Below are 72,089 nucleotides of genomic sequence, written 5' to 3' on the forward strand. Positions count from 1 at the left end.
ATCATCAAATGCAAACTGTGGTGACATTGTTCGAATCAACAGCGGGGTTTGGCGCTGCGCGGACATATACCGCGCTTGCTTTACAGACAATCTCGAAGCATTTCCGATGCCTCAAAGATGCAATCCAAGGTCAGATTCGTGCCACTTGTAAGGCATTAGGAGACGAGGAGGTATGGGGAGGGCAAGGGAAGGGAGAGATATCAAGGTTACGCTTCATCGACCAACACTTGCGCCAACAACGTGCATTGCAACAGATAGGGATGATGCAACACCACCCTTGGCGGCCGCAACGTGGTCTTCCTGAGCGTTCTGTTTCTGTTCTTAGGGCTTGGTTGTTTGAGCACTTCCTTCATCCGTAAGATTCTTTTGCTTTATTTTTCTTTCTGTTATACATACATACATTCATACATACATACATACATACACACATGATATATATATTCATGCTTCCTCTTAAGGTTGGTTCCATGGTAACTTTTGTTTTCAGGTATGCTTATTATATAGATGTGTATATGTGCTTGCGTTGTAGACATAGATGCATGTAAATTTTTTTTTCTTTAAGCTTTCTTTGTGAATAGAGTCAAGGATTTGAATTAAGTGAACAAGTGGCTTAGTTAAATGAATGTTTGAGAGATCGTTTCTTGAGATGTGATTTTACTTCTTTATGTTTTCAATTGAGATTAACATGATCCTATACTATGTAATCCAGATGAACTACAGGTTTTCATTGACAAAAATTAATGTTGGAATGGTTGTGTTTTCAGATAAGATGAACTGAAAATTTTGAAACTTGATACAGGTATCCAAAGGATTCGGATAAAGTCCTTTTAGCAAGGCAGACTGGGCTCACCAGAAATCAGGTAAAATCCATAGGAATCATTGGTGGAAAATGGTATATACCAAAAGTAAAATAGTAAGAAATGCATAAAAAATAGTTAAAATGAAAAGCAAAAACTAAATTCCCAATACTTGCAAAATGCAAAATACGATAAGAGAGAATCCAAGAGATTGAACGCGAAAAGCAACAAGAGTTTGAATACAAAAGGCAGCAAGAGTTAAGACCATATATGGCAGCAAGGGTTATAATGTGAAAGGTAACAAGTGTTTGATTGCAAAAGGCAACAATAATTAGAATGAGAGAGGTAACAAGATTTGGAATGCGAAAAGCAGCAAGACTTGGAATGTGAAAGCAGCAAGAATTTGAATAAGAAAAGTAACAAGAGTTTGAATGCAAAAAGCAATAAGAGTTTGAATGCAAAAACAATAAGAGTTTGAATCCAAAAGAGTGTAGTTTTTCTGTTTTATTTTATTACTGGTGATAATGCATCCATTTATTACATTGTAGGTCTCAAACTGGTTTATCAATGCACGAGTTCGACTGTGGAAGCCTATGGTAGAGGAGATGTATGCAGAAGAGATGAGAGAATCTACAGAAGGTATAGAAGATGCTGATAATAACCCAAGTCAAAGTGATGGCGATGAGGGAGGAAGAAAAACTAATAAAAACAACTGTGCCATGCTTGATAGTTCTGGAAACAATGACCAGAACTCTTCCAAGTCATTGCTCCAAACAACATTGGCAGATCCCAAGAGTGAAGAATTCCTTGATATAAAGAAGAACGTCTTTGAAGAAAACGGAGGAACATCAGATGTTGTGATGATGATACACCAAGGAAACAACAATATGAAGCCACCAGAGAGCTTCTTATTTAATGAGAAACAGATCATGGGGCAAGGAGCAAAGAAAGCTCGGAATGGTGACAGTAATAATACGTCATCATTCTTATCACCTAATTTGAGCTCTACTACAACTACTACAATGACTACTAGTAGCCATGGAGGTTATAAAGCTGACGATCTTCATAGCGCTGAAATGCTCACAAAGCTAAGGACCGAAGATGAGAATACTACTACTAATAATAGGCATTTGGATATTGAATATGGTATGAATATGCCACAAGCTTCCATTCTCAATGAAGACGACCGAGGTCTCCGAGGATATGGCGTGTTCCAGTTGAGCGGGTTAAGCCGATATCCAAATGAAGACCTTGCAACTGAAAATTATGCATTAACTAACAATGGGGTGTCTCTGACATTAGGTTTACAACATAGTGATGGGTTGTCATTGTCGGGGAGTCCACAACCGTATTTGCAAGGAGGGCATGGCCACATGGATATGGTGATGAGAAGACAAGACGGTGTGTTGAATGCATCAAATTTTTATGGCATTCATGATGTGGCTACAGGGAACAATAGTGGGCAATGGCAGTTGCCACGAGGAAGTTTCAACTCATCACGATAAAAGTGATTAAAACCCGCAGGATCTATGACAATGAAATAAGACTTCCATATCCTAATCAATCATTTGGAGGTTCATTTAGTTTTTAAAAAACTAGACGCTAAACCCTAAACCTTAAATCCTTACTCCTGAACTCTTTTACCTCTCAAACCCTACTTTATCCTGAAATCCAAAACTTTCTGCCATATATATGCCTCCAAAATCCTGAACCTCTGAACTTTTTGTATCATATAAGCCTGAATTTTGATGTATAAACCTGAAACCCAAAACCCAAAATCCAAAACTCTTGAACCCAAAACCCAAAACCTACAACTTTATATCATATAGGCCTGGTTTATGAGGTAACCACAAAACTCAAAACCTTTCTCTTCCCAACACTAAACCCTAAATATTATACATTGTGAGCTGAAATTATAAGGTAAACCCTATAATCTTCAAGCCTTTAAAAGCTCTTCAAAGATGAACATATATATTAGCATATTTAACATTTTGAGGCTTAGTTACACTAGCATTTTTAATGTCTAGCGTGTAGTATTAATACATAGAACATAAAATGTCATAGTTGATCATGAACAGGTTGTTATATAGAGTTTTGTAACAATGTAATTATACTTCCTTTCTCCCCTTCCAATTGATTAGACTCTTGACTCCAAAGTCATACCAATACATATATATTAATACCATTTTGTCTTCACAACAGTTGGTTGTCAAGAAAGCGAGGATTCTCTCACGTCACATCTTTATCGATAAAAAAATTTGTCCATCATATAGATGTTCACTCAATCAAAAAGAGGGAGGAAAATCCCAAGTGCCAAGACTCCAGTGTACAGACTGTGAAATTTGTAACAATTATATTACTTCTAAGTTGAATGACCTTAGTATGTGTTTCTTCATTCTTTTTTTTATTTTTATTTTTTATGAGCTTGTGAGCTCTTTTTGTATATGTGAGGCTTCATGCCCCTTTTAACTACAAATGGCCTTATATATTGATAATGGAAAAGGCACAGATTTTGAGATTATAAATAAACATCTTTCATGAAAATTGATTTTGCATTGAAAATGTCTAATTTGATTCGATTTTTTTGCATGTTTTTCGATTCATTTTCTTTTTGTAAGTAGCTGGAGATCGCGCAATATATTTTGGAATTTTATGGTTAAAAAATCCTGTTTAAATTAAGCTAACATATTCAGTTTAATTTACAGCTGCAGAAGAAGACAAATGTATTGCCAAGATTCAACAATTTTCTTGACCAAAGCATGACGGTCTAATGTATAACATCAAAGGCTTGTTTTTATATGATATAAAAAAAACATCAGTGAATGAGAATTGTGGAATGCCAAGATCAAAATGTTAAAGCATTGAAATGCCATTAACATAGAAACTTTGAAATACCTCTGAATTATTCTTTACTGCCCAAATGCCCTTAATCAACCATGGAAGGAAAGAAAATGAGGATGAAATTAAGCATGTGTGATCGATTAAAGAGGGGATGGATCGACTGTATAATTCCTCAAGATGGTGTTGATTAAGGGGATCTGGGGGAAATAAAGAAATATTTGGAGTTTATGAAGAAGCTTAAATTTTCTGTTGATTTGTTCGACCCAAAGCTCTTTGATTTGGATACCAACCAACCAAATAATGCAAGTAGCAATCGACAACAATTCAGTTCGGCCCAAACTGGTTTTGGGTGTCTCAAACTCAAACCATTAAAAAACGAACCTTGAAATCATTTTAATGCAACACTATTTAGGGTTGGAACCATTGAAACCTAAACTGCGAAATAGATCCACAAACCTAGACCACTTAGTATCTTGTTTCTAAGGGGACAATTGACCACTTTCTATGTCTCTAAGGGGATAATTGACTGTATCTTGTTTTCACAGTTTGTAGTTTCTTCGTATAGAACTCTTCGAACTGAACTGAACCAAATCAACTATAGAGGAAGGTCTTAATACTTATCCCTCCTCTTTATATCTTCTTTGACAATAATGTAAAGCATTTCGATTTCGTCCATATAAATGAGGGCTCGTTATACTTCTCATCATGTCAATCCTCATGAATTGGCCCATAATACCATATTCGTCATGTGGAGAGAATCTAGAGAACATTAAAAAAATGATGTGACACTAGAAGTTTTGTATTAGATGTCGGCTTCTTGTTAGTTTCCAGAATGTATATTGGTTTTAGTTGAACCAAACTATTTTTTATTGCTAAAATTCATGATGATTGTTTCGTAGACTAAGAGAACCTTTTGTTTACGGAAAAATTTGATTCTTGTGTTTCCTATTACAAGCCATCTTAATACACAAGATAAAGAGTTCTTGTGGGCAGTTGTTATTACAAGCCATCTTAATCAAGGATACAATTTTACAACTAGATTCATAGTGGAGCAAACCATGAATGGAGGTACAACCACAGTCCACAAATGAAATAGTAACACTTTCATGTTCTTTCACAATACATACCCAAGGACTAAGTCAGGCTGTGGGTTTTCTGGACACTCGAAGAGAGGTTTAAGAACGTTGGAGGATTTTGGCATGCCATAAAACTTTTGGGTTTGTTTTATATCTGCCAAATCGGATGAGCGACATCGGAAAGGTATCGAAATCCCGGGCTGCACAAAATGTTGTGTGTACGGGCTAAAATCGATCGGCACATGCCTTAATTTAGTCACGTTACATTGGGCGGACATGCAACCCATGGAGTCTCGGGGGATGGCCCGGCCGGTAGAAACTTGGCGTGGCCCATGGGCCATGGGTGTGTGTGTGTGTGATCTGTTCTGGTCTCTTGGATTATGTATGTACATATGAATGAAATTATGAATGAATGATTACCCTCCACCGTTTCTCATTTCTAAGCCATATCTGCCTCTGATTTTTCCTGTTTTTGGCAATGGGTTGCTCGGGTTCCTCTCCAGATAAAAAAATATAAAGTTGAGCATGCATGTCTTATTTGAGCATATAAGTAATGGATATAAAGTGTGGACCGAACTCATCAATGGCACTTCTAAAAGGGTAACAATGGCAAGTTTTTGAAATTGTCACTTTGCTAGTTAGTTAATACATTCGTTGACCATTCAATTTCCACCAATACACTTTTTCCCTGTGTTTATGTTGTATGTGCATGTGCCCTTTAGCCACCGATGTTTTCATATTTGTATTCCATGCATACACACTTGTCAACCATGTTTCTATGTTATTGTAGTTCCAATGTTCGTGTGCCCTTTGGGCATCAACAAATACCTCATCGACAATATCCTATTGTAAATTTGTATTTTTGGAAAATGAACTATTTCTTTGCCCCTCAAGAACCATGTGAAATTGCCTCTTTATGTAAGAGTTTTGAGCATGCTTGTATTTTTACCCATGGCCATGAAAACATAAAACTAGAGTTGACATGGAGTTAAAGCATATCTATGAAAGTGGAAGGGAGTGTTGATGTCATGTTTTGTTTTGTTTTTTGGAACAAGTCGAAAGTCTTTCCTTAGAAAGTGTTCGTCTTGCCTACTAGGGGTTCAACATGTCTTCTTACCCATGTGGCGGTGACACCACTCAGTTGTCGTTCTAGTATTGTAGTGTTTTTTACACACATTTATTTATTACTATATGGAATGATTTCACACACACACACACACACACACACACACACACGGCGTCCATCATAAGTTGAGCGAATGTAGAGTTTGGTTACTAGTGAAGGTATTGAATGTATGACAACACAAATACCCAAAGTATGAGAGGGCACTTTGTAATGATGGACCAATATGACAATCTCATCTTCAAATAGAGGTAATGCCAATGGCTTTAACACATTTCAAATGAGACATTTTTATTAAATAATGTATAATGATAGAGTAGGGGGCCCAATTGCGAAAACCATTTGGTTTAGTTGTCTAAGTCCATAGCAATTTACTCGAATGCATTGGCAAACATTATTATTTCATGCGAATGCAAAACGAATGCGTATGTTATCAAAACAATTTTTTTAATTATGTTTTTTTACACTCTTTACCTTATATTTCTTACGGTATGTATTTTCATCTAATGAATACAAAAGTAGGGTATTTGTGTTTGCCATACTCGAATGGGTAAAACATTCGCGAATGCGAATGCGCGTATGGTACGTATGGTTCATACTATGGCCAAGATATCTTTCTCTCTCTCTCTCTCTCTCTCTCTCTCTCTCTCTCTCTCTCTGCCATCGGCCATGGCGACGCTCGCAGATCTCTCCCAGCGTTGCCCTCTTCTTGCATTACCTTCGTGGTCCGCTGTAAGTCTTCATCTCTCTCTCTCTCTCTCGCTATTTCTTTTGTTTCTTGAATTTCAATGTGCTCTCTTTCTGTCTTTTGATTCATGACTTTCAATGTGCTCTCTCTCTGTCTTTTGATTCACTAGTTTCAATTTTCTCTCTCTCTCTCTCTCTATGTCTTATGATTCCTTAGTAAAGTGTTCGTCTTGCCTACTAGGGGTTCAACATGTCTTCTTACCCATGTGGCGGTGTCTATCATAAGTTGAGCGAATGTAGGATTTTTTGCCATAAACTTCCGTAAATATATTGCGCGATCTCCAGCTACTTACAAAAAGAAAATGAATCGAAAAACATGCAGAAACAATCGAAGCAAATTAGACATTTTCAATGCAAAATCAATTTTCACGAAAGATGTTTATTTATAATCTGAAAATCTGTGCCTTTTCCATTATGAATATATAAGGCCATTTGTAGTTAAAAGGGGCATGAAGCCTCACATATACAAAAAGAGCTCACAAGCTCATAAAAAAAAAGGAATAAAATAATGAATGAAGAAACACATACTAAGGTCATTCAACTTAGAAGTAATATAATTGTTACAAATTCTCAGTCTGTACACTGGAGTCTTGGCATTTGGGATTTTCCTCCCTCTTTTTGATTGAGTGAACATCTATATGATGCATGCCATTTTTTATTGATAAGATGTGACGTGAGAGAATCCTCACTTTCTTGACAACCAACTGCTGTGAACTGATGATGAATGAAAGACAAGACAAAATGGTATAAATATATGTATTGGTATGACTTTGGAGTGAAGAGTCTAATCGATCGGAAGGGGAGAAAGGAAGTATAATTACATTGTTACAAAACTCTATATAACAACCTTTTCATGATCAATCTATGACATATTATGTTCTATGTATTAATTCTACATGCTAGACATTAAAAATGCTATTGTAACTAAGCCTCAAAATGTTAAATATGCTAATATATATGTTCATCTTTGAAGAGTTTTTAAAGGCTTGAAGATTATAGGGTTTACCTTATAATTTCAGCTCACAATGTATAATATTTAGGGTTTAGGGTTGGGAAGAGAAAGGTTTTAAGTTTTGTGGTTACCTCATAAACCATGCCTATATGATATAAAGTTTTAGGTTTTGGGTTTTGGGTTTCAGGTTTATACATCAAAATTCAGGCTTATATGATACAAAAAGTTCCGAGGTTCAGGATTTTGGAGACATATATATGGCAGAAAGTTTTGGATTTCAGGATAAAGTAGGGTTTGAGAGGTAAAAGAGTTCAGGAGTAAGGATTTAGGGTTTAGGGTTTAGCATCTAGTTTTTTAAAAACTAAATGAACCTCCAAATGATTGATTAGGATATGGGAGTCTTATTTCATTGTCATAGATCCTGAGGGTTTTAAGCTCTTTTATCTTGATGAGTTGAAACTTCCTCGTGGCAACTGACATTGCCCACTATTGTTCCCCGTAGCCACGTCATGAATGCCATAAAAATTCGATGCATTCAACACACCGTCTTGTCTTCTCATCACCATATCCATGTGGCTATGCCCTCCTTGCAAATACGGTTGTGGACTCCCCGACAACGACAACCCATCACTATGTTGTAAACCTAATGTCAGAGACACCCCATTGTTGGTCAATGCATAATTTTCAGTTGCAAGACCTTCATTTGGATATCGGCTTAACCCACTCAACTGGAACACGCCATATCCTCGGAGCCCTCGGTCGTCTTCATTGAGAATAGAATCTTGTGGCATATTCATACCAGATTCAATATCCAAATGCCTATTAGTTGTAGTAGTATACTCATCTTCGGTCCTTACCTTCTGTAGATTCTCTCATCTCTTCTGCATACATCTCCTCTACCATAGGCTTCCACAGTCGAACACGTGCATTGATAAACCTGTTTTTTTATTCTTGAATTTCCATGTTCTCTCTCTCTCTCTCTCTTTTGATTCACTAGTTTCAATCTTCTCTCTCTCTATGTCTTATGATTCATTACTTATAATGTTCCCCCCCCCCCCCCCCCCGTTTCTGCACAATACCAGGCTGTTATTCTTGTCTGCTACTTTTTTGTCGTTGCGCTTCTGGATCGTCTTCTTCCTGGACAAATCATCCCAGGATCTAGTCTTGTAGATAAGAGCAGAAAATATTACAAGTGCAATGGTTAGTACTTCTTTTTCTTTCCCTTTTTCTTCATACATTTTTCTTTTCCATGGTGTAAGTGTGAGAATCATCGTATTATCTATCTATTCACATCAAAGATAACGGAAATGGAAGGTACATTGTGATGTTTTATGCAGAACATGGAGGGGAGGATAGTAGATTTTTAGGTTGATTAACCGTAATTCTTTAATAAATCAGAATTCCCTATCTATGTGTCTGTGCATAAAACCAGATGTTTATCTCGACACAAAAAACTAGAATTAAAAATAATTAAATTATATTCACTAGTTCACATCCAAAAAATTACTCATAGAAATCTCGACTAGTAGGTATTTGATTAGTTGAAACATAGTGTTTTTCATAAACCTGTTTTTATAACGTTTTTTGGCCTTCTTCATGCTGGTTTCACTTGAATCCTGTTGGGTTCTTATTTTGAATCCCCAAAAAACTTAACCACTTTAGGGTTCTAAGAGTGTCTATAGATAGGGGGGGAAAACCTCCTAAAGAGGGAAAAAATGCCTTTGTAGTCCTAAGTGTGTTCACACATTATTGTCCTAAATGTGTTCACACACATAACTATCCTAAGTGTGTTCACACATCACTGTCCTAAGTGTGTTCACACACATCACTGCCAAAATATGTCAACAAATCCCCCTTGGGAGTGATGCAGTAAACAAGGAGCTATGTGGATAAAGATGAATCCACAAATGGGATTAGGCCTAAAGCTTTGCGGAAAGCTTCAAATTTCTCCCTAAGTAGAGCCTTTGTGAAGAGGTCTGCAATGTTCTCCTGTGTGGCCACATAAGCCAAACTGATCTCTCCAACGGAGTACCTTTCCTTGATGTAGTGATAATGCACCTCAATGTGCTTAGTGCGAGCATGGAACATAGGGTTCCTCCCAACTGCCATTGCGCTTTGACTGTTAGTGAAGATGGTGGTGGCAGAAGACGGACCAACACCCAAATCAGCTAAAAGGCGTCTGAGCCACACACTCAACTGTAGCTGTGAAAGCTGCCTGTGAGAAATGCTGTTAATACAAGTAGCAGAGCAATTGTTAGATCAAATTAGACACAGCCAAGCTGTGAGAAGGCTGTTAGACAGCAGTAGAAAAAATGGTTGCAAAGAGTAGAGACACAACCAAAGAATAGAGCTTGTTTTAAGTGGCAACCAAAGTAAAAAGTCTTTACAAAAGAGGCTGGTATAGCCTATTTATACAAAATTGAGGAATGTGAGTGAAATGGTTGTTTGGTAGTAAATTGGCTCTTGTACTACCAAACAGATACAAAAAACTAGGAATTAAAGGGAATATCTTGGAAAAAGTAGAAGAGAGAAAAGGCATTTAAAGAATTACAGATTCTAGAGAGAGAAGGCATTAAAAGAGTTGCGAATTCTAGAGAAAGAAGAATCTGGGAAGAGAGAATATAGTACAGAGATAATAAAGATGAAAGAGAGTGCAGGTCTGGAGCTGCCACCCTCCAACACTGCCCTATACTCAGCCTCACAACTAGAAGTGGCCACAATAGGTTTCGTCTTGCTCAACCAAGATATGCATGAGCTACCAAGCATGAAGCAAAAACCACTTGTGGACACACGAGTGTCATAACAACCAGCCCAATCAGAGTCAGAAAAGGCATGCAGGTTTGGGCGTAGTGATCCCCCCTTGGGATAAAACAACCCAAGTTACCGGGTACCACTCAAGTAGTGAACGACGGGGTTCTTCGCAAGTTGGATGTTGTTGAGGTTTTCACAATCGATCGTCATCGGATCGGACACCTCCACCTGTAGATCCTTCAATAGCCTTTTGAGCCATATGGCTTTGCACATCACAATAACTGCTCCTCGATACTCGGCCTCTGTGCTCGATAATGCAACTGTCGGCTACTTGTTGCTCCAAGTGATTGTGGATGAAGAGTGAGGAGTTTGACTTCGACGTGGCAAACCCCATCCGACGTAGTCGTTGTGTGATCTTCGCATTTGAGGCACGTGGGGCTTGCTTTAGTTTGTAGAGTAACTTCTTTAGTCGGCACACAACCGATGTGTTCATTCTAGATTGAAATCTGGGGGGCTATACCATGTACACCCGTTCCTCAAGCTCACCTTGCAGGAATGCATTCTTTACATCCATTTGATGTAAATGCCACCCCTTTGCCGTGGCGACTGCAAGTAGGGCATAGACGGTCGTCATCTTTGCGACTGGTGCAAACGTGTCGTTATAGTCGATGTCGTGTTGCTGCACAACCCTTTGCCACTAACCGGGTCTTGTATCGGTTGACGGAGCCATCGGTGTTGTATTTGACCTTGTACACTCACCTCCATCTGATCGGCTTCACACCCTTTGGAGCGTCAACCAGGTCCCACATTTTGATCTCTGCTATTGCGTGCGTCTCTTCCTCCATCGCAGCGCGACTATTCGCGTCATGCGTGCTTCTACGTAGCTCTTTGGCTCACGCACTTCCGGCACATAGCCCTTCACCACTAACAGGGCCTTGTATCGGTTGACGGAGCCGTCGGTGTTGTACTTGACCTTGTACACCCACCTGCATTTGATCGACTTCACACCCTTTGGAGCATCAACGAGGTCCCACATTCCAATCTCCGCTAGTGCATGCATCTCTTCCTCCATCGCGGCACGCCAATTTGCGTCGTGCGCTACTTCAGCGTAGCTCTTTGGCTCACACACTTCCTCCACCTTTGTCATGTACGCATATTGATGCGCCATGTAGTCTTAATATTTGTATCGAACTACGGGATGCTTTTGAGGGGTAGAATAGCATGCCTAAGTCGACAACTCGCTGGCTCATCATCCTACTGGTCTTTCTGACTCAGCTCTTCATTTGGCCCTCTAAGCCGGAATGAGATCGGACTCACTGGTCTTGTCCTCAGAGATCCGAATGGAGTTGTCGGGGGTTGGAGATGCATCTCGACTGACCCGGACCTGTTAAGTTCGAGGGTTGTAACATTTATAACTCTTTTGCTCGTTTGAGTTGTTGACAAGAATGCACTTCTCAGCTTTTGTGTCTAGCTTCCTCTGCTTCTCCTTCGGCATATGCACATAGGCAATGCTGCCGAACACCTTCAAGTGTCCCAGATTCGGTTTCTTCCTGAAATACAACTCATGTGGTGACACTCCTTCACTCACAGATGTCAGATTTTGCAGCTGTCTGGACTGCTTCAGCCCAATAAAACTTTGGCGGATGCTTCTCTTCAAGCATCACTCGTGTTGCCTCCTCTATAGTCCAAGTCTTCTGCTTGACCACAACGTTCTACTTTGGTGTGTATCTGCAAGAGAATTCTCGTTAAATTCCTTCCTTTTGCAGATAACTCAAGAACTAGTCGGAAAAGTACTCTTTTACCCCATAAGACCTCAAGCACTTGATTTTTTTGCCGGTTTCCCATTAGGCAAGGCTCTTCACCTTCAGGAAGCAAGTGAAGACTTCGCTCTTCTTCGTGATCAAGTACGCCCAAGTGCATTGAGTGTAGTCATCGATGAAGCTTATAAAATAACGGCTTCCTTCGATGCTCATGTTCTGTGCTGGTCCCCAAACATCCGAATGGATTAAATCGAGCTGGTTTTGGCTTTGATTTCGCTCGTTGGGAAATGGAAGTCGATGTTGCTTCCCTTGCTAGCAGGCGTCACAAACTTGGCTGTTTTGACCATTGAATTTCGGCAATCTGAAAACAATATTCTTTGTTTGCATTTCTTGAAGCCGTGGGAAGTTGACATGGCTGAACCGCTTGTGCCATAGGTCGATGTCCCACTCGACCTGTTGCCCTTTTGAAAACATCGTGGTTGCGACTTCATTTGTTTCGAGGATGAACATCTTCCCTTCGCGGCGCCCTTGTGCAATGACATTGCTCTATTGTTTGATGAAGCATCCGAGGTGTGTAAATTGAACCTGCATCCACATGTCAACAATATGTCCGACTAATACCGGGTACTTCATGATTATCGGGACGTGCAAAACGTTCATCAGTTTCCCCTTTTGTTCGACGTGGTTTAAGGGAAGTTCATCGACATGTTCCATGGTATGTGGGGTGTTGTCACTGATTTCGACGACCCCCTGTTGTTCCGGTTTCTCCAAATACGAGAACCACTCTTCGTGGCTCGTTAATGGTTCGACGCTCCAGAATCAACATACCATACCTCGTTCGGTTTCAAGGTGCTTGTCTTCATCCAATTAGCCTTATGCTTCATCACAAAGGCTGGGCCCGATCCATTTCCGGCTCGTCGTGAGCCTTGGCATAGTGTGATCTTTGACGCCTATTGGCGTCACCCAAGCTCAATCTGGATTTGTCCAAATTGGAGCGCTTCTTCTAGCACTCGCTCTCTGTGTGGCCCTTCCGGCCATAGTACTAGCATTCCATTTCGTCCTTTGCTTGCCGGTTTCTAGTGCCGCCTTGGCTCCCCCTGTTTCTAGAGGGTTTAGAGTTGGTGTTGACATTTCCATTATGCCTTTGGTTTTGCTCTTGTCGACCGCTGCCATTGCGGGCCGACCTGCCTTGTCCACCACGACCACGAGCCTATCTTGCTGTTGGTGTGCGTACTCGTCGACACACCCGCTTGATTCTCTTCAATGAGAAGCATCCATTGCAACTCAAAAAATGATGGCGTATTCTCTATCGTGCAAACCGGCGTTCGGAATGATTCGAACTTAGATGCCAACCCACCGAGACAGACCTGCACCATTTCGTCCTCCTCGATGGTCATGTTGATGGAGGTGAGAGAGTCGCAGGTCTCCTTGATCCGAGAGGGGTAATCAGCCACCGACACATCTCTTTGTCGGACGTTGCTCAACTCTTGTTTGAGCTGAAGCTTTCTAGGTGTGGTGCTCGTGGCAAAGATCTTCTTCAGATTTCCCCAAGCCCCCTTTGGCGTCTTGGCGTCCCGGATATAACTCAGTAGCTGATCACCGACACTGGATGCAAAGCAGTAGAGAGCTCTTCTTGTCAACTGTTCCTATACCAATGCCTGTGCATTGGTGCATCTTGTATGACCAAGATACATACTTGCTCCCATCGAGCTTCTCCATTGAAAGCGAGTCTCCCATGCCTCTGTCCATTTCTCTATGTTGAGAGCTCTTGTCAGCAGCAGAGGATATTCTAACACTTGCGCTGTGATACCCATGCAAAAGAAAATATGCGGAAGCTGTAACAGATCACAACCGGCTCAGCCGAATAGCATCAGTGAACACAGAGAATGGAATACATCGAGTAGGTGAGTGAGAGAGAGGAAGAGAGAGAGATAGAGAGCAAGACAATAACAGTGTTTTTCAAACAAACTCTGTTAAACTCTGTAGATACAATGTGCTCTGTGAGTACTTTTATACAAGTCCTCAAAAGGACTGACAAGTACGTCAATGCTCGTATCGAGCAACTGACACTAACTCCTAAGAATATTATTATGTACCAGGCTAGGATCGTAGGCCTCTAACCGCCTACCAGTTACACTCCGATCCGGCTCTCTGTCCTGGACACCGATCTGGCTCTTGGCTTATTCAGCCGATCCGGATCATGTTGAGCTTGCAAGTCATTGCACATACAGTAATATTTAAGTTAAATTTAGATACCTATACAAGTCAATGTTTTCCTTCCTATTCCTTATATAAAAAGTATATTTGATATTTCACAGGCTTATCATCACTCTTGCTGCTGCTGCTCGCATTTATATTAGGTTCAAACATGCAATATTTCAACCCAGCGGTAAGAGGTGTGAGCGAGATAGACAAACAAAACTTTTTGTGGACTATTTCTCGGTTTTTTCTTCTTGGCATTTCTAATTTGTAAATTTGGTTCCTGCTGCTTTTGGAAGACCAAAGCTTATTTGTTAAGGAATCTAGATTAAATGGAAGTATGGCACTATTTTTGGAAATGTTGATTGAAATCACCATCCCATTGCATAGGTGCATTATTGAACGTCTGAAGACAACTTTTTGCTTAAGAAGAAAGGATAATTGTTGAGTACACAAATCAAATAATGAAGGGGAAACTGTGATCACAATCATTTGGCTCAAGTTGGAAATTTTAAATTAAACTAAAAGTTATCTTTTTAAAAGTATATTCTCATAGCTTTTCATGTACTAATTCAGGTCTTTACTACAGGTTATAGCAGATAAAGGTGGAGAACTTTTATCCACTATACTCACCCTTTCTTTCTTGGTAAGCGTGAGTCCACCTAATTAGCATTCATGCATTTGCACACTTGCCTGAAGGTTATTCCTCCTTGTTCTGCATAAATTTGTTATCACAATATTCTGCACATTGTATGTGATCCCTTAGTATGTGGTTGTACCATCTTGTCTGCTGCTGTAGTTCTGTCTTGCCAATGTTTGGAATCCTTTTTGTCACTTGGATGATCGCATTTATTGCAGAGAACCACTGGACAGGACTGAGCAGTCAAGCTATTGGTTTGGTATCATTGCAGCTCTGTGATGAGTAGATTGTTTCATTACATCACGGTGAATATTTCATGGAACGTGACCACAAAATGTTTGCAACAGCCTTTCAACTCCTGTTCATAAAATAGAATAAAACAAAAAAATATGTTGAAGAATATGCACTGGTGATTAGATAGATAGAGATTATGTTGTCTATTAATGTCGAACTCTCTATAATGCATGACAGACCTGGAACTTTTGCAAACATAGCAACAACTCAGAAGTTGGCGCTTGTCCATACCCAATAATCTACTGTCTGTGTTGATGTGAGCTGGGTGTGAGTATCACTGTGGTTGGCAACTTTCCTTTATAATACAATAATAAGTAAGAGAAGTATTAATGTGCCTTGAGATGAGCTGCACTGTGAAAATTCTTGTAGTAGCCTTTCCCATTGAGGCAATGAAGATGCTTGAGAAGTTTGAATTGGATACTACTGTATTTGGAACTGTTGATAACTGATCTTAATATTTATTACCATGATATCTGGAACTTTTTTTCATTTCAGGCATCTTTGCTGATATTCATTGCTGGTAGTGTATCCGGAAGCAAAAGTGCATCATTAAGACCTCATTTGACTGGAAACTTCATTCATGACTGGTGAGCATACTTTTATTTGTGAATTAGAATCAATATTTAATGGATTTAATCTATGTAAGCATGTCTATTAAGAAGAAAGATGATAACATGTACCCCATGAAGACACCATGTTTTCCTTTTTCTGAATTACGGATAAAAGTTCATATAGTCTTAGGGTAGTATTTAGGGTAGTAGTTATGTTTCCTATACATAATCTTACCCTTTAGATAAGTCTTTCAAGTGGGATTATGTTCGATTTGTCTTTACAGGCAAAACTACAAATCAGCATTAAAATGCATACATTTAGGATAGTATGCATTTGATGATAGAAATTAGAACTACTGTCAATGGCAAAGTCTGATATCTGCCTCAATTGTTGTTGGATCAGAGGGTAGGAAGATTCAAATAAGAGATGGATAAGAGAGGCTGAATCTGGGTTTAGGATAGTAATATGTTTACTAAAATCTGATGCACTTGATGATAGAAATTAGAACTACTGTCAATGGCAAAGTCTAATATCTGCCTCAATTGTTGTTGGATCAGAGGGTAGGAAGATTCAAATAAGAGATGGATAAGAGAGGCAGAATCTGGGTTTGTGTCAGTGCTATTCTGAAATCTAGAGATGCATTGTATTGAAGAGTCAACTATATACACAATTTTGTGTACATTGGATATATTCTTTTTTGGACATTTCAGTATTCTTTTAAATATTTCTTCAAACTAGTCCTTGCCTCCAAAACGTACTCTTATTGTTTTGCAGGTGGTTCGGCGTGCAGTTGAACCCAACCTTTTTGACCATTGACTTGAAGTTAGTTCAACCTTTCCATTCTGTATTAATGTCTTTTATTTACATGTCATGCTTCTAAAGAAATAATATCAATTGTCGAAAGTTTTTTGATGTGATGTGTTTATCTGTCTTATCATCCACAAAATGTTAAATCAACTTTATTAGTAAGGACACAGAGATTGTGCTCAATGGTGCCTTGTCACTTTGCTCGACATCTTGAACACACAATACTTGGCCAAAGCCACGAGCGTGAGTGCGTGGAAGTTATTTTAAAATTTCTAATGCATTTTATCTAGATAACAAACTTTTGTAGAAATAATAGTTGTTGCTAAAAATATTTGTTTGAAAAGAATGTATCTTTGATGTGTGTTTACCTGTCTTACTATCCATAAAATGTAAAGTGATTTATTGAAGACATAGATTTTAGCCCAATCTATATTGTTGTATCTTAAATGCAGATCATCCATGTGAATAATAATGGTGGTTTTAAGTTTTTTCTGGTAGGAAAAGGTTCCCAACCAAGCAAATGATATTGCTTATAAACAAGATCTTTGAGGGTCTTTACTCAATGTTGGTCAGTCGTTGATGGTCTTTTTTTAATTTTTATCAAATCCAGATTTTTATAATCAGAAGCTTGAAATATTTGCTTAGCTTGTTTCTGCCATTATCTTGAGTTGAAGATTATGCACATGATATGTATGATTACTTGGAATATAGTGAGCCCCTTAACTTCATAGGAAATATTTTGCCTCAGACTCCTTAATTTCCAAATTTTTTGGGATAAATGGTAGCAGTTCCATTGATTGTGTCATCTAATCTTTACAGTGACCCTGTCATTCACTTCTTACTAATGTACCTGTGGAGTAAGCTGTGACAGAGATGACAAATTTCATAGATGCTTGAGGACAGTTATCTGTTTCTTATTTACTCAAGTATGTAAAGTAGGTCTGGTGCCAATAATGATGTCTGAAACACAGCCTTAAATAGGGATTACATGAATGAAATTTATAGATAGTCTATTATTTGTGAATGCAGATCCATCTGCCTCTGAAAATATATATCCTTCAATGTTATACTATAATGTCGTAGATATATTATGGGGATACCAAAATTGATCAAGTTACAAATCTGAAAAGTTTAGATAACTTTGCATCCTAAAGGGTTTACTGCTTTTAAGAGTGTTGGAAATTCATATTTAATAATAATGAAACTTTTTGAGAAACCTATAATTAACAGAATGGTTTTCCTAACTGGAAAATGAAACAAAGATCCTACAGTTATGGACACTCATGTTAATGATGATTTACCCTATAATTATGGACGCTCATGCCAATGATGATTTTCACAGGTTTTTTGCCACTAAGTCAGGTATGATTGGATGGTTTTTCTTAAATCTATCAGTTGCAGCAAAACAACATCAAATTGAAGGAACACTTAGTCTACCAATGATTCTTTACCAGTGTTTCTCGATGGTATTTACAAGCACAAATTTGATATTTATGTGAAAAGAGCTTTATTATTGCAATGCTTAACATTTCTTTCTTTGGCAGATATATCTGCTTGACTATTTCTGGTTTGAAGAGTTCATGACATCCACGTATGTAACAGAACTAGGCATTACCTTCAAATTGTGTACTCTTTGAGTCAATTTGTGAGCTGTTAGATCTTTCCTATAGAGAATGACATGTGTTAAGTTTTGGAGATGGTTTATGTGGTTGACTGATGGTAGATTGCTTTGATAGTACCTTGGCTCATACTTCGTTCGGTCTTGCTTATCATGGGTAGAAAGCCTTTGTAGGGGTATACCTTGTTGGGAATAAAGGGCCATTGTGCCTTTTATTAGTGCACGAGTGTGAACGCACTCGTAGCACATTTTGACTTGTATATACATAATATCTAAAAATCCAAAAAAGTGGTACACTCTTTGTACCCAAGATAGCGTGCATCTCTCTCTCTCTCTCTCCCTTTGTCTCTCACTCAGACTCTCTCCCTCTTTGTTTTTGACCTAAACCCTAATCCTCGTGCTGCCATCAAATTGGTATCAGAGCAGAGTTTAGAGTTTTTTGCAGAGCAGGGTTTAGGGTTTTATGCAGAGCAAAGTTTAGGGTTTTTTGCAGAGCAGAGTTTAGGGTTTTTGCAAAGCAAAGTTTAGGGTTTTCTGCAGAGCAAGTCATGTTTTTTTTGCAGAGTAGGTCACGTTTTCTGCAAAGTAAGCCCCTTTTTTTTCTGGAGAGCAAGTTTGGTCCTCCGTTTGGGCTAAGAAATCATGACTAACGGCAGTGATAGTAGCCACCTTATGCACATCAAGAAGCTTAGAGGGTGCACATAACTTTGCGGTATGGAAAAAGCAATGCTACAACATCTTGCTACAAAAGAAGCATGCAAAGCCTATAAAAGTCAAATGGGTAAAGCTTACAAATATGGACAACGAGGATTGGCAAGAGTTGAACGAGCTTGCACGCTCAACTATTGAGTTGTCGATTTCTGATGCCTTGCTGTTTAATATTGAAGGTTTGGATTGTGCCTATTCTATATGGACTAGACTAGAGGAACTGTATGCCCAGAAGACGGTAGCTAGCAAAGTTTACTGGCTTAAGAAACTCATGGATTTGCGCATGATAGAGGGCACACCCATGTCAACTCACCTGAGTGAGTTCAATTCCATTTTCAGCCAGCTGGTTGCCTTGAAATTCATTATTGATGATGAGTTTAAGGCCACGTTTTTACTTTGCACCTTGCCAGAAAGTTGGGATACTTTCATGACTGCTATGAGCAATTCAAATGCGATGCTTCTTTATGCCGATGTAGAGAGTTCTCTACTTATGGAAGAGATGAGTTAGCAAAACAATGCATCCAATAAGTCCTCTAGTGTTTTGCATATGAGGGGTAGGTCACAACAAAGAGGCAAATTTGATAGTTATGGCCGTAGTAAATCACGTGGTAAAGATGTAGAATGCCATCATTGTGGCAAAAAGGGTCACTTTAAACGTGATTGTTTCAAATGGAAGAAAGAGAAAGGAAAGGGCAAAAAGATAGATGATTGCATTGAAGAAAAGAGAGACATTCAACCGTAGAAAGGCAAAGCTAAAAATGAAGAGGTGAATGTAGTCTCATTCATGACAGTGATAGTGGAAATGATGTTCTCTTTGTCTCGTCATGCCATAGAGAACATGCTTTACTTGTAGATACGGATGGTGACATGCACACTTGGATACTTGATTCCGGTGCTTCTTTTCACGTCACCCCTAATCGTGAGTGGTTTTCAGATTACATAGGGGGTCGACATGGTGTTGTCCATCTTGGGGACAACTATGCATGTGAAATTGCAGGTATTGGCACTGTGCAATTACAGTTTCAGCATGGTTCTGCTTTCACACTTCAGCATGTACGACATGTACCTCAGCTCAAGAAGAGCTTGATTAGCACAGGACAGCTAGATGATGATGGATTTCACACAACCTTTGGTGATGGGAAATGGAAGATTTGTAAGGGATCTAGAGTTATTGCTAAGGGTAGTAAAAGTGATACTTTGTATCCTCTCCATGTATCTAGTGTGAGTGACCATGTTGTTGCCATAACCGAGCAGCCTAGTGTTTCTTTGTGGCATGGCCGGTTGGGACACATGAGTGAAACTGGTATGAAAGTACTTTCTCGTTTGGGTTACATGCCATGTCTTCGTTATGCTGACTTTGAACATTGTGATCATTGCATTTATGGTAAACATGTACAAACATCTCATAAAAAGTCTTTTTCGCTGAAGTTTTCCCCGCTTGAGTTAGTACATTCAGATGTATTTCAGATGCTAGGGCTATCATTAGGGGGAAAGAAATACTTAGTCACTTTCGTCGATGATGCTACATGGAAGGTATGGGTTTACCCTATTTGTAGCAAGGATGGAGTGCTCGACAAGTTTCGAACATTTTTGGCATTAGTTGAGAATCAAATTGATAAGACACTTAAGTGTCTTCGCTTTGACAATGGTGGGGAATATGTGTCCAAGGCCTTTCAAGCATTTTGTGATAGCAAAGGGATAAAGAGGGAACTCACTGCCCCATATAATCCACCCCAAAATGGAGTTGCAGAGCGTATGAATCGGACTATTCAAGATAAGGTCCGTACAATGCTGTCTCATGCTGCGTTACCCCATCGTTTTTGGGCAGAGGCTGTTATGACAGCTGTTCACTTGATTAATCTTTGGGAGGGGGAATACCCCAAGAAGCGTGGTCGGGCAAGCCACCTTCATATGCTCACTTGAGAGTGTTTGGCTGTGAGGTTTTTGTGCACATTCGTAAAGAAGAACGCAACAAACTTGAGCCAAATTCCTGCAAATGTATTTTCCTAGGATACGGTGACGAGGGTGAAATGGGGTATAGATTGTGGGAACCCGAGAAAAGAAAAATAGTACGCAGCAATGATGTTATCTTCCGGGAAAATCGCATGCATAAACCACCCGAAAAGACTGAGGAAGTACGTAGGGTTGTATTCTGAGAAGAAATACCTTCTAGACAGGAAAATGTGCCTGCTGTACAGCAGCAAACACCTGCTGTAGACTTACCTGCAAATGCAGAAAATGAGGTTGGAATGATCAGCCAGCCTTTGCCAATAATGATGAGCCACCAAATGTGCAGGAACAGCTAGAACAGCAAGCTGTTAATGATGATTTGCAGGCTGAAATGCCTGAACTGCAAATAGAAAATGATGATTTGCAGGCTCAACAGTCACCAAACAATGAGCATTGGGTTAGGAGATCGTCTAGAGTTACTAGACAGCCTGACAGATTTGTTCCTGATGCAAACAGTGTGGCTGATTATGTCATGGTGACTGATTGTGGTGAACCATCTTGCTTCAAGGAAGCAATGGACAGACAGGACAACAAGAAATGGTATAAAGCCACGTTGTCAGAGATGGAATCTCTTGAGAAAAATGACACTTGGGATTTGGTGCAGTTGCCTAAAGGGCAGAAAATACTTCCATGCAAATGGGTTTATAAAATGAAGGTCATTTTTGATTCCTCGCCAAAGTACAAAGCAAGATTGGTTGCAAAAGGATACAAGCAAGAATATGGAGTTGATTTTGATGAGATCTTCTCGCCTGTAGTCAAGATGACTACATTAAGAATCATTTTGGGCTTAGTTGCAGCTGAAGATATGGAGGTCATACAGAAGGATGTGAAGACCGCCTTTTTACATGGCGATCTGCATGAAGACATATATATGCAGCAGCCTGAAGGTTTTGTAGCTAAAGGCAAAGAGAAGATGGTCTATAAGCTCAAAAGGAGCTTGTATGGGTTGAAACAAGCACCAAGAGAATGGTATCATAAATCTGATGCATTTATGCAGTCTCAAGGTTTTTGTAGAAGTCAAGTGGACCACTGCTTGTACACCAAGAAGGCAGGAGATGGCAGCCTGATTATCTTGGTTTTGTATGTTGATGATATGTTGATTGCTGGCAAGGATATTCATGCCTTGAATTCATTGAAGCAAAGCCTTCATGGCAGCTATGATATGAAGGATCTTGGTGATGCAAATCACATCCTTGGCATGCGAATACACCGAAACCAGTCGAAAGGGGTACTGTTTCTTTCTCAGCAGGAGTATATCTCTAATGTTTTGCAGCGTTTCAATATGGAGGGGGGGAAAACAATTGGGGTTCCATTGCCTCCATATTTGAAACTCAGTGCAAAAGACAGCCCTATATCTGATGCTGAGAAGGCTGAAATGGCTAAGGTTCCATATGCTTCTGCCATTGGCAGTTTGATATATGTGATGGTTGCTACACGCCCTGATATTGCTTTTGCAGTGGGAGTGGTTAGTAGGTATATGGAAAATCCCGGCAAAAAGCATTGGGAAGCAGTGAAAGGTATTATGAGATACCTCAAAGGCACAAAGGACTTGTGTATTTGCTTTGGAAAGCAAAAGGCATCTGTCGTTGGTTTTACAGATGCAGACAATGCTGGTCAGGACTATGCTGGTTTTACAGATGCGGACAATGCTGGTCAGGACTATGCTGGTCACGCAGACTGCAGGAAGTCTACTTCTGGGTATGTGTTTACTTTCACAGGAGGAGCGGTCTCTTGGATCCCCAGACTACAGAAGTGTGTTGCATTGTTTACTACAGGGGCAGAGTATGTTGCTGCCACTGAGGCATGCAAAGAGGCTTTATGGCTTTCATATCTAGTGAGAGATCTTGGCATTACAGAGTTACCTATTCTTCATTGTGACAGGCAAAGTGCTATCATGCTAGCTCGGAATCTTGTCTTTCATGCAAAGATGAAGCACATAGAGGTGAAGTATCACTTCATCAGAGATGTACTTGACAGCAAGAACATTGAACTTGTCAAAGTACATACAAATAATAATCCTGCAGATCTTCTCATGAAGGGTCTTCCAGCTGAGTGATTTGCTCATTGCTGACAGATGATGGGAGTTGGATAGATGTATGTAGTTCAGCTTTGTACATACTTGGACTTAGCTGACTTTCTTTTTTTTCTCTCATGGCACATTGCCTTTAGGTGGGAAGGTTGTTGGGAATAAAGGGCCATTGTGCCTTTTATTAGTGCACTAGTGTGAACGCACTCGAAGCACATTTTGACTTGTATATACATAATATCTAAAAAACCAAAAAGTGGTACACTCTTTGTACCCAAGATAGCGTGCATCTCTCTCTCTCTCCCTTTGTCTCTCACTCAGACTCTCTCCCTCTCTGTTTTTGACGTAAACCCTAATCCTTGTGCTGCCTTCATACCTGCATGATGGCTTTTATTTCCCATTATGCCTTAATGAATCTTGCTTCCTCCATAATATGATCCTTTGGAGATTATTCTCCTAATCAACTGTAATTTAAATTGGTTATTTTACATTTTGTTTTATTGCAAATTTCTCCCTTGTTATTCTTTTTCATAACTTTGTTTCAATGCAGCTGGGATATCATTGCAGAAAACTTTGGGTTCATGTTAATATTTGGAGATTTAGTTTGGATACCATTCACTTTTAGTATCCAGGTTTGTCATGATTATGGTAAAATAAGTTTAACATTAAATTTATTGTATTGAAACTAAAATATTAGCTATCAATGAAGGGCTGGTGGCTATTGCGACGCAAGCCAGAATTGACTGCTATTGCAGCCGCACTGAATGTTGTAATTTTTATATTGGGGTATTTAGTCTTTCACACATTCGAACAGTATTATAGATAATTTTGACATATCATGCAGGTGTCTAACTGTTTTGTATTTACATAGGTTTGCAATCTTCCGGGGAGCAAATATGCAGAAACATATTTTCAAAAAGGATTCAAGTGCCTTAATATGGGGCCAACCACCAAAAACTATTGGGGGAAAGCTCCTTGTTTCAGGCTTTTGGTAGAGCACATGCCTTCATTTAATGTGATATTTCGTATCAATGAAAATATATAAAATCCTTTGAAAATATATTAATTATAAAGTAAAATATTTTGAATTCCTAGATTTATGTAGATGATTATTACATAGCCCAGATCTAAGCTGCTAAGATATTTGCATGAGCACTTACCATCTTTTCATTGGATATGGTATACTCCCACTTAGTGATAGAAGCTGTTTATCTAGAGATTTAGATTGTGATATCAAAGAAATGTGAACTTGAATGAGGTCACAATGCTGCTAGTATCTAAACTCACCTCAATTGATGCATTGCCAAATATTGACATTATTTTAGCAAAATTTCAAAAGCCTAAAACATGTTTTGTCTATAACCTTACATTAAAACGTCAAGCTCAAAATCTTGTTTTGGTATGCTAACTAAACAAAAATTCAGTCTTGTTTGAAAACATTATGGCTAACTAAACAGCATGAATCTGCAGGGGGATTGCACGGCACTGCAACTATCTTGGAGACATTGTTATTGCCTTTTCCTTTAGTCTACCTTGTGGGGCAAGGTAAATACATGATGGTTCAAAATAATCTCAAAAGTTCTGGTTTTCTTTTAGATAATGATTATCTGTCGAATATTTGCAGATCCATTATCCCCTACTTCTATCCAATTTATCTCTTCACTTTGCTTATTTGGAGAGAAAGGAGAGATGAAGCTAGATGCATTGAAAAGTACAAGGACTTGTGGAAGCAGTATTGCAAAGTTGTACCGTGGAGAATTTTCCCTTATTTATATTAGTGCTTACATTGGCTATGCATGAATAAATGTAAGATTCTCAAGGATATAGGAGGTGCATTTGAACTATTGTGTTATCTTTTTGGACATCTAATTGAATGCATCATTTTTATTCTTTATCCAATTATTATTTTTCTTACATATCCAGTTTTTGTTGAATACTCATTGCTGATACAATTTGTTTTAAAAGTTCCTACCTCGCATATGGTTCCCATAACTTGTAATTGATACAATATTGCATATGGAATTAAATGCTTGATTGTGCCAAACTTTTTCATGATCAAAGGGATGAATGGTGGTTCATCCATCATATAGATGAAACATTGAAAAAGGGAGAGATTATTTTCTCCTTTTTACCATAATTTGCCCTTGTGGTAAGTTGTTATAGTACTAGCACACTATGTCTTGGGTTCCAAACCTAGTTTATTCAATTCTCTATTATGCCATACAACTCTTGACTACTAGAGGCCACTGGAATGTAGGGTTAAAACCCATGACCTTTTGGTCTCCATCTTGTCTCTCTCTCTCTTGAACATGACCTTTTTCTTATAGAACATTTTTTTTTATGAGAACTCTTTAGCTCAAGTTCTATTTTAATTTAATTTATTTTTATTTTTACTTCCAAACGATTGGGTAAATACCCTATTTTTGTTGTAAACCAATTGTCTCATGGGCCAATTTTGGTCTTAGAAGATGTTATATGTCTTTCTTTCTTTCTCTCTCTCTTTAGTGAAAACACATAAAATATAGTCATCATTGCTTGGATAATGGAACATGTTGAATTTCCATTAAGCAATATAATCTCGCTCTCTCTCTCTCTCTCTCTCTCTCTCTCTCTCTCTCTCTCTATGAACCTGTGTTGATCATAGGGCATTATTTGTTGACCTCAAATGTATGCATAGGTTTGATTGTGAGAAGGTCATTGAAAATAATAAGTAACTACATGTGAGCATAACCCAAGCAAGCACCAATGTATTCCAAGATGGTTGAGGATATGTTACAAATGACAAAGATACAACATATGCAATAGTAGAATGCAAATGGGAAGCTTTTAAAAAAATCATTCTCTCATGTACAAACAAATATTTTTCAACCAACAATACATCTTAAAAATGCACCACGAAATGTAGTTCAAAGAAAAAATGGTTTGGTAAAGAATGTTGTGAAGCTTGAATGTGTCTTATGGTTTTGGATGTAGTTAAGGATAAAGAAAATCACTAAAAGCATTTGCATGAGTATAAAAGGCTTATTCAAAGAAAGAGAAAAATATGGGAGGTTACTCAAAAATTTCTCCAAATGCAAGAGAAAGCACATGCATGTGTTAAATTTTGGGGAAATGTAAAGCAGAAACGTGTTGAGAGTTATAGTGAGTTAACTCTTCACAAATTGTCTATGCATTTTAAGAATTTATATATAAACTATCTCTTGTTGGAAAGATGATTTGTTATGGTTCTCTTTCACATATGTCTCCCTTCTTTACAATTGAAGATATATGCAAAGGACTTCAAACAATCTTCAATGTATAAAGTTGAAATGCTCAAATGGACAGGAAAGCAAGCAAATGTATGGATAAGTGATATGTTTAAACATGGTATGTCATATGATTGGACAACAAATTGGATCAAACCTTTACATAAAGGTGGAGACGTAAATAATGTAAACAACTATCGAACCATCATGGTTGGTCGTTAATGGCAAAACTATTTGGATGTATATTGGAATCAAAAGTAAGTGCATGGGCTAACAAAATGCTAAAAGAGCTTATGAACAAGTTGGCTTTTGAAAACACCATAGCGCCATTGATCACCTTGTCACCCTTTGAGTTGATGTGGGAAAGTTGCCTTAGAGGTAAAGGTTTATATTGTTGCTTGTAGACTTCAAGAAAGCTTTTGATATGATACCTTGTGGGCATGTTTGGGGGCAAATGGAAGAACTTGGGGTGCCAAATGAATATATGCTCGCAATTTCCGGAATATATGAGAAGGTTATATGTTGTGTACGTATGCAAGATAAACTTTTAGATTTTTTCAATAGCACTATTGGTGTAAAGCAAGGATGCCCACCTTCACCAACACTATTTGGTCTATGCATTGATGAATTGTAAAAAATGGTTACCAAGTTTGTATAGGAAGAATGTGTTGAAGAAGTTGCAATGTAGAATGTTGTCATTATGCTTTTGCCATACGTGGATGATGTAGTGCTTTTTGCAAATACTTTAGGAGATGCACAAAAGCTCATGAAGGCATTGGAATTTTTTTGCATCCATGCTAAATTGTGTCCATAGTTCTAAAACAAACAAAGATTATTCTTGTGAAGAGACAAAAAATAGATAAATCATGCATTATGTACAATAATGAGCCATTTGAATGTCTGGAAATCATAGATGGAATGCATCCATGCTAAATTGTGTCCATAGTTCTAAAACAAACAAAGATTATTCTTGTGAAGAGACAAAAAATAGATAAATCATGCATTATGTACAATAATGAGCCACTTGAATGTCTGGAAATCATAGATGGAATGAATGTGCTACATGCCGCGTAGAGGCAGGTAAGCAAGCGCATTTGAGAACACATGTATTATCTAGGACCTTGCTTGTATTATCATCCATTGATCATTCCACAATTGCTCCACATTCAAAGGTGCCATAATTATTGCCACATTATGTTGAGCAAATTGTCTTCATTTTAAATGGAACCATTTAATTCTATGTTACTACAGTGATTACTAATCAATATTAGAAGCTAATACATAAGGTATAACCTTGGTATTGATATTTCCTCTCTTATTCACAACATTTCTACAACTAATAGATTATTGATAAAAAATTAATGCATGGTTTAGGGGATTTATGAATGGTGCATTGTTGTCAAGTATGGTACATCTAGTGTATTAATAATAAGTACTTCCCGAGCTAAAGTTACTTCAACTATGTTTTTTGTATTTGTTAAACACTTCGGTCTATTTACTAAAGCAAAATTGGTGCGTAAATAATTGCAATACAATTGAATCAACAATGCAAATAATAGGTCACATTATACTCGTCAAAGTCCATTTAAGATATTTGTGCTTCATTTCAACATTGGTATTTAAGACTTGTGATCAATTTTTTGGAAAAAAAGAAAAGAAAAAACAGAAATATAATTTTTTTACAAAAAACTGAAGATCCTCTAATCTCTACAATAATGCCATCAAGTAGCTTCACTTTGGCTCTATAATATAAGTCAGTTTGTAACCAACACATGTAGGAATTAAAGAGCAAAACATTAGCTCCATAACATTTGTCACTAATACAAACCTTTGAAAGTAAGGCAATGCATCAAACTCTTCAACTCTAACATCGATCAAGAATGCAACAAGTTGTCAACTAGAAATTTTACATGTTTGACTTCAACTTTAAGTTCAATCTTTAACTCCTACTTCTCAAAGCTTGAAACCTATAGGCTATAGCTATAATGTGGAAATCAAACACAATTGTAAGGACATAAAGAAAGAAAGAAATATTTGTTTTAAGACGATTTTGTAATAATTTTGAAGTTTACGTATACACATTGGGTCCTTTTTTAATGCATATGATATTAATGTTTGTAGTTTTCTTTGTGGTGATTATGTACTACAAGTATATTTTTGTTGTAATGTGCTAAGTGCGATATTATATAGGAAAAAATGTATAGCACCTAAACATTACATACGTATACGTAAACAACCTTCAATGATGATGTTGAGACACATATAAATGATGGTTCAATTGCACAATAGACAATTGTTTTTAAGGAGATCATGTAACTTGTCTTGTTTATAAGATTCTTTAAATGTAGAATTTCTCTCTCTCTCTCTCTCTCTCTCTCATAGACTTAACTTGTTGGGATACTTACTATGAAATGACAAGACGCACCCAACAACATGTTCTTGCCCAATGCCATTTAACACTAGAAAACTACCTAGAGCAAACCATATTTGCACATTGTGCCCTAATGAGGAGATCAAGGATGTGGAGGAGTCAAAGTCATTCAACAATGCTTTACATGGTCAATTAAGGGTACAAGTTTTGCACACCATACACACCAACGTACGAACAAAAGAGGTTCTCTTATCATGCTATTTTGGCTCCCACAAGTCATGTTTCTAGCGTTTACGCCATCTCTTTGGCTCTCTCACATTAAATTTCTAGTTCTAGTTTGACTCTTATAAAAAACGAAATCTAGTGTGAGGACATTTGTATTGAGATGTGATAGAAACTAAATCTCAACGTTTTGGGTCATTGTGTGGTTAACAATGCAAATCAAGGCATGAAGACCACTTTAAGGAAATGGGAATTTTTCCAAAAGAGAATATACTCCATTAGTTAAAATATACATGAACACGATCCCTTTCTCAGGTAGGCCGTGCCAAGATTATCCTAGCCTACATACGAGATCTCACTTATTTATCTTACACTTTTACATATGACTCAAGCCATCCTTTCAGATACATCACCTACCTTCACTATCCCACTTGCCATGTCTTTCACGCCCCTCGTTCAACTAATGGGAGGGGGAAACAACCATCTGGGTACATCATACTTCCATAGTATATCCATTCCATTTGCTGCGGCCATCGGTGTCGTACACCATCTTTTTCAAAAATTCAGCCTCATTAGGTCTGCAACATCATTAGTACCATTAATCCGCTCATATTGAGCTCTTAGTGTAGTTATGAGTGTGTGCCAAATTAGCTTAATCGATTCAGCTGGAGGGCGTTTGTGTGCGGAAAATACCCTGGTACACCTTGCTGTCCATATATGCCATATAGTAATGGGGGCAAGCAACATCCAAAGATCTTCAAGTTTTTGATTCTGTGCACAAGTTGTAGGTACCCCGTTGTCAGTGATAAGCCGAACAATGCCATTCTCCCCTCTGTACTTAGCATTGCATGTGCTATCGTATGTCGCCACATCAACGTCAAGACACATCCAACAAGCATGTCCCTAGTTGAGGGTGAACGAACTAGAGGCATGGCAAAGCAAACGAAGTGCCCTTCCCCATACAGCCATTGCATCGCGACATTCCCATAGACAATGGGAGATGCTTTCTATCTGTCCACATGCAGTACATCTAGGGTCTACATTGGGGCCTTTACCCCACGTCCCTACCGGCAAGGCTCTATGTGCAATAAGCCATAAACACATCATTATCTTGCGGTCATATTTGTCATGCCATATCATTTTCCAGAATTTATCTAGTCTCCTTTCACTTATGCCCTCCTGCATCCAAAATTTCCTTGCCGCAACCTTGTCGTGTTTTTGTTCTAGAAGAATTTGCCTCCCAATCTTCGTGTTATACCTGAAAAATTGAACCAGCTTTTCCCCATCAGTTTGTCCTTGAGTTCTCCAAAAATACCTGGCTGGGTCCCATGATAACTGCTCCAAATGCCCTTCTATAGGCCAACACACTGTCGCCGGTGTGATTTCCCTTGGCTTAGGGTCAATACTCATATTCTTGCCAGTTTTTACGATCAGCCTAATCGGCTTTTCTCTTTGAAAGACTGGTTGCTCACCTCTTGCCCTTCCGTGCTCTAGTTTGTAGTAGCATACCTCGTTCGATTCTACTTTCATTCCCTTAATGCCAATTAAACAGTTTTCAGCATCTATAAGACCTGTCCACGCAATTTCAGAGGTTGTTACTTCTTCCTCTTCCAAGGTATTCTTGTAGCATGCAATGGCATGTGTAATTCTCTTGAGCATGCCTTTACCCCTGCTTATTCTCCATATTCTAGCCTTTTGAGTGCCCACCTCATTGGACAAAAACCTCTCCCACTCCACTAATGCATTCCCTTGGGCATTGATTAACTCAGCCCATTTGAAACCTGTTTTTTGGCCTATCATCAGCCCATCCACATCTCTAATCAATGGGTTCCACACAATTGGCATGTATATCCGCGCATATGCATCATTTCTCCACCTACATATGATCCCCTTTCTGATTTCTTGCCATGCTTTCATAATTCCGATAGCACAAAGACTCTGCATACTCCCCCCATATTTGGGCCTCATTTCTGGCACAAAGCCCCAAAATGGGCTGCTAGGCCAACATCCACCTTGTCTTGGCAGCCACATCTTCGATCTACGCCGCCATAGAACTTTCCAAGGTGCCTCAGGAGGTTGTAGGCTCCGGACCACTAGTTTGCCTAGCAAGGCCTTCGTTTGCATCACGGGATCTATCAATCCCACCCCCCCTTCACTTTTCCTTTTTATAAGTGTGGTCCAAGCAATCTTTGCAACAACTTGTTTTTCCTCTATGCCCCCCCATAAGAAATTTCTAATGATCTTTTTTAACAATTTCATCGACTTGGGCACGATTATCCAGCATGCAACAGTGTGCCATATAGTGGCCATTAGAATCTGATTTGCAATCACAATCTTTCCCGCAAAGGATAGTTTTCTTGCATTCCACCATATTAGCTTCATTTTTATTTTATCCACTAGGAGATTGTAGTGTTCTGCCCGATCAATGTCCATACCAATTTTGAAGCCCAAGTATCTAGCAGCTTCTCCTTTCCTCAACCATCTAAAATTGGGGTCGGGGACCCAGTTTAACATGGGTTTATTACTGATCCAAATGCCCATAGATTTATTCCAATTTATTTTAGCATCGGATCCCCTACAAAACTCATCAATTGCATTTTGCAATCTGCCCAAGTTGTGTGCATCACCTTTGACATAGGTCATTGTGTCATCAACATATGTCGTATCAAGCACCATAACTTCAACATCGGGTAAGGTAAGGCCTTGTATTTGCCAAGATCTATCAGCCATTTGATAATGCAAAGCTTCTGCTGCAATTATGTATAAATACGGGGCTAATGGGCATCCTTGGCGTACCGAACGTAGCATCTTAAAGCTCTTCCCCATACTTCCAGCCATTAACACTTGGCTGGATGCACCTCTGTAGAAGGCACCCATTCCACAGATCCATTGTTGTTCAAAACCTAGGGCTGCCATCACTGCTTCTAGGAAATCCCATGAAATCCTGTCATATGCTTTTTCGAAGTCAAGTAGCATTATTGCTAGGTCCACTTCTTGCTCCTCAGCCCATGCTGAGTATTCCCAGAATGTTATCACATTGTCCACAATACTCCGGTTTTCCAAGAAACCAGTTTGCGTAGTATGTATAATGTCCCCAAGTACCATTTTCAATCTCTTACTTACGACTTTGGCCATTATCTTATATGCATTGGTGAGGATCGTCAGTGGTCGCCAATTATCAAGCGTTGCTAGGTCTTTACCAACCTTGGGTATTAAATAAATCATGCCTCTACACATCGTTGTGGGCATTAGTCCTTCTACCATAATGTGTTGCATCCCTGCCAGCATGTCATCCTTAATTAGATCCCAATACTGGATGTAAAAGTATAGAGGAAGTCCATCAATTCATGCATAGCTTTGTTTGTTCATATCCCCAATAGCAACCCAAAATTCATGCATACCTATAGGGGTATTTAGTTGGTCCATCATTTGAGCCGTAACTTTCCTTGGTATCCTCTTTATTATATTTCTAAAGGCAACCTGATGAATCAGATCCTTATTGCATACATTTAGTAGTTGAGTATAATAGCTTGTGGCTATTTCAAGCATTTCCTCTTTGCACGAGGTCATTGTGCCATCTGTCTTTTTTAAGCATGAAGGTTGAAACCCAGATCCTTTGCATTTAACACCTTTAAAAAAACCTTTAGTAACCCGATCTCCTACCCTCATCCAGCTTGCTGCCCTACTTCGATAGGCATAGGTACTCCTAAGTTTTTGGTACCTCTCTAATTTGCTTTTGGCCTCCTCAAGTTGCGCCTCAATCCATACATTATGTGGGTATAATTCTCTTAGTCGTTACATAGAAGCAAGTGACCATTGCATTCTCTGCATTTTCTCTCTTATCTCTTTTCTAATTTCAATCGCTTTTTGTTGAAAAAACCCTGCACATGCCTCAAGTTTCCCAGCCAGCCTATGAGCAGGGTCAAGATACCTCCATCTGATATCATACCATATTTTCCGTATATCATCGTTCCATTTAGTATCCTTAACCAATTCCTTACACACCTTCACATTATGTGGCTTGCAACGATTGTTTTCTTGTATGTGTAACAGAACTGGGGCATGATCAGAGAACATTGTACCCGGGCAAATAATGCATCTACCTTTCCTATCCATGAGTCGAGGGTCCAAATACCATCTGTCCAGCCTAGACATCGTCCTCCCGTGCACACTTCCTCCTACTCTAGAGTAGCGAAGAGATTTTTCTTTTTGCATTTGAAAGTTAGGGGCATTCCAACAATCTATCACATTATATGCTAAACAAAACTTATCCCATGCAGTCTTCTCTGCCCCCTGTACCGTTCCATTTGCATTGCCTCTTCTATCTTCTGGATGCTCCACCATATTAAAGTCTCCTCCAATGATCCACAACTTAGCATCTGGTTTCTTGGCCACTAGTTGCAACCAGAATTCTTGTCTTTCAACAGCTGAATTTGGGGCATAAATATTCAGTATGGCCAAGTGCCCACAACTGTGTTTTATCCTTATGTAGACAACACGACCCTCTATTAAACTACCCCTGCCTGTACAGTCAGCAGTAAACTTAGCTTTCATAGCTATAAGTACTCCCCCCTGAATCTGCCTATCTCCCGTAGCTGCTGACCATGTATTGGTCCAGTTTCCGGGGCAAATGCTTCCTATTTTATCGATCTTGTCCCCATCTAGATGGTGCTCCTGCACCAAGATAATATCAAGCAACACTGCCTCAGTGCATCGCTGAATTTCAACAGCCAACACATTCTTTTTCATCTGGAATTGGGTGCCACCAATTCCTTGTATATTCCAAGTTAGCAAACTGAGATTCATATAAGCTGCACCTTCTGAGGCCCAACCAATGCATTTTCCGCTTCCAATATGGTAGCTAATATCCGATCTTGGAGATTTTCCTCTTCCAACTGTGTCAGCATTTCAGGGACGTATACCATGAACTCCGTTATCAGATTAGGAAGCTTCCTAAATTTCACATTTATGAAGCATATGCCTTGTTCATTCGCCTTGCCCGAACTCCAAATCAAGGCATCTTTCCATTGTCTTTTCATTTTCATCCCTATTGCGGTACCATATGATGCGTCTACATATACATCCATTTGTTGTTCCAAACACCCGAGGGCTTCTTCTCTACTATGTGGCTCCTTAGTTCCCAAGGCCAAAATATAGGACAGACCAGCAACCCCTCCATCACTACATTTGCCATATATATTTGTCGGGAATCAACGCTTCGATTCACCTCCACCGCTCGGCCACAACCGAGTAATCGCGGATCAATGCAGCAGAAAATAGGAAATACAGAGAAAGACGCGATACACAGGGATTAACGTGGAAAACCCTATACGGGAAAAACCACGGGAGTCCTCAACCTCCAACTATCACTATGAACAGGGATGTACACTGGTGAAGCTACAAGGCAACAACCTTGAGCTCACTGTCTTCGCCACAGGCGGCGGCAATACACAGAGGCAACGACCTCTTCGTCTCTCTCTCTCGGCTGCTCTCACTTCGCATGAAAATTAAGCAACAACATAAACTATTTGCCCTAAGTCATATTTATACACATATGACTTTCGGGCTATTTACAAATATAGCCTCAAGGGCTCTTGGCAAACATATTCACAAATATGTCCCCGCATCCGGATCTCCCTCCGGGTACATTCGTCATCCGGCTCCGTAGCCGGGGTCTTCATCATCCGGCTCCGTAGCCGGGGTATTCATCATCCGGCTCCGTAACCGCAACCGGGCTTGCCGTCATTCATCTCCGGACATCCCATCCGGAGGGACCGAAATCCCAACAAACTCCCCCTTCACTTCGGCATGGGATGTCTCTGCAATCCGACCCTCTTCCGACACGCTTCCAGTTTGTCGGGTGTGAGCACTTTGGTCAGCATATCTGACCCGTTCTCTTCCGTGTGGATCTTCGTCAGCATGAACTCCTGGTCTTCTATCCTTTCCCGGATCCAGTGATATCTTCGCTGGATGTGCTTCGTCCGGGAGTGATAGGCCGCGTTCTTCGCAAGGTGGATGGCACTCTGACTGTCGCAGTAGAGTTGGTACTTCTGTTGTCGGATACCGAGCTCTCTAATGAAGTCCTTCATCCATATTATTTCCTTGCCGGCTTCAACAGCCGCCATGTACTCCGCCTCCGTGGTTGACAACGCAACCGTCTTCTGCAGCCTCGACTGCCACGAAACAGCTCCCCCTGCATACGTCATCACATACCCTGATGTGGACCGGCTGGTATCTGCATCGGCCGACATATCCGAATCAGTAAAGCCGTCGAGTTCGGGCTTACCGGAGCCGAATCGGAGGCACACGTTTGCCGTGCCCTTCAGGTATCGGAGTATCCACTTGACCGCGTTCCAGTGCTCTTTGCCGGGATTGCTCATGTACCGACTCACCGCTCCGACTGCGTATCCTATGTCCGGTCTTGTACACACCATTGCGTACATCAAGCTTCCGACGGCAGAGGCATATGGAACTTTCATCATGTCCTCCTTCTCAGCCTTTGTCTTGGGGCTCTGCTTGCTGGACAACTTGCAGTTTGCCGGGAGGGTTGACCCGACCGGTCTTGCTTCCGACATGTTGAACCGGTGAAGCACCTTTGTCACGTACTTCTCCTGTGACAGCCACAACTGCTTCTTCTTCCGGTCCCGGATGATGTGCATCCCTAGTATTTGCCTCGCCGGACCCAGGTCCTTCATTGAGAAGGTTCGGTGAAGAGCCTTCTTCAGCATCCGTATCTTGACCTGGTCCAGTCCGACGATCAACATGTCGTCCACGTACAGGAGGAGTATTAGAGAGTCTCCTCCTTCGAACTTCTTCACAAACACGCAGTGATCAGACTGCGTTTTGTGGTACCCTTCGTCGGTCATGAAGGAGTCGAACTTGCGGTACCATTGCCGGGGAGCCTGCTTCAGTCCGTAAAGGCTCTTCTTCAACCGGCATACCAGGTGCTCCTTCCCTTTCTTCTCGAATCCTTCCGGTTGCTGCATGTAGATCTCTTCTCCGAGGTCACCGTGAAGGAATGCCGTCTTCACGTCCATCTGTTCTACCTCGAGGTCCATGCTTGCCGCTATGCTCAGCACCGTCCGGATGGAGGTCATCTTCACTACCGGGGCAAATATCTCGTCGAAGTCGACGCCCTTCTTCTGCTGAAACCCCTTCACCACGATCCTGGCTTTGTATCTCGGGGGGTTTTCGGCATCTCCCGGTTTCAGCTTGAACACCCACTTGTTTCGAAGTGCCCGCTTTCCTTTCGGCAACTCCACAAGTTCATATGTGTGGTTCTCATGCAGGGAATCCATCTCGTCCTGCATGGCACTCAACCACCTGCGGCTCTGGGTGTCATGCTTTGCTTCTTCAAAGCTCTCCGGCTCCCCTTCGTCGGTTAGCAGCACGTGCTCTGGTTCCGGAAATCTCCGGGGGGCCCTTCTCTCTCTTAGAGGATATCTCCGTTCCGGAGCTTCGGTAACCGGTTCTTCCGATTCTTCTTCATCCGAATCCATTTCGGGATCGGGGCCGGTTCCGGTATCATTTTCATCTTCTTCGGCCGGTTCTGTTTCTTCACCGTCTTCGGCCGGATCCTCGAGTGCTAACCGGTCTCTTGCCGGTCGGGACTGCTCCTCGTAGAGTTGATCCTCACCGGTCGACTCGGAGCTCTTCATCTTCTTCTCCGACTCCCAGTCGGCGAGTGTCTTGTTCTCCATGAAGATGATATCTCGACTCCTGAATATCTTCTTGTCGACCGGGTCCCATACTCGGTAGCCGAACTCGTCGTCGCCATAACCGAGGAATATGCATGGCCGGGTCTTTGGATCTAGCTTTCCTCTCCGGTCCTTTGCCACATGCACGTATGCGAGACACCCGAACACCTTCAGATGCCGGTAGGACACTTCCTTACCGGTCCACACTCTCTGCGGCGTGTCTCCGTCCAAAGGTACTGAGGGTGATCTATTTATCACGTATGTCGCCGTCGACATCGCCTCAGCCCAAAACCCCTTGGGCAATTTCGCATGCGCTAGCATACTCCGGACCCTCTCCATTATGGTCCGGTTCATCCTCTCGGCCAGCCCGTTCAGTTCCGGCGTCTTCGGCACAGTAAACTCGAGCCGGATTCCCTTCGAGCGACAGTACTCCTGGAACTGCCCCCGGTATTCCCCTCCGTTATCCGCTCGAATCGCTTTCAGCTTCTTGCCGGATTCTCTTTCCACTCTCGCGTGGAGTTCTTTGAAGACGGACAACACTTGGTCCTTTGTCTTCATCGGTGCCGTCCACAGTCTTCGGCTATAATCATCTATGAATGTTACGAAGTACTGGGCTCCGCCATGTGACTTCGTTTCTACCTGACACACATCGGTGTGCACCAACTCCAATGGTGCGCTACGTCTCGTCGGTGGCCTTGAGTGGAAGGAGGTACGGTTCTGCTTACCGGCCAGGCAGTCGGTGCACTTTTCCAGGTGCACATGCTTCACTGGGATAAGGTTGTCTTCTGCAAGCCTCTTCATCCCCTTCTCACTCATGTGGCACAGTCTTTTGTGCCACAGCTCACCGGCAGTGTCGTCTGCCACATTCAGCTCTTCCGGACATAGCTGGGAGTTCATCAGGTACAGTGTGTTGACCTTCCGGGCCCGAGCCACTATCAGGCTCCCCTTGCTGAACTTCATGACACCGTTCCGGATGCTACCCGTGTAGCCTTCATCATCTAGCCTCCCGGCCGAGATCAGGTTCAATCGGACCTTCGGAACGTGTCGCACATCCTTCAGCAGCATCTTGCATCCGGTTGATGTCATCAGCCACACGTCTCCTATGCCGGCAATCCGGCATGTACCTTCATTTCCCATACGGACACAGCCATGCTCACCGGCTGTGTAGGATGAGAAGTATTTCTTCTCCGGGGTCAGGTGGAACGACGCTCCGGAATCGACCACCCAGGTCATCTCTACACCGGCAAGGTTCAGCTCCCTCTCTTCGGTAATGAGCATTATCTCTTCTTCACTTGCCGCGAGTGCCGTCGTTCCTTTCCGGTCCTGCCCTCGCCGATCCGGACCTCTCCGGTCCGTGGCTCCCCGGTATGCACCGTTTCTCTCCGGTGACTTCTTCGAATCGGTGTCGTCGGCTCCGTTGTCCTTTCGGTAATGCCGACAGTTCTTCCGGAAGTGCCCCGGCTTCCCACAGTGGAAGCATGTGGGCCTTCCTCTTGACTGCGACCGGGTCCCCGACTTCTCCCGTCTTTGCGGACTCCGGTTCCATTGTCTTCCCCGTTCCGATTCGGTAAGCAGCGCCTTCGAGTCGGAGGCCGGTTCTTTATCTCTCCGACGCGCTTCTTCGTTCAAAATACTTGTCTTTACCGTTTGTAGGGACAAGTTATCTTCGGTGCAGGAGGTGCTGAGAGTCACCACCAAGTTCTCCCAGCTGTCCGGCAATGTACACATCAGGATGATGGCTTGCATTGCATCCTCCAACGGGAACTTGATCGCCGCAAGCTGGTTCACGAGTCCCATGAACGTGCTTACGTGTTCCACCATACTCTCGCCGTCCCGGTACTTGAGGTTCACTATCTTTCTCATCAGGGAGGTCCGGTTCAACGCATTCTTCCTCTCGTAGAGGCCCGACAGCTTCCTCCACATCTCGTATGCGTTGGTGTCGTTCGCCACGTGTTGTAGAACGCTCACGTCGACATATTGCCGAATGGTTGCAACGGCTTTCCGGTTCAGAAGCCTCCACTCCGTCTCAAGTACCCCTTTCGGTATTTCCGACCTGTCAATCGGTTCGTACAGGTCCCGAACAATCAGAAGGTCCTCCATCTTGATCTTCCAGTCGGCGTAATTCTGTGCATTCAGCACCATCATCATCGGCTGCCCGCTACCGCCGCCTTCCATTTTCTGCAACAGTCGCTCTGATACCAGTTTGTCGGGAATCAACGCTTCGATTCACCTCCACCGCTCGGCCACAACCGAGTAATCGCGGATCAATGCAGCAGAAAATAGGAAATACAGAGAAAGACGCGATACACAGGGATTAACGTGGAAAACCCTATACGGGAAAAACCACGGGAGTCCTCAACCTCCAACTATCACTATGAACAGGGATGTACACTGGTGAAGCTACAAGGCAACAACCTTGAGCTCACTGTCTTCGCCACAGGCGGCGGCAATACACAGAGGCAACGACCTCTTCGTCTCTCTCTCTCGGCTGCTCTCACTTCGCATGAAAATTAAGCAACAACATAAACTATTTGCCCTAAGTCATATTTATACACATATGACTTTCGGGCTATTTACAAATATAGCCTCAAGGGCTCTTGGCAAACATATTCACAAATATGTCCCCGCATCCGGATCTCCCTCCGGGTACATTCGTCATCCGGCTCCGTAGCCGGGGTCTTCATCATCCGGCTCCGTAGCCGGGGTATTCATCATCCGGCTCCGTAACCGCAACCGGGCTTGCCGTCATTCATCTCCGGACATCCCATCCGGAGGGACCGAAATCCCAACAATATTGACTCTACATATGCTGTCCTTCTTCATCTCACTTCCACATAGTTCCTTGAACCACTTTTTGCCCGTCAGATTCACTTTGATCTGTTGTCCAGTATTTGAGAGGGGGCCCGCCTTGTATTGAAGATTCCAGTTCACTCTTGGCCATTTACACATCCCTTTATTTTTTTCCATCCCCTTCATCTCCTCTTTTTTAGCATGCATGTGCCTTTTCATTTTTGCTATCCCCTTAATATCTAGGGTTGTCACCAATGACTTAGACTGCTCTTTCAATGGGCTTACGACCTTTCCTATGTTTAATTCTCCTACCTCGCCTATACTTTCATGAAGCATCTGGCCAATAACATCCCCTACCAAGTTGTCCTCCTGGTGTAGTTTCGTCATATCATTAATTACTTCCACATAATTACTCTCATGAGTTGCCTTCGTTCTTTCTTCCCTTTCATTAGGTTTGTATTCATTGTCCTCTAAGGTTAAGAGCGCATAATTATTTCTAAGTGGGAGCCATTCTTGTCCGACCATGACTTTTTGTTTGCCTTTATAGGTGTTATGTTTCCATCCATCTTCATTCTTACTCAATGCATGGTTCATTCATTGATTTTTCTGTTGCATCAGACTTGTTTTACATTTCTGTCCTTGCTTCCCATTTCCATGATGCATGTTCTCCTTTCCTCTAGGGCATTCTCAGGCCATGTGCCCCATCTGTCTACATGCAAAGCATTGCCCTGGGAGTCCCACATACTCAACAGTTTGTACATGGTCAGCCATTTGTTTACTGCTCAACAACATTGATTGCGGTAAGGTCTTTACATCCGAAACAATTAGTTTGATCCTCGGTGCTTCACTTATTCTCTCCGCAAGAGTCTTTACCAGGCATTGACGTCCCATACTTTTGCCAATGGCCGGGAGAAAGGATACCCATTGCTTAGGTAAACCAGGAAAAAATGTCGTTACCACTGTAGGATTGCCTATATAAGCATCAGCTTTACACATGTCAAAGTCTGCATCCCAATTGAATGCATAGGCCCTCGCATTGTGCCAAATCAGTGGGCTGCTCTCAACAATTTTGCATACATTCGTTTTCGGCTTCACTACAACATGGTAGAAGCCCTTTCCCATAAATGCAATGTCCTTCAATCTACCAAGGTCTTCTTGTAGACAACTTTGCAGCCAATCACGCAATATTGCTCTATTGGGTCAACTACCCACCACTTTTACCACAAAGGATTCCCGTTTAAGACGTGTTAATTCACTCTCCATTAGGCATTCTTCCTCCGGGGAGAGAACAAAGGCTCCCATTGCATGCATTGAGGGACCATTTTGATTGTCCACCCCTTGTGTTTCCTGTTCGGTTTCAGCATCAATGCGATTAAATAGATGTTCGTGACATACCTGTGTCCCATTGATGTCCAGAAGGTTTGGGGCTGATGTTTGTGCAGGCTCTGAAGCAGCCGAGTCGTTTTTCGAAGATCCTTCTGCTGCCATCGCTCCTCACGGCTGAGTCGTAGGTTGATGTCGTTGACAATGTCGTTTGATCCTCCCTCTGCTGTCGGTGCCTCTGTTACTCTGCTATCCCGTCCCCTCTGCTGTCGGCGCCTGAAGGAAATGGGAATTGCATGCAGCACACAATTATTTTGCCTCTTATTTCCAAAGAAATGAATGAACTGTGGACGGACTGAAATATTAAAGTGCATGGTATATGTATATACATATAAATAAACTAGGAAACATTTGGTTCCTCTTTGATCAATGCTAAGGATTGATTCAAACCCCGCCTCATCAACTTCAAGGGCCCCATGTGTCTTGTCATATAGATGGTGCCATTTGTTACAATATGATGAACTTTGGCACCTTGAGAGTTTCGTGCCTTATGTGTCCTATATTTGCGCATGGTGGGAAAAGAAAATAATAATAATAATCAACAAACAAACAAACAAGTTGAAAATTTTTCTCTCAAAAGTAGCCCTAAATTATTTAAAATCAAAAGATAATGCCTAGCCATTCAATAACTTACCACACCGATGAGAGTAGTCGTTCTCGAGGTTCCATTCTTACATGATTTTTCAAATTTCAATATTAATTATTTAAATTGGTAAAAACTTCACACTCATTTTTTATATCAACCTATGAAATTTATATAGATAGAACCTGTCCATGTTCGAGAATGTTGACACTACGATGGTTATAGACTCCTTGCATTCATTGAGCAAGGGTCACGGAACAAGAAAGTTTCTAAACCGAGCAAATCTCATGTTAGCTGAGTTTCGTCCAACACATCTTGGCATAGTTTCATCAAACATTAGATGACTCTTTTTCTTTTGCAATTAAAAGAGTTGAGGGACAAAGCAATGAACCAGTTGTTGGCAATCGACAACAATTCGATTCAATTCAAGAGTATTAAACTCTAAGCGTTTAAAAAAATTGAAACTTAAACCGAATTGAACTAGGAAACCATTTGAACCAAACCAGTACAAAAAATTCAACCTCAAACCAAATGGTTTTAGAGACTTTCAAACCTTTAAACCATTACAAACCGCGGTTTCACGGTTCGGTTTTGGTTTTCAAGTTATAGGTGAAAATTTCAAAAGTTCACATTTTAAAAATTTCAATATTTCTAAATTTAAAGATTGTGAAAAAGAGAAAATCAAAATTAGGCTTCAAATGTTCAAAAAGATATTTAAGAAAATGATCAAGTGTATATCCTAAACCCTCAAACCGTTTATAAACCGAAAACTATTAAATCGATAAAGGCTCGAACCGAACCGAACCGTTTAAAACTTGTGGCACTTCCAAAAGGGTAACAATGGCAAGTTTTTGAAATTGTCGCTTTGCTAGTCAATTAATACATTCGTCCCCACAAAACACTTCCATGTTAAAACTTATTAGAGATTAGGTACTAAAGTAAGCATAAAATAAGGATATATCAATGATAGATCTAGAAAGAATAGAGAGAAAAGAGAGAAAGAAGGGTGCCGATCCACCCGACCACCCCCGAGCGAAGGGATCGAGACGGACTCGAGCCTCGATCGGCGTCCCATACCACCGCCTTGGCGTCGAGTTGTACCTGGACGATAGCGCGCTTGCTACAAGAGTCGTTCCACTCACGGACAGAGTCTCGACGTAGTCAATGCATGCCCCAATGAGGGTAGCTAGGCCTCTTATTTATAGTAATTCTCAAGGCCCCCAGCCATGTTCACACTTGGCCTCATGGGTTGTCTCAATCCCGAGGATTAAAAGTAATCCTCCCCTTCTTTAGACTCTTTGTTTAACCCTCACACTTATCCACGTGTATAGAATACTACGACAATTCTCACCACGGGATATTATATGGTCATGCCCATAACAAAACTAATGCCTCTGACTTCACCATTGGCGCGATTCTTGGGCCACGCCGACCTCTTACGAAACCACATCTTTTCAAGACAAAGACTCAGTAGAAACTAATGGGAAAGATGGAATTGCTTCCATGGCTAGCTGGGTCACTGAAAATGATGTAGTTCCTTGTGTCTCCATTGTGGCTAACAATACTGTGGGAATTCTAAACCAGAATATTGAACAAAACATCGAACTTACAACAGCCGAAAAACAAGAGATTCAAATGAAGAAGTCAAAGCTTATGACCATGCTTAATGAGGTAAAATTACCCCTATACTTATACATCAAATTGATTGTTAGTTATATCTTAATTCTTTTGTCTAGCAATAGATTCTTGTTACTAATGGTGGGGAAAGGTTTATATGAAGTAAAAACCATCACAAAAGAATGTTAATGTATGAGATGACATGTGGATAATGTAGTGCATACAAGCACTTATTTCTCAAAAAGAATGTTCTGTAGGGGTAAATATGATGTTGAAATGCACTTGAAGAAAATCTTAAAGCTGTCCATTACGAGCTCATGGTGTTAGTCTTAAGAGAATCATATAGAGACGTTTTGTAGTATGGGCTCTAGTATCATGAATACCCACTAGTTAATCGTTCAATAAAAAAGCAAGAGATTCTCTATTAGGAGATCGAGGGGAATGCATGTACTATAAAGGCTGATGTCTGGGAGTTGAATCTTGTCTACTTATCCCTTGATATGACCACTTCAAAGAACATACCAACTCATTTGAGTAGAGCGATCATATTTATATGTACAAAAAAATTATTTTGCTGAAAACACTTTTCATATTCATTAGGTTGACCAAAGATATAGATAATATCATCATCAAATGCAAACTATGGTGACGTCGTTCAAATCAACAACGGGGTTGGGCGCTGCGTGGACATATACCGCGCTTGCTTTACAGATGATCTCGAAGCATTTCCGATGCTTGAAAGACACAATCCGAGGTTAGATTTGTGCCACTTGTAAGGCATTAGGAGACGAGGAGGTATGGAGAGGACAAGGGAAGGGAGAGATATCAAGGCTACGCTTCATTGACCAACACGTACATACACACATGATATATATATTCATGCTTCCTCTTAAGGTTGGTTCCATGGTAACTTTGAAATACCTCTGAATTATTCTTTACTCCTCAAATGCCCTTAGTCAACCATGGAAGGAAAGAAAATGAGGATGAAATTAAGCCTATGTGATCCATTAAAGAGGGGATGGATCGACCATATAATTCCACAAGAGGGGGTTGATTAAGGGGATTTGGGGAAAATAAAGAAATATTTGGAGTTTATCAACAAGCTTAAATTTTCTTTTGATTTGTTCGACCCAAAGGTCTTTGATTTGGATACCAACCAACCAAATAATGCAAGTAGCAATCGACAACAATTCAGTTCGGCTCAAACTGGTTTTGGGTGTCTCAAACTCAAACCATTAAAAAACGAACCTTGAAATAACTTTAATGGAACACTATTTAGGGCTAGAACTATTGAAACTTAAACGGTGAAATAGATCCTCAAACCTAGACCACTTATTCATGACCTCTTTTGGTACATGGGATTTTCTACTTTTCTAAGGGGACAATTGACTATATCTTGTTTTCAACGTTTGTAGTTTCTTCGTATAGAACTCTTCGAACTGAACCAAACCAAATCAACACTAGAGGAAGGTCTTAATACTTACCCGTCCTCTCTATATCTTCTTTGAAAATAAATGAGGGCTCCTCTACTACTAGAAAAGGGGGATTTAGCTCGTTATACTTCTCATCATGTCAATCCTCATGAATTGGCTCATAATACCATATTCGTCTTGTGGCGAGAATCTAGAGAACATTAAAGATATGATGTAGTGCTAGAAGTTTTGTATTAGATGTCGGCTTCTTGTTTGTTTCCGGAATGTATTTTGGTTTTAGTTGAACCAAACTATTTTCAATTGCTAAAAATCATGATGATTGTTTCGTAGACTAAGAGAACCTTTTGTTTACGGGAAAATTTAATTGTTGTGTTTCCTATTACAATTTTCAATAAAAACTTAAAAAACTTAAAATTTCAAACATCAAGAATCAAGAAAGGAATAAGAATCAACATTAGAGAGGTATATTAATTTATAGTATCTAATCCATTTAAGATGCGGTTTTTATACTTGATAAAGCATAAAACATTAAGCCAACACATTTTCAAACTAGCTTATTAAAATTAACTTGCCAAGCCAAATGCCGTTTAAGCCATTAAGCCATGTTTTCATGCTCTAGTTTGGGTTGAAACCCAACAATGACCCATTATTAATACACAAGACAAAGAGTTCTTGTGGGCAAGCCATCTTAATTGAGGATACATACAACCACATTCATAGTGGAGCAAACCATGAATGGAGCTAGAGCCACACTCCACAAATGAAATAGTAACGCTTTCATGTTCTTCCACAATACATACCCAAGGACTGAAGTCAGTCTATGTGTTTTTTGGACAATCGCTGAGAGTTTTAAGAATGCTGGAGGATTTTGGGATGCCCTAAACTTTTTGGGTTTGTTTATATGCCAATTCGGATGAGCGACGTCGGAAAGTTTCGAAATTCCGGGATGATGCACTAAAATGTTGCATTTATGGGCTAAATTTATCGGCACACGCTTAATTTAGTCACATTACATTGGGCGGACACGCAACCCATGGAGTCTCTGGGGATGGCGCGGTTGGTAGAAACTTGGGGGCATAGTACGTAATATACTTGAATGCATTGGCAAACATTCTTTTTTCATACGAATGACAACGAATGCGTATGTTGTCAAAACATTCTTATGCTTTTATTTTTATTTTTACCCTTTTTACATTAACTTTCTTACCTTAAAAAGAAATAATGAATACAAAAGTATGGTATTTACCATACTTTTGAGGGTGGTTACCATACGCGAATGATAATGGACGTATGCTACGTATGGTTCACACTATGCTTGGGGGACCCCATGTACTTTGAGAGAGAGAGAGAGTCTCGTGTGTGTTGTGTGATCTGATCTGCTCTATTCTGCTCTCTTGGATTATGTACATATATGAATGAATGAATGATTATCTTCCTCTGTTTAGGCCATATCTGTCTCTGATTCCTGTTTTTTGGCCATGGGCTGCTCGGCTTCCTCTCCAGGTAAAGAATATAAATAACCCCCCTTCAGAGTGAGACAGAGAGAGAGAGAGGATAAAATTGGCCTATGAGGCAAACCATTACTACAGATATGGGTGAAGGAATTCATGATGTGTGTACCTATGTGTGTGTGTGTGTGTGTGTATGTGTGTGTGTGAGAGAGAGAGAGAGAGAGAGAGAGAGAGAGAGAGAGAGAGAGAGAGAGAGAGAGAGAGAGGACAATATGAGGCAAATCATTACTACAGACATGGGTGAAGGAATTCATGATGTGTGTATGTGTGTGTGTGTGAGAGAGAGAGAGAGAGAGAGAGAGAGGACAATATGAGGCAAATCATTACTACAGACATGGGTGAAGGAATTCATGATGTGTGTATGTGTGTGTGTGTGTGAGAGAGAGAGAGAGAGAGAGAGGACAATATGAGGCAAATCATTACTACAGACATGGGTGAAGGAATTCATGATGTGTGTATGTGTGTGTGTGTGAGAGAGAGAGAGAGAGAGAGAGAGAGAGAGAGAGAGAGAGAGAGAGAGAGAGGGTATGTTTGGGTTCTCGTATTGTGGGAATGTTCATCAGCAATCTGGATCTTTCTGAGCAATTTGCACTGGGGAAAGAATTGTTTCAGATCCGATGGATTGTTTATGTCAATGCGGTAGAATTCATATCTGATGGATTGGTCAATTTGTGAGTGTATCATCTACGCTCGGGAAGAGGCAAAGCAGACAGGTTTTCTCTCTTTCTCACTGCTAGAAGTTCTTGGGTTTACAAGGGTTTTGGTAGCTTTTCGTGGTAGTAATCTTCCATGTATCCATTATTTCACCACTAGGGTGTTCACATAATGGAACCAAGTGGTGTATCTATCAATGTGGGCGATTCCAGGTGCTATTGTATCCCACTTCTTGAACCATTTACAGGTAATCCTGTCCCAGCTGGAAGCTAGGATAGAAAAGAAAGAAAGGCATATATATGTCTGTCTACCAGAGGCCAAAATTCGCCTATGAGACAAAATATAGGTGAATCCATGTCATTCGTACTAACATAAAAATAAAAGCTCTACATTTCCTAAAGCTCCATTATCATGATCTTAAGGCATGTGGTGGAATAGTTTTTTGATGGTTTATAGGCATGAAGTGCATAACTAATATATATGAGAGTAGTGGTGACTGGACTTCATATCCGAGGTTGGTTGGAGCAGTGAAATGAGACTATGAAAAAGTTTAACAAGTGAGTCTGGGTGTCCACGTGTGGATTGGACATGGCCAGCAATGATCTCCATGAGCTGGTGACTGTGTGGCCCATGTAGCTTGGTACTTGTGGTCTCTGTTGTTGGTATTTCCCTGCTCCCTGTATGGTGAGTCTTTGGCATGTTGTTAGTGGAGGTAAGGCTTCATGGTAGAAATCAGTGATGTGTGATTGTGTTTGCATTCCTCATGCTAATGTAAGGGCCAATTCCCAATGTTTTGGAAGCTTGAGCAACATTTGGTCAAAGTTGTGCGGGTTAGCCTTCTCGATCTCTCCTGCACATAATTTGCGAAGTGCTTGTCCTATCGGAATCTCTATATGGTGGGAGGGAGCACTGAGTTAGCTTATTGCTCTGTGAACATTATGGGGCATGTAGGCTTCCATGTACCTCAGCCTCTGTATGAATCAATCCTCTGATAAGTTCATGAAATGATTTTCGTACTAGACCGTCTTTGGGGGAAAGTGGCTCCCTTGGTGTGAGCCAAGTGTTTTGGGTATAGAGCTGCCATAGATCTCGCCGCAATATCCTGTTCGTTTCATCTTTTTGGAGAGGTGCACAATATTGAAAGGGTGGCAAGCTCTCGATGTTGAGGCCATTGCTGTTGAACCATCTCATCACCTTTTAAGTACCATCATCCTTCTGCACATTCTGTTGTTATCATTTGCGTCAATGCTTCAAATGCCCTACTTATAATTTTTTGAAGTTGCCTGGTTCGAATCCGGTTATAATTTTCACTGCAGGGAATAATGATTCTACCATCCTGGGTGGCACTGCCAATTCAGCATGGATGATTGCGTTTGGGGTAAGGCCTTTGCTACATATCATCCTCAACATTATGATGAGTGGATGCTCTATTTTTATCCGCATGTATGGGGAGACCTGGAGCTCTTATGGCTGCACCATACATGAGGGCAGGGGTGAACATGGTGTTCAATAACCATATTTTGGTACAGGCTTCTTGGAAGTGTGCCTGGTGGTACTGTCATTCTAGTATGGATAAAGCTACATATCCTCAAGTGAATTGATCTTTGGTGGCTTGGGTCATAGAGAAGCTCCCTCTCATACTTGTACGTGTGACTGCTGGATATACATAGGAATGGACCACTTCAACTTGCTTTTGTACTGGGTGAAGACAGCTTGTTGGTGAGTTGGTGGGGATGTGTGGAAGATCATGGTTGGAGGGGGTTCCCTGAATAGGCACAATCATGTGCATGGTTCATGTGTTGGGAAGGTCCTCTATCAAAATTCTATTGCATATGTGTGCAAGGATAGGTTCAATTATGATTTCTGCAAGTATGAGGTGTTTGCCTTGTAGTCCTGTGTGATCTGATGATCGTCCATATTGAAGGCACAAGATGGCCTTCTCATCCTTATATGAGGTGAAGGTGTAGGAAGTAGGGGAATTCTCTGATGGTTGTGACAATGTGGGTTGGTGACGTACATGATACAAGATTTCTGCGTAAGAATGCCATAGTTGTGGCTTGATCAGGTTGGGTTTCTGTTCTTTTAGACATTGGCAGACAGTGGCCGAATCTTTGCTTGTGAAGCATGTTATAAATCTCAATGTTGTGCTTCGTCATAAGTGTGCTTTGTTTGACAGGTAAGGGTTTGTATTTGCTTGTGAGCTATTTGTTGTGTAATCTCTCAACAGCTTATGTTTGTATAAAGGTGTTGATCATCTGTTTCCAATCCTTAGTACTTACCAATGATTTGGGGCATATTCCCAGGAATGTGGCATCTAGATGGGATATGGTGAGGAAAACTGTTGATGGCAGAGTTATGGAGTATAGTAGAGAATAGGGGTGTGGCTGGATCTAGATGGTAAAGTCCTTGTTTGACATGTTGATTATAAGTTTCTGCTAGTTCATGGATAAATAAGATGAATAGAATAGAATAGAATTTTTCTTGTCCACGATGAGGCCAAATTTGACCTTTGGAACCAAATTAACATATCTTGTATGTGACTCCTTCCGAAGAAGGGGGTCTACTACTCTGTGGTAAAATCTCTCTATGTGAAAAATAATACACGCACATATGTGCTCTCCTGTCGTGGTGGAAATTTGAGTGTCACACTCATGTTATCATGCTCTAAAAAGTCATCATATTTCTCACAAATTGCCTTATACGCTGAACATGCAATAATTGATATTAATCCTCCACTGGATTTCATTGCATACCTTGCATATCTTCATGTTTGCGTGATGATGCCATGATGCCTACCTCAACACCTAAGTTGCGTGGGGTGTTCGAAGAAGTGTTAAGTTCTTCGAAAGCCCAGGCTCATATATTCCAAATTTGAGATTTTAGCATCTTGCTGCTTCATCCTTAATGTCTCTAGTAATCTATCCTCAATGATCACATACTTCATAGCATCACCTGAGAGCTCCAATAGATCTTTTACTCCCCATCTCTTGAACCGTTTCATGATGTCAAGCACTGAACCACATGAGAGGATTTTGTTCTTATTAGTTTTTTGTACTTTGCATCCTATGTTCCAAGATTGTTTAGGCAATCTATGATTAAGCATATTCTTGACTTTTGCGATATACTTTTTACTCTTTGCATGGGTAGTACCACTATGGGCCAAGCACATGTTTCTAATAGCATGATAGGATAGGATGTTCAGGATTTTACCTCGAATTGTCTACTCTCTGTTTCATTCCGTGCACTGAGTGAGATAGTACCACCCACAAGTTCACTCCATAAGCAACACTTGGACCACCGTAGTATTGAATAGCATCAATCTCACTTCCCATCCTCGAGTATTACTTTTGCGGCATTGATTTTTGAACATATGATAACTATTCCAATCCGCTTGAAGTTGAGACTCATAGCATACATTCCACCTATTTGTTGACAGGACATAAAGACCAATATATTTGAAGCTATGCACCACTTGTATTGGTTCTCTCTTGTATGTATATGTGGGTAGTGTCTTGGTTGTATTGCCTTTATTGCCATCATTTTTGTTTTGTGGTGGGATAGTGAAGGTTTTGATGGTTTGGGTGGCTTTCCTTGTCCCAAGGATATAATCAACAGCACTTCTGCTGCCTTGAAGTGGGAAACATGTAAGACCACGAAAATCTGGCCATGAGTTCACACCATTCTAGATAACTAGGTGGTGTCGAGACCCCAGCTCTAAAAGATGTTATCCATATCTTTTGTTGTTTGGTCCTAAGTCGACTGAGTCCTGTATGTGCCTCCAAAGATATCGAGTGCATCACCTGTGGGTCTTTCAAGTCATAGGTATCACATTGTCTATCTTACGTCCTGTGTTGAATTCTCCCCCACTTCTTGATCCATTTATGGATGGCCTGTCCCAACTGAGAGAAAGGGAATCATGATTGGTTTACTGTGTATCTTCCAATTCTTGAGCCATTTATGGATGTCCTGTCCCAACTATGATGACAGAGAAAAGGAATAACAGTTGCATTAACAGATTAAAGACCTTAATGACCTATGTGAGATAGAGAAAACTATAATCTAATTCTGAACTGTGATGGCTTTTCCAGCTTCCACAGGAGCTATAGAATAATTCTTGCTTATTGAACTATCATTTCATTTATTCCACATAAGACTTTGGATTGGGCGGCAAATTTTGGGGTTTGTTGATAAGATATACATCCCACTCTTTGGGAGGAGATGCATAAAGGGGTGAGCAATGTGTATGATTGCCTCTTAAAAAATGTGTTGTTGCTCATTCGGAATTGTTTGACAAAGATTGTGTATGATCGATCTGTTTGACAAAGATTGTCCACTTTTTGTGGATTTTAAAGTACTAATGCAGCCAAACTGGAACTCTATGGTTAATATGCAGCCAAGGCAAATGGGAACCTGGATGACAAAGGATTTTTGGATGCAAAAAACATGCGTGTGAAGGTCAGCATATAATATATGTTTATATATTCGTTATACATCTTGCATTTGAGTAAGTTTTATAGTACATACCTGACACTTCAGTCATATCAGTCACAAACATGTCCTGGGAATGTTTGCGATCAATAATCACTTTCTCATGCAGTTATTTAGAGATGATTATCTGTTTGAAAGTAATTTCAAACTTCATGCCATCAATTTGTTTTTTTGGAGGTAATTTCGTGATTTCTCTTGAGAAAATGAGTTGGTATTTTCTTTTGTCTTTATATACAACACAGCTTGTGCTTCTTGGGGACTCGGGTGTTGGAAAAAGTTGTATAGTTTTAAGATTTGTGCGTGGGCAGTTTGATCCAGCCTCAAAGGTTTTTCATTTTCTTATAAACTCATTTTGCAAAAGCTTATCTTTGAATTCAAACATTAGTCTTTTATGAAAATCTGATTTTTCGCTAGGGCTGCTTTATCTTTTAGGTTACAGTTGGAGCATCATTTTTGTCACAAACAGTTGCACTGCAGGATTCAACAACAGTCAAGTTTGAGATATGGGATACTGCAGGCCAAGAAAGGTTAGTTCATTCCTAGAGTTTTCTGCAGCCTTTTTTGAGTATAATTATAGTACGCTCATAGAATTTGTCGCCTACTTTTTATAGTATAACTGCATTATATCCATAGAGTTTCTTGCATTTTTTTAATGACTAATCATTGAATTATGTTCAAGAGTTTCTTGCGTTTCTTTTGGATTATTATTTTACCATATTCACATATCTATCACTGATTTTTATGTAATCATTACCATGGCTATTTACTACAGTGCATATATTGTTTTCAGGTATGCATCATTAGCACCCCTCTATTACAGAGGTGCTTCTGCAGCAGTTGTAGTTTATGATATCACAAACCCAGAAACTTTTCAGAAAGCTCAGTATTGGGTGAAAGTAAGTTTGTGTGATACGAAAACTTCCCCTAACATGAACTGTGATTTGTTAACTTATTCAAACATCTTTATGTAAAATACAGGAGCTTCAGAAATTCGGAAGTCCAAATATTGTAATGGCTCTCGTAGGAAATAAAACAGACTTACATACAACAAGAAAAATAGCTGTTGAAGTATGTGTTTTTCTGTTTAAGTGCTTCTTTCTTTAACCTGTTCCTGGATCATCCATTTATTCATTGAAGTATGTTGTGGAAATGAATATTTGTTAAGACTGCGCAAGAATTTGCGGAAAGTAACGGAATGTTCTTCATAGAGACCTCTGCAAAGACTGCCGAAAATATTAACCAATTATTTGAGGTAAGTAAAAATTTAAAATAAAAAGGTTGCAACTGTTCCTTATCAAATGTCTTCTGTTTTCTGAGGTCTCTACCACTTGCATGCATGTGCCCTTTAGTTCTATAACTTTATAATGGTTATTAGTACAAAATGAAGTCGTGATGTATTGTGATGCAACATGATGGGATGCTATGCGGTGCAATGCAATGCAAGTTTAGGAACCCAATGTGATATGCACAAGTTTAGGTTTGAAACCTGGGGATAGAATGAAAACAGTTTTCTTTATCTTGTATACTACATTTCTATAAAGTTTTATTCTCTTGTGTTGGAGTATTCATGGTGGGAATGTTTGCACAATCATGCCTTTCCTACTTTACCTATTAGTTACTTTGATGCATTTTAGCCTAATTTCCTAATTTGTTGGTTTCTTATTTTTAGAGCTGCGTGAACTAGATAGGTAGGATTCGTATTAAAAATGTGGAAATATTGACTTGGTGAATTTTCTTTTGCTTTACAGGAAATTGGCAAGAGGCTTCCTGAACCATCATTATTGTAGTGAAAAACGTTGCTAAGATGAGAGACATTTGTATGGATCAAGGTTGTACCCAATTGTACATAAAAATATGTGGCATTATGACATTTACATTATCATGTCTGGTGAACTCATAACTCGGGGGATGAAATGGTGCATTTTCTAGTTATTTTATTTTGTTGCCTACCAAAGCAAGAGCATATTAATTGAACTTGTCTGGATTCATTGATCAATTTTGTACTACAAATCAGTAATGCAGTCAAATAAGTATATTATGGAGACACTTGTTTTTCGCATAGAGAAGTGTAAAGAGCATGCATTAAGAGGCAAAATACCTAATCTGAGATTGTAAGCCATCATTAATAGGAGATTTGAAGTCATAAATTAGTACTATATTTTTAGTCAGAAGATGACTTCAAATCTTCATAGAAAGGCCATTGATACCTTTTTTTTCTGTTTTCTTGTCTTTGTAAGTTTTTGAATATCCGGTCCACCGAGAATTGGTTTGTTTGTTTTGTGATTATACCAATAATATCATTTGATTATTTTTTTAAATGCCAATTGTTGTATAGGAGACAATTTTATGTCAATTGTTGCAAAAAAGATATCTTTCATTACTTTTTTAGTGTATGCCAATTGTTGTGTAGGGAATTGTTTCTTTGAAAGTCTCTTATGGATTACATTTCTTTTATAGCTATTTTGTATTTATTTTCAATGAGTTTAGTCATCTACTACTACTAATTAACAAACTAAAGGGATTCATAGATATGACTAAACCTATTTGGATACCTTGAAGGCAAGGCCCATTGTGTATGAGATATTGCCTTGTTAAGAAATAAATCAATGTAGCATTGTGGTGGTCACATCCCCTTCCTAGGCAATTTGCCCTAGTTCATTTGGTCTTTTTCTTCATCATCTGTAATGTGGGTTGCCTCTCAAACTCTTGGTAGGTGCCACTTAGTTGCCATAACACTACCACTCTTGTTAAGCCACTTAGTTGCCATGCCTCTCTACCGGCAAATGTCTCTCATCATCATTTCGGTAAGCCACTCAGCTGTCTCTCTACTAGAATGTCTCTCATCATCATTCCGGTTATATAAGCCTTCATTTGCTAGAGATATCTTTTCCGTTGAATTGGTCCATAACCTCGTTGTGTTTTCCATTCCTCCCATTATGTAGTCCATGGTCACGACCACCATCCTCTCCAAGGTGGGCTTGAACCATCAACGACCTTCAGGGTAACAGGCATACACTCTAACAAACTAAGCTATTGAAGCAATGTTGAACCAAATGCCAAGTCACTTGATATTTGCAAAATACCATGAAACAATATGATGATCAATGCTTGTAATTTTTAGCTCCAAGGTGGGCTTGAACCACCTACTCGGTGGTTAACAAGCATATGTTCAATATCATTATTGTATAGGATCAACAACATGATAATCTTCACAATGTCTCAATGTTGGGCTTGACCTTCTATCATCATATTCTTGTTATTAGTCTATAGATATAATCAAAATAATCAATTATGTGATGACCAATATTGGAGATATTTATCTACCCTCCAAGGTAGGCTTGAAAACAATTGACAAATTGTAACCTTCAACTTAGATAAGATTGTTCGTTGATAAGATCTAAGCAACGTGATCATCTTCACAATATCTCAATGGTGGGCTTGAAACTCTATCATCATATTCTTGTTTTTAGTCTATAGATCACATCAAACTCATGATTTATACATTTACCAATATTGGTCATATTTATCTACGCTCAAAGGTGGGGTTGAACCACCAACCTCAAGGTTAATAGCCATAACGCTTTGACCAACTGAACTATTGAAGCAAAAAAATACCAACTAACTTGAGATTTGCAAAACACCATGAAACAATACGACGATCATTGCTTGAACCACCAATGTTATGGTTGACGACCCTATGCTCAAACCAATTGAGCTATTCAAGAAAGGGAACTAAACTTAAATTTAGATAAGATCATAAGTTTATTGGACAACATGATCATCTTCATGATATCTCAATGGTGGGTTTCAAACTCTTTAATCATATTCTTGTTTTTAGTTCATATATCAAATCAAACTCCTGAATATTACATTTACCAACATTGGTCATATTTATTGACGAGCTCTAAGGGGGGCTTGAACCATCGAAATTATGATTAACATCCATATGCTCTAACCAACTGAGCTATTGAAGCAATGTGAAACAAACACAAACTAACTTCAAATTTGCAAAACAACATGAAACAATATGACGATCAATATTGGTTATTTTAAGATCCAAGGTGGGCTTGAACCAACAATGTTATGGTTAACAACCATATGCTCAAACCAATGGTGCTATTCACAAAAGGGAACTAAACTTAAACATAGATTTTTACTTTATAGGATCTAAACAACTTGATCATCTTTGCAATATCTCAATGGTGGACTTGAAACTTGTAAAGAATTGGGAGTGATTCTATGCGGCGTAAGAGATATGTATGTGTATGTGTGAAAGAGAGAGAACACAATGTATAGAGAAAACAAGAAAACTATATTAACAAGAAGCAAGAATGAACCAACATTTACAAAGAGGAGAAGGCGCTTATGTAGTCACCTTCTCTCTACATTCTCTTACTACCACCTTTTTTTGGGAAAGAGATGGAGATTTAACTACGTACTGAATATGTGTCATAGGACTTAATTTCTACGACACATTAGTTATGAAACAAAGGAGGTGGGATGTTCACACGCTTGGGTATTCCTACACTAGGGAAATTGAGTTTGATTCTCAACACGATCCCTCAAACACAACTTCTTGTCGGCGGATAGTGGGTTCGGACTGGTCTTCGGATCGGCTCTGGCTTTAGTTGTGAGTAACCGATTCACTCCATCCTGTTGGATTTTGCTCCGTTCGGCGTAATGTTAGATGGCTCCTTATCCATACTCCCCCTCAAGCTTGACTGGTTGGCAGTCAAAAGACCGAGGTTTGTTGTGAACTCCCGCAACTTGTCGGCCCCGAGGGCCTCTATGAAGATGTTAGCCGTTTGCAGGTTCGTACTAATGTGTTGAAGGTCGACATCTCCGACCAAGACACACTCTCGGATGAAGTGATAATGCACCTCAATGTGCTTCGTCTGAGTGTGGAACATCGGGTTCCGAGCCAGGTGAATTCTACTCATGTTATCATAGTAAAGGAGAATCGGATCCATGATGGGAACACCTAGATCCTTCAAGATTCTTTTTAGCCAAATGGTTTCACATGTAGCAACTACCGTGCCCCTGTATTCATCTTCTGTGCTCAACAGTGCAAAATGTGGACTGCTTCTTGCTACTCCAAGATATGGCTCTGCTACCTAGGGAGAAGACAAAGCCTGATGTGGATCGTCTATCGGCTTTATAGCCGGCCCAGTTGGCATCGATGTACCCTTTGAGTCGAATTAGTGTGGCCGATTTGTAGAGGATGCCATAATCCATTGTTCCACTCACATAACGTAACACTGGCTTAGCACAGTCCAAGTGAATGTTTCATGGTGTCTGCATAAACTAGCTTAGGAGGCCATCGGGTAACTGAGGTTGGGCCGATTAATGGTGAGGTAGGTTAGGCTTTCGACTAGCTGTCAATAGAAAGTCAGTTCACACTCTTTTGTGCCAGACTCGACATCTAACTTTAGGTTTCAATTGAGAGGGGTTTCGACGGGCTTACACTCTGTCATCCCAAACTTGAACAGAAGACTGAGGATATAGTGTCGTTTGGAGATCATGATGCCGTAAGGAGTTCGAATTACTTCTATACCTAGAAAGTAATGTAGCTCCTTCATGTCTTTCATTTCGAATTGGCCGGAGATAAGCTTTTTGATGTTCTCAATATTTGCTTGGTGCTCTCCTCCAATAACCAAGTCATCCACATATATCATGATAAATAGCTGTCCTCTGGAGTCGCTCTAGATGTAAAGGGAATTGTCAAACTTGGACATTTTAAAGCCGATTTGGTGAAGATATTGGGTTATCTTCGAATGCTAGGCTTTAGGTGCCTGCTTGAGGTTGTAGAGAGGATTTTTGAGTCGGCAGCGTACTTGACTTGAATCCGGGTGGTTGTACCATGTACACATCTTCTAACTCGTCTTGGAGAAAGGTGTTCTTCACGTCCATTTGGTGGAGGTGCCAACCTTTGGCTGCTACAAGCACGATCACGGTTCGAATGGTTGTCACCTTTGCCACCAGGGCAAAGGTCTCTTCATAATTGACACCGTGTGTTTGTGTGTAGGCCATTGCCACAAGCCGAGCCTTCTATCGATTTATGGTGCCATCGGCATTGTGCTTCACCTTAAATATCCACCCAGTCCAGCATTCGATTGCTTTTTGGTGGGGTGAATAGGGGATGAGATCCCATGTATTGTTTATAGAGAGTGCTTGCATCTCCTCATTCATCGCTTCGACCCATCACGAGTCGTTCGTGGCTTCGAAAAAAGTTTCCGGCTCTCAGACTGTCGCCACCTTCATCATGAACGCATAATGGTATGCCATGTAGTCGTTGTAGCTGAATCGGTTGACCACGTTCTTCTCTCGGGTGGCTTGACAGAGTTGTTCACTCGTCTTCGTGAACACTTTCTTGGTTCCTTGTGTCCTTGTGATAGGCACATCCAATCCACCTTACTCATTCTCGAGTGAGTGAGCCAATTCGTTTCTATATGTGTCTTCGTACTCAGGCATTTTGGCCTTCCTTTTGTTTGTTTTCGGACTTGGCCGCAACGTACTTTGGTTGCTTGGAGGCTCTTATGATCCACTCAACTTGGATGAGATTAGACTTTCCTCTAATGTGAGCCTAATTTAGATGATCAACCTCATTCGAGACTATATCGAAATCGGTTTCAGTCGCATCGGATGGAGTTGAGTCGGCTATGTACTAGGATGCCGATTTGTCAAATACAACATCCCTACTCATGCGTACCTTCTTGGTAGAGAGGTTGAAGCACTTATACCCCTTTTGTTCAAGTGAGTACCCCAAGATGATACATTTCTCCGATTCAGGATCGAGTTTCTACCGCTTCTTGTCGGGAATATGTACATACACGATCAAGCCAAATATCCTTATTGTTAGAACATGCAAGACATTCTTGATGTACGTCTGGTTGCCCTCTTCGCCAAATGGGACATTACCGACATGCTGAATGGGGTGAATTATGTCATCTCCAGTTTCCACATAGCCAGGTCGTTCGGGCTTTCGTAGCTCTCGGAACCAATCTTTATGAGACGTCATGTGATTGGATGCACCCGAGTCGACAAACCATACATCTTTTGAGTTGGAGGTGTTGGCCAGGTTGGAGGCCGACATTGAGTTCGCTCTGTGTCTCATTACAAACATTCCACCATGATCATCGTAGTTCGAGTTTGAGGCATAGCTTGTGAGTTGTCAGCTTGTGGAGGCCGACTCACTCTTTTTCCTTTGACACTCTGCCTCGTAGAGGCCAAATTTCCTAAGAAATACTCATTTTATGGGAATTATTCAATATTTCCATGTAACTACAAACTCCACACATAGTTTAAAAATGCAAATAAAAAACCAAATATGTGGACTGCCAATGGCCCCCTCTTCCATGGTAATGCATCTTAGTCTAAAACAAAGTTACAACAGGTTGTTTTTGAAATAAAATTCTTAAAATAACAATAATTCGAGAACAATGGTCTACATTTTGAGACAAATACATAATAGAGTGGATTGCATTTAATACTAAGAGACACATTCTATATAAATAGACATAAATTTAGCATTGTAAAATTTGTTCAATGGGGTACCATTTTCATAATTTGTAAAATCGGGGTTAATACAATTAAGCTTACATGGAATTGCATTCCTTATCTCCAAATTGGATTAAAGAACATGACAGATGGAATATGAAACTATTGACTTTCTTGTCATGAAAATAATTAGTTGAGAAATTTTGGTATGTTTTAAGAAACCATGTATGCATGCGTCATACCATCATGAAATTGTGTTGAAATGAGCCATTTTTAAACATTTCCCCATAAGTAAAAAAGAGAACACAACATATTACCTGTTTCAAATGTCTTGGTGTTCACAGTATCTGCATTGGGAAGAGTTGTTTAAACGGCTAGGTCTAGCATGATTGCTCCCCCTTCTACCAGACACTCCGCCTGGCGTTTGTAGTGTCTTGCCGGTAGAAGTTGTGTTCATGGGTGTGCTTTTGGTTGTTTCAGCCTCGGCCTGACTGGCCCCTCCTTCCAAGGCCTTGCCCTCTTTCTCCATCTAATTCGTTGCCTCTTGCTCGGACGTTGTCGTGAAGAAAACCGTCCACAAGCGGAATCGGTGTACCAGAGCGTAGAAACCGACTCTTCATGCACGTGCGCCTTAAGTTGTACACGGGAGATCCTAGGTAGATTCGGTAGGTAGGGAGTAAAGGGGGGGGGAAACGGCTCCTTCCTTGCCTATAAAAGGAGGGAGACGAGGAGAGTAAAGGGATCGCGGAGAGTCGAGGACGAAGTGCTGACGGATTGGGCGCGAAGGCTTCTCTCTCTCTCTCTCTCTCTCTGGTTCGTAGACTCCATAGCTTCCTTCTGTGCAGGTTTCGGGAGGCTCGCGCTGCTCTGAGGAAAGCCCGAGTGCTTCCGGCAGCACCTCCAACCTGTTCCTGTCTTTCTGTGCGCTTACGAACAGGCATCGGCATCTGTCCGCCGGCCTGTTCGGTTGTAACCGACTTCGTGCTTTGTTGTCTTCGTGTTTTTGTCGTTTGTCTTGTGAATACATACATACTTTCGTGTCTTTCTGTGTCGCTGTCCCATTCACATCTTTGCGTCGAAGGGCCGTGTCCCTGTGATTCTACGCTCGCACGTAGTGGGTCTCTCTCTTTTACTCTTCGGTACAGGACCCCCGAGGTCCCGCCTCACTCCACGTATCCGCGAGGAATACCTCGACATATTTGGTGAACCCGACGTGAAGGAGGCGGCAGAAGAGCAGAAGATGAGGGGGTCGGATCTTGCAGAGGCCATGGCTTCGGCCGTGGATCGAATATTGAGCACACGCGAGGGCACCGGTGCCCTCGACAGAGCCATTGAGGCGGTCGTCGGTACGATCGGCCGTTTCAGCGGAAAGGATGCCACGAGGTATTTGGCGTCCTACGGGGCGGAAATGCTGATGCGGGACATTCCGGAAGAGAGGCGTCTTGCCGGGTTCCCTCGGGTGGCGATGCCGAGCATCCATGCGGAGGTGCTCGAGGTACGGGCGGAGAGTCGTACCTGGGAGGAGTTCGAAGGCCGACTCCTAGAGAAATATGGGCTGGACGACGCGCTTCGGCTTTCGAAATGGGACTTCATTGAATGGGTGGAGTCCCCCGGCAAAGGAAGAAACGCGTCGGCACTCCTCCGGGAGTTCGAAGAACGCTTTGCGCGCCTTTCGGCGCTTGACCGAACTATCCTGGATACGAGCCGGGTCCTACTGTTCGTCAAGTCGGTGGACGAGCGGGACCGGGATCAAGTCGGCTCCTTGCTGGAAACTGAAGACAGGTTGACGACCGACTGGGCTGCAGTTAAGAGAGTCTGTGGCCGTTTCGACAAACGGCGAGAATGGGCTGACAACGGGGCGGCCGGTGCGGGCTCTGTTACAGCAAGGAGGCTTGAACCGGCGCCGCAAGTGCGAAGGGAAGAAACCCGGGAATGGCTCGAAACCGGTCCGGCTTCGACCAGCATGGTCAATGGCTCGTCCGGAGGAGCAGCGGTAGAGGAGTTGACGCGGGCGATAAAGGATCTCCAGATCGCCCAGACTCGAAGGGAAGGCGGCGATCCGGCTCGTGACCGACGGCCGGCAGCGGGGAACAGGTGCATGTGGTGCGACGAGGTCGGCCACATTCGGAAGGACTGCGGCGATTTCGCAGAGGCGCTGAGAAACCGGCTGGTGTACCTGTGGGAAGGCCGGGTGCACGCTGGCGACACTAGGAGGGCCCTGAGCCGAAACGACGGGCGAGGAGGTATGAAGAGACTGATGGAAGAGGCAGCGGCCCGACACGTGGAGGCCATCCACTACTCGGCGTCGGCCGGCATTCGGGTCGGGGGCAGCGAGGCCCGAAAGGAGGGCAAAGACGGATTCTGATCGGCGATGCTGGAAGGCCTCGCCGGCGCGCGACTGAGGAAAGATGAAACGGACCACGCTGAGAGACGGGTCCGGGAAATAACTAGGTGGAGCGATCCGGTCGAGGAGAAGACGGGCTTCGTAGAAGCCGCTTGCCGGAACTACGAGGCTCTGGTAGAAGAGAAACGAGTGGGGAAAGCTGGAGCGACCGGGCCCTCACAACGGTACGAGACCCGATTCAAACAACAACGGAACGATGCCGGTGGGCCCGGCCCGCAAGATAACCCCAGGAAGGGCGGGTACCGACTGGGGACAGAAATAGAAAGGACTACGGACCTACGGAAGGTCCTAGAGGAACGGATCCTCGACAGCAAAGTGGAGCTGTCATTGCGAGAGGTGCTAGGGATCGCCAAGAAGGAATTCCACGACTCCATTGTGGACCTGGTGAAACGGAAGAGGCTGCCAACGGAGACGGATGCGGAAAGACCGGTAGAGGTGCGGACGACGCACATCGACGACTCGGCGCTGGCAGATGAGTGGGCGGAGAGCCACTATTCGAGGCCACACTGGGCCCGAGCGACCGCGGAGACCCCGGTAAAGATCGGAGATGTTCGGGAACCGGTGGTGGCGTTGGTGGACCACGGTTCGGAAATAAACCTAATGTCCATGGACTTCTATAAGAAGGGGAAGTGGCCGATCAACACCAAGCACGGGTGGAAGATACGGGCGGCGACGCGCGCCACCGAGGAACTGCATGGGGCCTGCCCGAACGTGCGAGTCAAGATCGGCGACGTCGAGGTTGACCAGCACTTCTTCGTACAGGAGACGTCTTCGCATCCGGTCATATTAGGGGAACCATACATCACGGCGGCAAGAATGGAGACCAAGGTGCTGGACAACGGTTCGGCTTACGCTAGGGTCAAAAGCCAGGACGGGCGCCATTCGGTGCAATTTTTGACGGTGCGGCCGAACCACGAGAGAAACCGCGAATCCCTCGGTGGCGAGAACCGGGAGGATTTTTAGAGAGGGCTGCCAAGGCGTGGGGCCGAGACAGTCCGGACACTCGGGAAAGACCCCACGACTGTACGATAGGTAGGGGATTTTGCTTCTCCGACAACGGAGGGTGTATGATGGTCGGCATCGTTGGCCGAGAAAAGACAAGGGCGGAAGAGCGACTTCGAGCATGCGGAGTTCTCGGCTCGGACGAGGAAATCAGCGGAGCCGTGGAGGCGGTCTCCTTCGACGACACCTTAGGGACGCTGAGGAAGGTTGCCGGAGAAAACCTCAACGAAGACCGGACGATACCGGTATGTTCCGAAGAGATGTACGAAGTCATCGCGGACTTCAGTCGGGGCCTCGGGTCGGATCGGACGGCACGAGTTAGCACAAAGTACAAGACTGTGGACCGGAAGGTAAGGCCAGTCGCGGCACCCTTACCGGAGGACAGCGAGTCCCGGATCAGAGGGGTTGCGTCGGACCCCAGTTTACGAGATCCGGCCCGCATAGGACACACCTTCACCGACGGGACGCTCCGGGAGCTCAAAATCGGTGGGGGCGGGTTCCTACTGCCGGCGGAGGAAGACCGATTTCGGAGGATGCTCGGAAGGCACGGGAAAGCCTTCGCATTCTCACCGAAAGAGATTGGGTGCGTAGACCCAACGATCGTGGAGCCGATGGTGATATTCACGGTACCGCATGTGCCGTGGAATCTCAAGCCGATTCCGGTACCAAGAGCTAACATCCCGAAGTTGATGGAGCTATTGAGGCAGAAAGTAAATATGGGCATTCTCGAACCGTCGAGTGCCCCATACTCAAACCGATGGTTCACCATACCGAAGAAAAACGGAACGTTGCGCTTCATTCAAGACCTGCAGCCGGTCAACAGAGTGACCATTTGAAACACAGGAATCGGACCGACCATAGACGAGTTCGCGGAGGCCTTCGCCGGAAGGTCGATTTACTCGGTCGGTGATCTGTACTCGGGGTACGACCAGTTCCAGCTAGCCGTGGAGAGCAGAGACATTACGACAATGCGAACTCCCCTCGGTCTAGTGCGAATGTGTACCCTGCCACAAGGAGGGACCAACTCGGTGGCCCACATGGTGAATGCAATGAACAAAGTACTGAGGGATTGCATACCGGACATCACCATGCCGTTTCTTGACGACATCCCCATAAAGGGATGCCCGGTGGAGGAGAAGGACGAGACAGTCGGGCCGGACGGATGCCGGCGATTCGTGAAGAAACACATCGACGACTGCGAGAAGGTGCTACAAAGGCTAGAGGATGCTAGGCTCACCTTCTCCAGGGAGAAATCGGCCTTCGGGCAATCGGAAATCCTGGTAGTCGGACACCTATGTGGGCCATATGGCCGGAAGCCGTCTCCGGCAAAGGTAGAAGCCATCTCCGTGATGAAGACCGACTGTGGCTCGGTTACGGAAGTTCGGAGGTTCCTGGGGGCATGCGCATTCTACCACATATGGATCCCGCATTACACCCACGTTGCGGAGCCGCTATACGGGCTGCTGAAGAAAGGGCAAAAATTCGAATGGTGAGACGAGCATACGGAGTCGGTCCGGAAGCTGAAGGAAGCTCTTGCGGCAGCACCGGCGCTCCGGAAGGCTGTTTACGGGAAGGGTACCCCAGTATACATAACGGTGGATACGAGTCCGACCGGGATCGGATGGGTCGTCAACCAAGAAGACGAGGACGGCATTCGGTTCCCGATCCGATTCGGCGCGAAGGTCCTCATGAGCGACAGCGAGGGTACGCCCAGGTTAAACGTGAACTCTGGGGTATCGTTTCGGCAGTAAAGGCCGACAAAGACTACCTGAACGGGGCAGAAGTGATTATCGAGACGGATTGCCTGCCAATTCTTGGCATGGTTTCTTGATGCGCGACACCGGACCTGGCAATGCTCAGGTGGATAGCGTACATCAAGTCCCTGGACCCGGAGATACGACACATTTCCGGAAAGGACAACGCCATGGCCGACATGCTTTCGAGGGCGAGGTTTGATGACGACGGCGGCATGGTTTCGGAGGACGAAGAAGTCGGCGTGGACTTCTTCGAGTCGGCGTACGTGACGACCGATGGGACGAGCACTCCGGCACTTAACGACTTCGACGAGAGCAAGTACGACGGCGAGTGGCTCCAGATCGGTGGATTCTTGAGGACAATGACGCCGGATGCGTCATGGACGAAGGACGAGGCCAACCGGATCCGGAAGAAAGCTTACCGATTCTTTCTCCGGGACGGATACTTATGGAAGCACCCGAAGAAGAGGGACGGCGCTCCGCTCCGGGTGGTGGCGATGAAGGAAGAACAGGAGGAGCTGCTGACGGCCTACCACGACAGCCCTTGGGCCGGACACCGTGGAACCTGGGCCACGTTCGAGAAGATAAAAGGGAAGTACTGGTGGCCGGGACTGTACCGGGACATGCATCGATTCGTGACAACTTGCGAGAGCTGTCAGATGCACTCCATAGTCCGACACCGGGACGAACTTCACCCTACGTACCCTCCGACCATCCACTTCAAATGGATGGTAGACCTGGTAACGATGCCGATAGGAGTAGGACAGATGCGGTATCTGGTCCTGGCTCGGGAAGATCTAACGAACCAGGTGGAAGGCCGGGCCCTTCAGAACAAAACGACTGCGGCCGTATGTCGGTTCCTGCTCAAGGACGTAATATGCCGGTACGGGTGCGTCGGGAAGATCGTGGCTGATCGCGGGGAGTTGGACGCCGGAGAGACCGAGGAGCTGTTCGACCGGCTAGGAGTCAAGCTCTCGCTTACCACTGCGTACAATCCGGAGGCGAATGGAAAGGTGGAGCGCGGACACGGACCGATCGTCAAGGCGTTAGTTCGGGCATGCGGAGGTCGAGTCGGGAACTGGCCACGGCTACTGCCTTACGCGTTGTGGGCTGACCGGACTACGCACAGTTCGATAACCGGATTCATGCCGGCAGAGCTCATGTTTGGGCAGAAGCCGATCATGCCGATCGAACGTACGGTCTCCTCATGGGCAACCGTGGACTGGAGAGACGAGATGAGCCGGGAGGAACTGTTGACAGTGCGCATACGACAGCTCGAGCGGAGACCGAAGGACGTGGAGCAAGCTACGGAAAAGCTTCGGGGAGCAAGGATGAGGAACAAAGCCAGGTTCGACCGAACACACCGGCTCTGACCGAAGAAGATCGAGGAAGGCGACTGGGTGCTAGTCTATGACAGCAGCCTCGACAACCAGCACCGAGCGACGCGGAAGTTCGCAAGAAGGTGGTTCGGGCCTTACGTGGTACAAAGCGCCAACGACAACGGGACGTACCATCTAGCGGAACTCGACGGTACGAGAATGACGATACCGGTAGCTGGGAAGCGGATCAAGACGTTCAAGAAGCGTCACGACGACGAGCCGGATCAGGTTGACTTGGACCACGACGACGAGCGATCCGAAACCGAGGAAGAACCGACGGGCGAAGAATGAAGGCTGGACCGGTTTCCTCCGTCCCATCACAATTTGGCGCATGCCGGTGGATGCGCGGTTAGGTGGGGGCGGATGTCGTGAAGAAAACCGTCCACAAGCGGAATCGGTGTACCGGAGCGTAGAAACCGACTCTTCATGCACGTGCGCCTTAAGTTGTACACGGGAGATCCTAGGTAGATTCGGTAGGTAGGGAGTAAAGGGGGGGGGAAACGGCTCCTTCCTTGCCTATAAAAGGAGGGAGACGAGGAGAGTAAAGGGATCGCGGAGTGTCGAGGACGAAGTGCGGACGGATTGGGCGCGAAGGCTTCTCTCTCTCTCTCTCTCTCTGGTTCGCAGACTCCATAGCTTCCTTCTGTGCAGGTTTCGGGAGGCTCGCGCTGCTCTGAGGAAAGCCCGAGTGCTTCCGGCAGCACCTCCAACCTGTTCCTGTCTTTCTATGCGCTTACGAACAGGCATCGACATCTGTCCGCCGGCCTGTTCGGTTGTAACCGACTTCGTGCTTTGTTGTCTTCGTGTTTTTGTCGTTTGTCTTGTGAATACATACATACTTTCGTGTCTTTTTGTGTCGCTGTCCCATTCACGTCTTTGCGTCGAAGGGCCGTGTCCCTGTGATTCTACGCTCGCACGTAGTGGGTCTCTCTCTTTTACTCTTCGGTACAGGACCCTCGAGGTCCCGCCTCACTCCACGTATCCGCGGGGAATACCTCGACAACGTGATTTTCTTCGACCAGTAGCATCGACTAGAGATCGAAGAAGGAGAGAGGATTCTCCCTCGCGAGGACTGCACATTGTATGATGTTGAACCAAAGTGCTAGGCCTCCGAGGCACATCTGCACCATTTCGTCATCGTCAATGTTGACATTGATCGACCCAAGCGAGTGGCACAACTCCTTGATCTTCAAGGTGTGGTTGCCGATTCACATATCCCTATGTTGTATGTTGTTCAACTATTGTTAGAGTTGAAGCTTTCATGTGGTTGTGTTGGTCGCGAATATCTTTTTGAGGTTACCACACGCCTCCTTTGGTGTTTTTGCCTCCTGTTGGATTCCTAGCTCTCCGATGAAGTCCTTCATCCAGATTATCTCCTTGTCGGCTTCTACAACTGCCATGTACTTGACAGGAACTACACGTCCCCTATGCGCAACGCTCGGCCACAATTGATCTTAGAATCATACACCAAAAAAAACAGGAATGAATGCATGACACACTGAAGAGAAGAGTACACAGGATGTTTACGTGGAAAACCCAAACTAGGGAAAAACCACGGCAGCCCACAGGCTGCAAACTATCACTATGTTACAGTGTACAACAGTAAAGCACTGAGGCAACAACCTCGAACTTCTATCTTCGCCACAGGCGGCGGTTACAACAGAGGCAACGACCTCTTCCCCTCTCTCTCTCTCTCTCTGTACACAGTTACGCGCTCTGATTTTGCACAAACAAGAATAACAACAACTCTCTCTAAAAGTTTGCCCTAAGTCATATTTATACTAATATGACTTTTCGGCTATTTACAAATATAGCCACGATGGACTCTCAGAAACATATTTACGAATATGTCTCTTCATCCAGTGAGCACTCCTGACCGGGTCTGCACCATCCGGCACTTGCCGGGTACTCGCCATCCGGTTCTCACCGGGTCTTCCGTTTCTAGGTACTCCTCATCCGGTTCTCACCGGGTCTGCACCATCCGGCTCTCCGTAGTCGGGTTCTCCTCATCCGGTTCTCACCGGGTCTACACCATCCGGCTCTCCGTAGCCGGGTTCTCCTCATCCGGTTCTCATCGGGTCTGTACCATCTGGCTCTCCGTAGTCGGGTACTCGTCATCCGGTTTCGGCCTCGGCTGAGTTTTCTCATCAGCACTGTTCTTCTTCCTTCCCATCCGGGGGGACCTGTCTCCCAACAGTACTCCGCCTCCATGGTTGACAACACAACCGTCTTCTGCAGCCTCAACTGCCAGGAAACAGCTCCCCTTGCATAGGTCATGACATATCCGTATGTAGACCGGCTGGTATCCGCAATCAGCCGACATATCCGAATCCGTGAATTCGTCAAGTTGGGGATTACCAGAGCCAAACCGGAGGCACATACTCAAGGTGCCTTTCAAATACTGGAGTATCCACTTGACCGCGTTCTAGTGTTCTCTTCCGGGATTGCTCATGAAACGGCTCACCACTCCGACTGCATATCCGATATCCGGCCGGGTACACACCATTGCGTACATCAAGCTTCTGACAACAAAGGCAAATGGTATCTTCATCATATCTTCCTTCTCTATCTTTGTCCTCGGGCTCTGATTTCCGGATAGCTTGCAGTTTGTCAAAAGAGTCGATCCGACTGGTTTCGCATCCGACATGTTGAACCGCTGAAGCACCTTTGTCACGTACTTCTCATGTGACAACCACAACAGCTTCTTCGACCGGTCCTGGATGATGTGCATACCCAATATCTGTCTTGCTGGACCCAAGTCTTTCATTTAGAAAGTCTGGTTCAGAGCCTTCTTCAGCATCTGGATCTTGCCTTGGTCTCATCCAACGATCAACATATCATCCACATAGAGGAGGAGTATCAGAAAGTCTCCTCTGTCAAATTTCTTCACAAACACACAATGATCGGCTTGCGTTTTGTGGTACCCTTGGTCGGTCATGAAGGAGTCGAACTTCCGGTACCATTGCCGGGGGGCTTGCTTCAATCTGTATAGGCTCTTATTTAGCCGGCACACCAAGTGCTCCTTCCCTTTTCTCTCAAATCCTTCCGGTTGATGCATGTAGATCTCTTCTTCGAGGTCTCCGTGTAGGAATGTCGTCTTGACGTGCAATTGCTCTACCTCGAGGTCCATGCTTGCCGTTATGCCCAATATCGTCCGGATGGATGTCATCTTTACTACTGGGGCAAAGATCTCATCGAAGTCCACTCCTTTCTTCTGCTCGAAGCCCTTCACCACGATTCGGGCCTTATACCTTGGTGGATTTCTGGTGTCTCCTAGTTTTAGCTTGTACACCCACTTGTTCCGGAGTGTCCTTTGTCCTTTCGGCAACTCCACCAATTCGTATGTGTGGTTCTCATGCAGGGAATCCATCTTGTCCTACATGGCACTCAACCACTTGTGGCTGTGGGTGTCTCCCCTTGCTTCTTCAAAGCTTTCCAGCTCCCCCTCATTGGTTAGCAACACACGCTCTACATCTAGAAATCTCTAAGGGGCTCTTCTTTCTCGGAGAGGATATCTCTGTCCTTGGCTTCTGACTACCGGTTCTTCCGTTTGTTCTGAATCCGAATCCGATTTGGGATCTTGTCTGGTTCTGGTGTCTTCTCCTTCTTCAGTCGGTTCGGTTTCTTGTTCGTATCCGGCCGGTTCGTGGAGTGTCATCCGGTTACCGGCTAACATCCGGCTTTCAACCGCGTAGGTCCTTGGGTCCTTAGGCCGGTTTTCATTGGATGATCCGGAGTTGGTCATCTTCTTCTCCGACTCCCAGTCGGCAATGGTCCTGTCTTCCATGAAGACTATGTCCCGACTCCGGAACACCTTCTTGTCGACCAGATCCCACACCCGGTAACCGAACTCATCGTCGCCGTATCCAAGGAATGTGCATGGCCGGGACTTCGGATCTAGCTTTGCTCTCTTGTCCTTCGCCACATGCACGTATGCGAGACACTCGAACACCTTCAGATGCCGGTAAGATACATCTTTACCGGTCCATACTTTCTGAGGTGTGTCTCCTCCCAAGGGTACTGAGGGTGATTTGTTTATCACGTAGGTCGTCGTTGTTAGCGCCTCATCCCAAAACTTCTTGGGTGACTTGGCATGTGCGATCATGCTCTGGACTCTCTCCATTATGGTCTGGTTCATCCTTTTGTCCAGCCCGTTTAGTTCCGGCATCTTTGGCACGGTGAATTTGAGTCGGATTCCCTTCGACCGGCAGTACTCCTCGAACTACCCCCAATATTCTCCTCTATTATCTGCTCGAACCGCCTTCATCTTCCGGCTAGTTTCTCTTTCCACTCTCGCGTGGAGCTCCTTGAAGACGGATAGCACCTGATCCTTCGTCTTCAATGGTGAGACCCACAACTTCCGGCTATGGTCATCTATGAACGTCATGAAGTACTACGATCCGGCATGTGACTTCGTGTCCACTTGACACACATTTGTATGCACCAACTCCAGTGGTGCATTCCATCTCATCGGTGGTCTTGACTGGAAGGAGGTTCGGCAATAGGTGCACTTCTCAAGTTGCATGTCCTTCACTGGAATGAGGTTGTCTTCGGCAAGCCTCTTCATCCCCTTCTCACTCATGTGACACGGTCCTTTGTGCCACAACACACCGGCAATGTCGGAAGCAAGTACATCAAGTACAATGTGTTGACTTTCCAGGCCCGAGCCACTATTAAGCTCCCCTTGCTTAACTTCAAGACTCCGTTCCGGAGGCTAACCGTATAGCCTTCATCATCTAGCCGATCGGCTGATATTAGGTTCAGTCGAACATCCTTCAGGAGCAACTTGCATCCGGTTAGTGTCGTCAACCACACATCTCCTATGCCGACAGTTCGGGATGTACCTTCATTCCCCATCCAGACACAGCCACCGGCTGTGTAGGATGAGAAGCATTTCCGGTCCGGGGTAAGGTGGAACAACGCTCCGGAATCAACAACCCACGTTGTCTCGTCGTCGGCAATGTTCAACTCACTCTCCTCGGTGATGAGCATTAGTTCTTCTTCACTTGCCGTGATCACCGTCGTTCCCTTCCAGTCCGGGCCTCGTCGATCCGAACCGTTCCGGTCCGGTGATTTCTTCGAATCGGTATTGTCGGTTCCCTTGTCTTTCCGGAAATGCCGACAGTTTTCTAGATGTGCCCCGGCTTGCCGCAATAGAAGCAAGTGGGCCTCCCCCTTGACTTTGACCGTGTCCCCGACTTTTCCCGGTTATGGGGACTCCGATTCCTTTGTCTTCCGCGTTCCGATTTGGTAAGGAGGGCTTTGGCATCAGAGATCACCTCCTTGTCTTTCCGACACACCTCCTCATCTAACAAGCTTGACTTGACTCTTGCTAGGGATAGTTGTTTTCCTTCCGGCCTGGTGTTGCCCAACTTGACAACTAACGTCTCCTAGCTATCCAGGAGGGAACCGAGTAGGAGTAGAGGAAGTACCTCATCGGCGAGAGGTACTTCCAATGAGGTTGCCCGATGTATCAGCCCCTGGAAGGCATTCATGTGCTCTGCCATACTGGAGCCATCTTGGTACCGGAGCCTCACCAGCTTTCGAAATACCGAAACCTGATTAACAACATTCTTGTTCTAGAACATGATGTTGGTCTTCTCCCAGAGTTCATGAGCCTTGCTCACTTCATTGAAGTTGTTGTACAAGCTCATGTCGATGAAGCACCGACTGTATGTCGTCGTCTTCATGTGCATCACCTCCCACACTATGGTGTCGATCTTATCCGGTCTCTTGTCCCCGAACTGAACCGGCAACCAAAGATCTTTGACCACCAGCATATCCCTCATCTTCGACTTCCACACTGAGTAGTTGGAGCCGGTGAGCTTGAACATGCTGCCAAACGATTCTTCCATTTTCTGTGTTGTTTGCTCTGATACCATATTGATGAGAATCGCAGAATGTTACTCGGCCACAACCGAGTCTAGAATCATAGAAAATGAGGATGGAATACACAGAATGGGAACTCAAGAGTGAACACAGGATGTTTTCGTGGAAAACCCTAAATGGGAAAAACCATGGGAGCCCATAGATTCTGAACTATCACTATGAAGAGAAGGGGTACAATCAAAGACTTGTAGGCAACAACCTCGAGCTCGGTTTCTTTGCCAGGCGGCGGTTACAACATGTAAAAGAATATGTTGTGCGGAAGCGTGTGCGTAAACACAGAGTACACAGTTCGAAGGAATAAGAAGGTTGGATAAAACACAGGAAACGTAGAGATGGAGATGGAGAGAGAGAGAGAGAGAGAGAGACCAAACAACAGAAAAACTCCAATTCAAAATAATGACTCTCTCACTATACATCGTGCTCAATGAGCAGCTTTTATACAAGCCCTGACAGTTGGGCTGACACAAGAACTAACAGTACTTGAATGCTCATAAATGAGCTTACTACACTAACTCCCAAAATTATTCCTTATGAGGAATACCATACTAACGGCCTTCCAATTTACGCACAGATACGGCCACGTTATGTGTACTGTTTTACGCACCCAATCTACGCACTGGGTTACGTACCGTATTATGCACTCAATGTTGAGCTTGTCACTCAACACTCCCCCTGAAGCTCAACTTGAGGTTCCGTCCGCTCTTCCGGATCTATGCTCCGGTTCCTTCTGGCTTTACACCTCGCTCGCGCTCCTCGACCCGTTCGATTCCGCGCACTTTGACCCTTTTGGTCGGCTTGTCTACTCGTTCGGCCCTTCCCAACTCCCTTGATGTCGCAGTGTTGGCGCGTCCTCCACTGCCCTTTTCTCCGCATGGTCTTCAGTTGATTCAGTGTATCCGAATCAAACATTCCGATTGAATCGAACTCTTCCGATTCAATTCCGCTCTCATCCGAATTGGTTGCCCTCGGCTCTTCCCTACGGTTATGGCCCTTGCTCTTTTCTTCGACTTCTTCAGCCGTCCCGAAATTGAATTCTTAATCCGATTCTGCGTCACGGTCACTTCCGCCCCGATGAACACCTCCTCTCCTTTCACGCTCTTGTTCTTGTTCTTCCTTTCTCCCCCTCAAGTTCGGCGTGTTGAGGTGACGCAACCCAAGCTCACCCGAGAAATGCTGTAACTTGTCGAGACCAAGAGGCTTGGTGAAGATGTCGGCAACTTGCCGATCAGTCGAAACATGCACTAGGTCGACTTCATCTGAAAGGACCCT

The 72,089-nt window shown here is 42.9% G+C and overlaps 3 protein-coding genes across 4 annotated transcripts in view; all 3 read left to right on the forward strand.

The window, feature by feature from the left end:
* The window catches only part of LOC147852071 (uncharacterized), a 4,968-nt gene extending 1,773 nt beyond the window's left edge, over positions 1 to 3,195 (forward strand). Inside the window, exons 2-4 of the mRNA XM_087333811.1 lie at positions 1 to 355; positions 800 to 860; positions 1,346 to 3,195. The exon at positions 1 to 355 is cut by the window's left edge and continues 25 nt beyond it. Of these exons, the coding sequence (XP_087189937.1) occupies positions 1 to 355; positions 800 to 860; positions 1,346 to 2,302 (1,373 nt within the window). The 3' untranslated portion in view covers positions 2,303 to 3,195. The remainder of the gene's footprint in view (positions 356 to 799; positions 861 to 1,345) is intronic.
* A 3,295-nt stretch (positions 3,196 to 6,490) lies between these two features.
* Positions 6,491 to 24,739, forward strand: LOC147852072 (delta(14)-sterol reductase-like). Of its 2 annotated transcripts, none has more exons than XM_087334015.1 (13): positions 6,491 to 6,569; positions 8,619 to 8,736; positions 14,366 to 14,436; positions 14,836 to 14,892; positions 15,676 to 15,767; positions 16,507 to 16,594; positions 17,802 to 18,005; positions 18,084 to 18,130; positions 23,452 to 23,533; positions 23,611 to 23,687; positions 23,773 to 23,892; positions 24,372 to 24,446; positions 24,526 to 24,739. In XM_087334015.1, exons 1-13 carry the CDS (start codon positions 6,507 to 6,509, stop codon positions 24,677 to 24,679), a joined length of 1,248 nt encoding a protein of 415 aa, XP_087190141.1. In that variant the 5' UTR covers positions 6,491 to 6,506; the 3' UTR covers positions 24,680 to 24,739. The 2 variants fall into 2 exon arrangements, with proteins under 2 accessions (XP_087190141.1, XP_087190142.1); XM_087334016.1 differs by having other exon boundaries at positions 16,507 to 16,554; positions 17,882 to 18,005; positions 24,526 to 24,733.
* Positions 24,740 to 45,671: 20,932 nt separating this feature from the next.
* LOC147852073 (ras-related protein RABF1-like) lies at positions 45,672 to 53,062 on the forward strand. The gene is made up of 8 exons (XM_087334149.1): positions 45,672 to 45,745; positions 50,801 to 50,862; positions 51,138 to 51,221; positions 51,328 to 51,422; positions 51,686 to 51,791; positions 51,874 to 51,963; positions 52,061 to 52,147; positions 52,644 to 53,062. The coding sequence occupies exons 1-8, from the start codon at positions 45,721 to 45,723 to the stop codon at positions 52,680 to 52,682; spliced, it is 588 nt and encodes a 195-aa protein (XP_087190275.1). The 5' UTR covers positions 45,672 to 45,720; the 3' UTR covers positions 52,683 to 53,062.
* Positions 53,063 to 72,089: the final 19,027 nt, after the last annotated feature.

The sequence above is a fragment of the Azolla caroliniana genome, unplaced genomic scaffold (assembly GCF_043228905.1).
Source record: "Azolla caroliniana isolate FFs.n. ecotype wild unplaced genomic scaffold, voAzoCaro1.0.p SCAF_18, whole genome shotgun sequence".
NCBI classification, from domain to species: Eukaryota; Viridiplantae; Streptophyta; class Polypodiopsida; order Salviniales; family Salviniaceae; genus Azolla; species Azolla caroliniana.

What these genes read in the sequence shown, in the direction of transcription:
- LOC147852073 (XM_087334149.1), top strand. Translation starts at nt 45,721, where the DNA reads ATGGGCTGCTCGGCTTCCTCTCCAG. An exon ending in AGTTTGATCCAGCCTCAAAG is followed by an intron (nt 51,222 to 51,327) that starts GTTTTTCATTTT and finishes TTTATCTTTTAG; the next exon opens with GTTACAGTTGGAGCATCATT. An exon ending in ATATTAACCAATTATTTGAG is followed by an intron (nt 52,148 to 52,643) that starts GTAAGTAAAAAT and finishes TTTGCTTTACAG; the next exon opens with GAAATTGGCAAGAGGCTTCC.
- LOC147852072 (XM_087334015.1), top strand. Translation starts at nt 6,507, where the DNA reads ATGGCGACGCTCGCAGATCTCTCCCAGCGTTGCCCTCTTCTTGCATTA. An exon ending in TGCAATATTTCAACCCAGCG is followed by an intron (nt 14,437 to 14,835) that starts GTAAGAGGTGTG and finishes TCTTTACTACAG; the next exon opens with GTTATAGCAGATAAAGGTGG. An exon ending in CTGTATTAATGTCTTTTATT is followed by an intron (nt 16,595 to 17,801) that starts TACATGTCATGC and finishes AATGAAACAAAG; the next exon opens with ATCCTACAGTTATGGACACT.